Source organism: Sus scrofa, chromosome 6 (genome assembly GCF_000003025.6).
Source record: "Sus scrofa isolate TJ Tabasco breed Duroc chromosome 6, Sscrofa11.1, whole genome shotgun sequence".
NCBI classification, from domain to species: Eukaryota; Metazoa; Chordata; class Mammalia; order Artiodactyla; family Suidae; genus Sus; species Sus scrofa.
Window position 1 is genome coordinate 69,910,057 of NC_010448.4, and position 61,604 is coordinate 69,971,660.

Below are 61,604 nucleotides of genomic sequence, written 5' to 3' on the forward strand. Positions count from 1 at the left end.
TCTCTTCCTCTATCTTTTAGGAGAACACCCATCGGTCATCAGATGTAGGGCCAGCGACAAAAAATCCAAGAGCTCACATAGAGATAGAGCCTCGATTTCATCTGCAAAGACCCCTTTTCCAGATAAGTCACATCCACAGGTTCTGGGCAGACTCTTTTGGGGAAGGGCCACCATTCAAGCCACCAGAGGCCTAAGGGAAGGTAAAGCGGTGGTGGACGGGACAAACTGACCTGTCCAGATATGCCCCATCGCCGGGCGAGAAGTTCCAGGCAAGGCCCAAGGTGTGCAGGCAGAGCTGGAGCTGGAGGGAGAATGCACATTTCGTAATTGCTCTGAAAATCCACCTCCCCCTCCCCGCCCCCGCCGTGTCCCCTGTGACAGGTCACTCTCATTGAGGAGGGATGCGTATGACTCTGGGTGTGTGACACTCCTGCTCAGATTAGCTTCTGGAACCTACTTCTTTGGCTACTTTGCTGCTATTTCTAAACTCCGGGGCTGTAATCACATCCACGTTGGATCTGGCATCAGAAAGTGTCCCCTCCGAGGCAGTGTCCTGCCAACGGGGCTAAAGTTCTGTGGCTTGCAAAACTGTCCCAGGTTCCAAGCCCAGGGAGTCTCAGAGTAGAGAGCGGGGAAGGCCCAAAGCTGAAACAATTGTGACTTTTCTTTGTGCGTGACCTGCTCAACCGCTGAGCCCTCACAGGTGAGCGTGGCCAGCCCCTGTGAAAAGTAGCTCTAGGCACCTTTGAATAAGCCTCTTGGCTGGTCCTGAGTCATCCTGAAACCCAGTGTCATCGCTATTAACCCTGTAACTCTGAATCGACCTGAAAGTCACAGTGACTCTTACTCATCTCAATGGTTATTGCCTTAAAACAATCAGTAAGGGTATTCTTTTGTTTTTGTTTTTGTTTTTGTTTTTGTAATAGTGTTATCAAGCTATAATTCATGGAGTTCCCATCGTGGCTCAGTGGTTAACGAATCCGACTAGGAACCATGAGGTTGCGGGTTCGATCCCTGGCCTTGCTCAGTGGGTTAAGGATCCGGCGTTGCCGTTGAGCTGTGGTGTGGGTCGCAGACTCGGCTCGGATCCTGCGTTGCTGTGGCTCTGGCCTAGGCTGGCAGCTACAGCTCTGATTAGACCCCTAGCCTGGGAACCTCCATATGTCTCGGGAGTGGCCCTAGAAAAAGGCAAAAAGACAAAAAAAAGAAAAAGAAAAAGAAATTGGTTGGGATGGAAATCCTGTGAAATCAGATTGTTATGATCATTATACAAATATAGACGTGATAAATTTATTTGAGTAAAAAAATAAATAAATAAACAAAAAACAAAAAAAAGCTATAATTCACATACCATACCATTCACCCATCTATTTCTTTTTTTTTCCTTTTTCTTTTTAGGGCCACACCTGTGGCATATGGACATTCCCAGGCTAGGGGTTAAATTGGAGCTACAGCCACCGGCCTACACCACAGCCACAGCAATGCCGGATCCCTAACCCATTGAGCGAGGCCAGGGATGGAACCCACATCCTCATGGATCCTAGTCGGGTTCATTAACCGCTGAGCCACGAAGGGAGCTCCCACAATTCACCCATCTAAGGTGTACAACCCATGGAGTTCCCCCTCCCATCAGGGGACATTACGATGGCTGCCGGCCATGTTTTAGGATCTGGTCAGGGGAAGGTGAATTGGGTTTGTTGGAGCATATTTACAGGCTTGTAATCAAGTCTGTGACTGTTAAGCTATTGCAGAAAAGGCTCCCAGGAAGTTCCCTGGTGGCTCGGAGGTTTAAGGACCAATGTTGTGACTGCTGTGGCGTGGGTTCCTTCCCTGGCCTGGACACTTCTGCATGCTGTGGGCAGGGCAAAAAAAAAGAAAGAAAGAAAGAAAGAAAGGCTTCCAGAAACATCTCCACCGCTCACTACAGCTCACCTTACATGGTGACAGCGATTCAGAGTCAGAGCGCCTGCAGCCAGAGGTAGAAAAAAGGACCTTAGGAGGCTGCCTGCGGGGCAGCTGATTAATTTTTTAACTTTTTTCTTCTGGATTGATTTTTGTTCCTCTTGTTCCCCACTTTGTGGTGACTCTTTTCCTTTTTTTTTTTTTGCTCTTTTTTAGGGCCGCACCCTTGGCATATGGAAGTTCCCAGGCTAAGGGTTGAATCAGAGCTGCAGCCACCAGCCTATGCCACAGCCACAGCAACACCAGATTCTTAATCCACTGAGCGAGGCCAGGGATCGAACCCACAACCCCATGGTTCCTAGTCGGATTCGTTTCCACGGCACCACAAAGGGAGCTCCTTGTTCTCCACCTTGGGGTGGTTTCTTCTTGTTTCATGGCAGGCAGCAGAGCGCGAGGTTGGCTCAGGGCCTGCTGTGCCGGAGGCACCTGCCGGAACATCTCAGTGGGAGGACCCCACGTTCCAAACCGGGGGGGGCGGGGAAGTGTCCACGTGGACATTTCTTAAGGCCGGGAGGGAATGAGTCATGAGGGAGTGGCACCGCAGAGCGAGAAGGACAGGCTCAGGCTTCCAGCCCCAGGAGGTGGCCACAGAGGGGACGCAGGGCCCTCTGGGTTTGGCACCAAGGAAGCCATTGGAGACCTTGGCAGGAGCGGTGTCAGTGGCGAGGTGAGAAGTCAGGCTGAGGGCAGATAAATGGTTTGGCTGAGAAAGGAAGACGACAGGTGATGCCACAGTGGGAGGTAACCAAGGCAATCGGAGAGAAGGGTTTTCAACGATGCTGGTGGGCAGGCGCCACGGCCAACGTCAAGCTCAGTTAAGACACAGAAGATGGAAAAGGAAGACAGATCCCTGGACACTGAGGGGCTGGAAGGAGGGCTGAGTTGGCGAAGCACAGGGGGTTTGGAGGGGAAGTGAAAGTGGGCTGTAATGGTGCTGAGATGGTGGGTGTGTGACACTGTACCTCGTCAGCCTCTTGGGGCTTTAGAGCACAGAGGGAAACTTAGCGGGGACAAATTAAAAAAAAAAAAAAATTAGGATGTTAGCGACCCCAGCGTGGAATCCCCACTGTGTTAGAGAAGCAGTTTGAAACCGCCCTGAAGGAGGTGGGCGAGAAAAGGGGCTGAAGTCGGCACAATATTGAAAATCAACTATACTTTAACTTTAAAAAATAAAGCTTTGGGGAGTTCCCGTCGTGGCGCAGTGGTTAACGAATCTTTGGACTGGGAACATGAGGTTGCAGGTTCGATCCCTGGCCTCGCTCAGTGGGTTAAGGATCCGGCGCTGCCATGAGCGGTGGTGTAGGTCGCAGACGAGGCTCGGATCCCACGTTGCTGTGGCTCTGGTGTAGGCTGGAGGCTACAGCTCTGATTGGACCCCTAGTCTGGGAACCTCCATATACTGCAGGTACGGCCCTAAAAAGACAAAAAAAAATTTTTTTTTTAATTAAAAATAAAGCTTTGGGAATGAATGGTAACCATGACTTTAGACAAAGTCTTTAGACAAAAGGGGCTATGGCGTTCCCACTGTGGCGAAGTGGGTTAATGATCCAGCTTGCCTCTGTGGCTTTGCCGGGTTCGATCCCCACCTGGGGCAGTGGCTTTAGGATCTGATGTTGCCACAGCTGTGACGTAGGTCAGAGGTGAGGCTAGGATTCAATCCCTGGCTGGGGAACTTCCATACACAGCAGATGTAGCCGAAAAAGAAAGGAAAGGCGGTGTGGGGGGGGTGGCAGGGATTGCGTGCAGCACTCTGCTCTTGTTGGTAAAGTTGTCTCTCCCCGAGCCCAGGCTAAGAATCCTGAACCACCTGGATAAATAAAAGAGTACAGAGATGATGGGGGGTGAGAGCCAGTTACAGATAAGACAGGGGCAGTGGGGGAGGAGGCTAGGACAAACCACATGACACTGGGTCAGCGTTGGGAGATGACGCTAGGAACTCGTGTTTAGTTAGCTTACAGAAATGTCAGTGGGTAAATATAGACATCATGGTTATGGGTCTAGCCAGGGGTTATTTATGTTTACACATGCCCTTGGCCCTTGAGAGGCTAGAAGCAACGACACCCAAGTGGCCAGAAACACACACAGCTGGGCTCCTAAGCCCATGCTCCTCTGTAACAGACACCAGGGCTCCTTGGAGAAGGGGCTGAGTCTGGCCTGGGGGAGGAGCCTGGAGCATCTCCTACAGCCGGAAAGTTAAGAAAGTGCTCCCTGACACAAAGTGACAGCACTAAGGCAAAGGGACACAGAGCCAACTGAAGGAGCTCCCCAGGGCAAACGTAGGAACAATTTGAACAAAAACAATCGTATTTCCTAACAACTCAAAGTGGGAAACAAATATCCATGAGTCCATTGTGATACAAATAAATTGAAGACGGCAGTCAAAGGGAAAGAGAAATCTCCCTTATGCGCGACTTCTAAATAATTGATATAGATTTTGTGGTTTTTTTGTTGTTTTTTTTTTTTTTTTTTTGTCTTTTTGCCATTTCTTGGGCCACTCCCGCGGCATATGGAGGTTCCTAGGCTAGGGGTCTAATTGGAGCCATAGGCACAGGCCTATGCCAGAGCCACAGCAACGTGGGATCTGAGCCGCATCTGCAACCTACACCACAACTCACGGCCACGCCAGATCGTTAACCCACTGAGCAAAGGCAGGGATCGAACCCGCAACCTCATTGTTCCTAGTCGGATTCGTTAACCACTGCGCCACGACGGGAACTCCTTCTGTAGTCGCTGGGTGCAGCCCCTGCTTCCTGGGCGGGAGTCATGCTTCACCTCTTAGAGGGATCAAAATCTATATCAGGAGTTCCCATCATGGCTCTGTGGTAACGACGAACCCAGCTAGTATCCGTGAGGATGCAGATTCGATCCCTGGCCTCGATCAGTGGGTTAAGGATCCGGCATTGCCGTGAGGTGTGGTGTAAGTCACAGAGGTGGCTTGGATCTCGCGTTCCTGTGGCTGTGGTGCAGGCCGGTGGCTATAGTTTTGGTTTGACCCATAGCCTGGGAACCTCCATGTGCCACATGTTTGGCCCTGAAAAAAAAGATAAGAAAAGAAAAAAGTTGAACTGTCTGTGGCTCGGGAGTGGCAGGCAGGGAAGGAGCAGACTGAGGGTCAGCCTATCCTTGTGAGCCCACGTGGAGCAGCCACCTGGAGGATACAGGCGCTTGGAGTCAGGCCCAGGTGGGCTCCAGGCTTCCAGCTTCATCTAGAGGAGGGCAGATCAGCAGGGACCAGTGAAGCCAACAGTTCTGAGAGTCCTGCCCCAATGTCTCTTTTCTTTTTCTTTTCTTTTTAGTGCTGCACCTGCCACATATGGAAGTCCTCAGACTAGGAGTTGAATCAGAGCTGTAGCTACTGGCCTATACCACAGCCATAGCAACACAGGATGAGAGCTTCGTCTGCCATCTACACCACAGCTCATGGCAACGCCAGATCCTTAACCCACTGAGCGGGGCCAGGGATCGAACCGGCATCTTCATGGACACTGGTCCAGTTCCTAACCCACTGAGCCACAAGGGGAACTCCTGATTGGTGGTGAGGTAATAGGATGATGTTTCCAGAATCTTAATTATCAGCCTCTGGTTCCCACCAGTCTGGGATCTAGTGTTTGTCAGCCTGTGGTCAGCATCCTCCACTAGGCGGGGTCTTCATTTCTGCAGAATGACTCAAAGATAACATCAGATTGTCCTCTCTGTCCCTTCAGGAGGAACTAGCAGGCCCGGGACTAATTATTAACAGCAGGAGTCTGTTCTTTGGAACTTGGGGAAGCCTAGGAGACTAAAGCTTTTCTTCTATAAACAAGAAACAGGGGACATAGAGTTCCCTGGGGGTGCAGGGGGTGAAGGATCCAGCATTGTCACTACTGTAGCTCGGGTTGCTGCTGTGGTGCAGATTGGATCCCTGGCTGGGAACTTCCATATGCTGAGGACACAGCCAAAAGAAAGAAGGAAAAGGAGTTCCCACTGCGGCTCAGGGGTTAACAAACCTGACTTGTATCCCTGAGGATGGAGGTTCAGTCCCTGGCATTGCTCAGTGGGTTAAGGATCCGGCATTGCTGTGAACTGTGGTGTAGGTTGCACATGCCACTCAGATCTAGCGTTGCTGTGGCTGTGGTGTTCCCCTAGCCTAGGAAACTCCATATGCCATGGGTGCGGCCCTTGGAAGGAAGGAAGGAAGGAAGGAAGGAAGGAAGGAAGGAAGGAAGGAAGAAAGAAAGAAAGAAAGAAAGAAAGAAAGAAAGAGAAAGAAAGAAAGAAAGAAAGAAAGAAAGAAAGAAAGAAAGAAAGAAAGAAAGAAAGAAAGAAAAAGAAAAAGAAAGAAAGTAACAGGGACATGGAGTGGCTTTGGGACCCAGGAGGACTCTGAAGTGTCCTGCTTAGTTTCAGTCCCCGCTTTCCTTAACCACTCCTCGACTCTGAGGGGAACAGGGGATGGGACAAGAAAGTGATTAAAGTTTTGGATAGAGAGGTTAACCTTAAACTCGGCAGGAGAACTTGGCTGGAGGTGGGCTCAGATGTCCTAACCCCCAGAGACCTCAGAATGTGGCTGTATTTGCAGTCAGGGCCTTTATAGATGCGGTTCCCAGTGTGTGGGGTCATAGAGGTGGGCTCCCATTCAATAGATGGACTCCCATTCTGGTGTCCTAAGAAGAAGGGGAGACCCCAGGGAGGGACACACACGCAGAGGGACGGCCAGGGGAGGACACAGGGACAGGTGGCCACCTGCAAGCCAAGGAGAGAGGCCACAGGAGAAACCAACCCTCCAGCACCTTGGCCCCGGATGTCCGGCCTCCAGGACGGCGAGAAAATCAGTCTCTGTGGTTTAAGCCACCCAGCCTGGTACTTTGTTCAGGCAGCTCAAGCCCCTCAGGCAGGAGGTAAGCTGATGTTTGAGAATGGGGGTGGGGGGCAGGTCCTCCTACCGAGAGGGCTGTGTTCCTGAGCAGAGCCAGCTGAGTGGCTGTCCAGGGAGCAGCTTCCTGATGCTCCGAGTCTTATCACGCTGGCACAACCCTTGTGGTCCAGAAGCGTATGGTTTCCAGGGGGCCACGACCAGCACATCCTCTTTTGGCCTCGGCCCCCAGGCAGCCTGGATCTGTGAGTGGCAGCCTTTAACCTTCCATGTAAATCTCATCCACTCAACTCCAACCATCCCTTCCTTCCTTAGTTCTTTCTTTCTTCTCTTTTTCCTTTTCTTTTTTTCTTTCTTTTTAAGGGCTGCACCTGCAGCCTATGGAAGTTCCCAGGCTAGGGGTCCCATCAGAGCTATAGCTGCCAGCCGACACCACAGCCACAGCAACTCGGGATCCAAGCCACATCTTTGACCTACACCTCAGCTTGTGGCCACGCCGGATCTTTAACCCACTGATGGAGCCCAGGGATTGAACCCGCATCCTCATGGGTATTAGTTGGGTTCTTAACACCTTAAGCCACAAGAGCTCCCTTCCTTTCTTAACTACACAAGAAACGCTCAGGTTAGCAGGCATTTTACCAAGTGTCGCAGCATCATTAACTGTTTTATCACCTATATCTGAACCCAAGTTTCAGTGAATTGTCTCCAAAAAGTAACTACACTGTTTTGCCTTCATAGGGAAAATAGCCACAGGCGATGTGCCAAGGACAGGTGTGGCTGCATCCCAAGAAAACATTAAGAACACAGAATTTTGGGGGGCAAGTGCAGCACCCATGGCACAAAAGAATTCCAGAACCAGGGATTGGGATGGAACCAGCACCACAGCTTCAACCCAAGCCACAGAAGTGACAACAATGGATCCTTTACCCACTGGGCCACCAAGGGAACTCCAAGGATCCAGAAATTTAAATTTCTACAGTTTTCATTTGTCATGAATTATTCTTCTTCTGGTGTTTCTCTCTCAATCATTTAAAAGTTTAAAAACCATTTTAGCTTCTGGATCCTACAAAAATAGGCCTATGAGCTGTAGTTTTTTTTGTGTGTGTTTGTTTTGGTTTTTTTTTTTTGTCTTTTTGTCTTTTTACGGCCCCACCCATGGCATATGGAGGTCCCCAGGCTAAGGAGTCTAATAGGAGCTGTAGCTGCCAGCCTATGTCACAGCCACAGCAATACAGGATCCGAGCTGTGTCTGTGACCTACACCACAGCTCATGGCAGTGCCGGATCCTTAACACACTAAGCAAGGCCAGGGATCAAACCCTCATCCTCATGGATGCTAGCTGGGTTCGTTAACTGCTAAGCCATGATGGGAACTCTGAGCTATAGTGATGGGAACTCTGAGCTGTAGTTCGAGGACCCTTATTTTAACTGTTTGCAAAATTCATCAAGCTAGGTGTATTAATAAAATGACTCAGAGTCTAACGGATTCATCAGGTTTTCTCTTTCAATCCTAGTTGATGGATATGAATCCTGATATCAAATCAGAACTACAAAAACCAAAGTTAAGATGGAACTGTGTCAGAGTTCCTGTCATGGCGCAGTGGTTAACGAATCCGACTAGGAACCATGAGGTTGCGGGTTCGATCCCTGCCCTTGCTCAGTGGGTTAAGGACCCTGCGTTGCCGTGAGCTGTGGTGTAGCTCGCAGACGTGGCCCAGATCCCGCGTTGCTGCAGCTCTGGCGTAGGCCAGTGACTACAGCTCTGATTAGACCCCTAGACTGGGAACCTCCATATGCCACAGGAGCAGCCCAAGAAATGGCAAATGACAAAAAAATAAATAAATAACTTAAATGTCCATTGACAGAGGAACAGATAGAGAAGAAGTGGTGCATGCATACAATGGAATACTACTCAGCCATAAAAAGGAATGCAATAATGCCATTTGCAGCAACATGAAGGGGCCTAGAGATTATCATACTAAGTGAATTAGGTCAGACAGAGAAAGACAAATACAATTCTTTCTTTTTTCTTTTCTGCGACCTACGCCACAGCTCACAGCAATGCTGGATCCTTAACCCACTGAGCAAGCCAGGGATCGAACCCCCAACTTCATGGTTCCTAGTCAGGTTTTTTTCCTGCTGCGCCATGACGGGAACTCCTCAACAGTTTGTAATAATGTATATGAGAAAAAAAGAACGGGTATATTTTTATGTATAACTGATACACTTTGCTGTACACCTGAAACTAACACAACATTATAAGTCAACTCTACTCCAATAAAATTTTTAAAAAAAGAAAAAGAAAAAAGACTTGTGACTTTGCCCTAATGTGCTTCTAAAGTTCTGGGGATAAAAATGTGATCTGTGACTGGAGTTCCGTGGTGGTGCAGTGGTTAATGAATCCAACTAGGAACCATGAGGTTGCAGGTTCGATTCCTGCCCTTGCTCAGTGGGTTAAGGATCCGGCATTGCCGTGAGCTGTGGTGTAGGTCGCAGAGGCGGCTCGGATCCTGCGCTGCTGTGGCTCTGGGGCTCTGGCATAGGCCAGTGGCCATAGGTGCAATTCGACCCTAGCCTGGGAGCCTCCATATGCCACGGGAGCAGCCTAAGAAATGGCAAAAAGCCAAAAAAAAAAAGTGTGATCCGTGACTGCTGGGCTGCCCATGAGGGCAGGGATGGGGGCCAAGCCCCTACAAGGTGTCCTTAACCATCAGGGTTGAAGGGCCATCTCTGCTCCTCAGTAGAGAGACTGGCTTGTCCCTGTGGTTGCCTAAGAAGTGCTGGCAGCTGCAGGCTTACCCTAGAGCATCCGCCGAGCCCCCCTGTCCTCCCCTGGGGGAAAACCCTTGCAGGGCTGGAGGAAGGAAACATCTCCAGCCTCACAGTACAGTGTGTTCCCAGGACCACTGCCAGGACGAGCCGGTCTCCCAGGGCTGGGCGAACAGGGGGGAAAGAAAGGAGCACCAAGCCAGCCGGTGCCTGCCCCAAACCAGGAGACGCATTTAAATCCTCCTGCTCCGGAGAAACAAGGTCCCGCTGCATATGGTACCATGAACCATGGTCACTATCCAGAGGTAAGCCAACAGGGAAAAGAGTGTGCATCTGTATAAATGAATCACTTTGCTGTCCAGCTGGAGCTCCCCTGTGGCCTAGCAGGTTAAAGATGAGGTGTCATCACTGCTTTGGCGAGGGTTTGATCCTTGGTCCAGGAACTTGCATACGCCACAGGCGTGCCGCCCCCCCATCCCCAAAGCCACATACAAAGGCAAAACACTGACAACCCCACTTTAAAGGAGCCATCAAAAATTCACAGACTTCGGAGTTCCCGTCGGGGCGCAGCGGAAACGAATCCAACGAGGAACCATGAGGTTTCAGGTTCGATCCCTGGCCTTGCTCAGTGGGTTCAGGATCTGACGTTGCCATGACCTGTGGTGTAGGTTGCAGATGCAGCTCGGATCCCTCGTTGCTGCGGATGGACAAAAGGACAAAAGATGGAAAAAAAAAAATTCACAGACTATTTTATTTTATTGTCTTTTTAGGGCTGCAGTTGTGGCTCATGGACGTTCCCAGGCTTAGGTTCGAATTGGAGCTGCAGCCGCCAGCCTATACCACAGTCACAGCAGCACCAGATCTGAGCCACATCTTTAACCTACACAAACAGCTCGTGGCACGCTGGATCCTTAACCCTCTGAGCAAGGCCAGGGATTGAACCCCAATCTTCATGGATACTAATCGGTTCTTAACCCACTGAGCCACAACGGGAACGCCTAAGTGTTGTCACAGACACAGGATTGCTGAAACTCAGTGGACCACCTTCTCCATCAAGGTTCTCCCTTGAAGAGGCCACCAGAGGGAGGAAGGGGCAGGGCTAGTACCTTTCACAACTCTCTTATCTACTCGCTTTACTCTCGTACTTCCTGGGCTGGGCACGGGCAGGGCCGTAAAAACTAAGGCAGGAAAGGCAAATGTAAACAAATGCTTCTCCACCGAGAGATAGAGAGACGTCCAGCTGAGGTGCCCTAGGGTGTCCTGGGGGTGCAGAGGGAGGAATGCTTAATTGAGGCGGTGGGGAAGGACAGTGGCAGGGCTTTGCATGGAGGTGACACATCAGCGAAAGGGGAAAGACCCCCAGGCAGAGGGTCCAGCCTACACAAAGAGCATCACTTGGCAGAAGAATCTGGAACATTCCCAGGGTAGACTGTGCTTTGAAATGGTGGATTTCAGGAGCTCCCTGGTGGCCTCGCAGGTAAAGGATCCGGCATTGTCACTGATGTGGTGCGGGTTCCATCCCTGGCCCAGAAACTTCTGCATGCAGTGTAGGGAGGCCAAAAAAAATAAAAATAAATAAAAATTAAAAAAAAAATTAGGTGAAATGGTGGTTTGAGTTCACATTCAGTTGGGTGCCTTAGAGCTATCGTTGAGGGTGGGAGGGCTTCAGCTGGACCCCCAGCACTGCTCCTAGGACTACCTGAGTGAATTAAACATGGTCAGTCCACTGGCATCCCCTCAGCCAGCCCCAAAGTCATGGCAGACACTCCCAGCAGGCCCCAGGGGCTTCCAGAATCTTCCATGAGGACATTCCTGGGCTGTGGGAACACACGTGGCTGGAGGCCGGTCCCCAGGAGCAACCCCACGGCCCCGGGAACTTTCGGAGCTGCATTCCAGTCTCTCCCTGGAATCCTGACTGCACCTGGCCCCACATCCCCACGGTAGAAACAGCACATCGGCACCACTCAGGCCCCCATCTGCCCTTACCTCCCTGCTCAGCATGGGACCACCTCCCCCACAAACTGCCCACCTCCTCGCAGGTCCTGCTTTGGGGGAGAGCAAAGGCAAACATGGCCTTCCCTTTTGGTCTTTGCTCGATCACAGCAGGGACATAAACTCAAACCCCAAACTTGGAGTTCCCCTCATGGCTCAGTGGTTAATGAATCCGACCGGGAACCATGAGGTTGAGGGTTCGATCCCTGCCCTTGCTCAGTGGGTTAAGGATCCGGCATTGCTGTGAGCTGTGGTGTAGATTGCAGATGCCACTCAGATCCCGCTCTGGCGAAGGCCGGGGGCTGCAGCTCCAATTAGACCCCTAGACTGGGAACTTCCATATGCTGCAGGAGCAGCCCCAGAAAAGGTAAAAAGACAAAAAAAAAAAAAAAAAAAAAATCTGATGGCAGCAGCTTAGATCTCTGTGGAGGCACTGATTTGATCTCCAACCTGGTTCAGTGAGTTAAAGGACCTGGCGCTGCCACAGCCATGGCATAGGTCACAGCTGCAGCTTGGATTCAGTCCCTGGCCCAGAAACTTCTGTGGGTGAGACCATTAAAAGGAAAAAAAAAAAAAAAGATCATATCTAGTCACTTATGATGGAGCAGGATAATGTGAGAAAAAGAATGTCTACATGTATGTGTGACTGGGTCAGCTTGCTTGTACAGTAGACAATTGACAGAACACTGTAAACCAGCTATAATGGAAAAAAATAAAAATCATGTTAAAAAATAAAATAAAGAAATAACAACTTGAAAATTAAAAAAAAAAAAAAAAAAAAGAAGAAGAAGAAGAAGGTCAGGCTTTTCATTATTCAGCAACACGGAAGCCCTGAACTGATGCTGGGCCGAGAGAGGAATCCGCGGGTGGCGATGTTCTTTGGAGGGGGGCCCTCCAGCGGGGCAGAGGAGGTGGGCTGGGGGACAGCTCACGTGGGGAGGACGGGGTGAGGAGTCACAGGCTGGGCTTTGTCCGTGTTCTGCCCCGCCTGCCTGTTTCATACCATCTGGAAGTGTCAGGTAGCGGAGGTTCCAGAACAAATCTCAGGGAAAGGTGGAGGTGCCGAACAGTGGGAGCCACGTGAGTGCCACACGAACGCTTTTTTAAGTCTTGGGACTGGAGGAGGTCATCTAGAGAGAGGGTTCGGGCCCCAGTCGCAGCTCCAGGCGGGAGACGTGGCTCTCTTTGAGCCGTAGGGACCACATTTAAACGCTTTGTCCACTTTGTCCACCCCAGCACGTAGCCTTCAGGGACAGGCGTCGGAATATCAGGGTAGAGGAAATGAGACGGTTTGGGCCTCATGGCATCTCCCGCCCCTTGATCTCTATACATCAACAAGATGCAACTTCCCCAAGCCTCAGTGCCCCCATCTATAAAATTCCTGTGGGTCACATGACCTGACCCATGTATCAGTAATCAAACTACACGCCCCCAGGGCCCTCAAGTGCTGGTGTTGGCAGTGACCTGTCCCTGACCTGGACCCCACAGTTTAGTGGGAGAGCTATCAGGAAGGGGTGGGCTGCACCCCAGGGAAGCAGGGGGGCCACTCCTAACTCTGAAAGCAAGTGTGTGTTGGGGAGATTCTCGACATCCTGGTGAAGCATTTTAAGCATCTCTTTTTTTCCCTTTCTTTTTTTTGCTTTTTAGGGCCACACCCATGGCATTTGGAGGTTCCCAGGCGAGGGGTTGAATAGGAGCTACAGCTGCCAGCCTACACCACAGCCACAGCAGCATGGGATTTGAGCCTCGTCTGTGACCCACACCAGGTCATGGCAACACTGGATCCTCAACTCACTGAGCAGGGCCAGGGATCTAATCCAAGTCCTCATGGATACTAGTCGGATTAGTTAGCAATGAACCACAATGAGAACATCTAAGCATCCTGGGTTTTTTTTTTGTCTTTTTAGGGCCATGGGGGTTTCCAGGCTAGGGATTGAATCAGATCCGTAGGCTCCAGCCTATGACACAGTCACAGTAACACTGGATCCAAGCCACATCTGCAACCTACACCATAGCTCACCACAACGCCATATCCTTAAACCACTGAACGAAGCCAGGAATCAAACCACATCCTCATGGATACTAGTCAGGTTCGTTAACCGCTGATGCATGATGAGAACTCCCCAGCATCTTTTTATAAAGGAGAAAAGTCAGGTTCAGAGACAGAAGGTAATTCACGCAAAGTCACACAGCCTGGGAGTTTCCTAGTGGCTCAACGGGTTAAGGATCTGGGTTGTCACTGCAGTGGCTCTGATTACCGATGTGGCACAGGTTCAATCCCTGGCCCCAGAACTTCCGTATGCCATGGGCACAGCCAAAAAAAAAAAAAAAAAAAAAAAGTCACATAGCCTGTAAGTGGCAGAGCACAGAGTGACATGCTCAGCTATTATTAGCTTTGATGGCCATGGTCATGGCCAAGGCCGTCAAAGCCCAGATAATAAGAACCCAGCCCATCTTCCTTCCCTACCCCTGCTTTCCTCCTCCTTCACTGGTAACAGATTTACAAATCAGCATAAAGGAGGCTGATCAGGGAGTTCCCGTTTTGGCTCAGCGGAAACAAATCTGACTAGTATCCATGAGGATGCAGGTTCGATCTCTGGCCTTGCGCAGTGGGTTAAGGATCCATTGTTGCTATGAGCTGTGGTGTAGGTCACAGACACAGCTCAGATCTGGAGTGGCTGTGGCTGTTGCGCAGACTGGCAGCTATAGCTGTGATTTGACCCCTAGCCTGGGAACCTCCATGTGCTGCAGGTGCAGCCCTAAAAAGACAAAAGAAGAAGAAGGGTGATTAATGGGAAGATGGCTTACAGATCAGGGAGAGAGAATGGGGGTGCATTCTGCTGAGAGTCTCAATCCAGTCCTGGGGCAGGAGGTTGGATCCCAGACCCTGAGGCCCTACCACCCTGGCTCAAAATCTCTGTGCCTCAGTTTCCTAATCTGTAAAGTGGGGACAAGAATAACAGTCTCCACCTCACAGGGTTGGGGGGACAGCTGACCATTAACCCAGGCAAAGGCGCTCTATAAAGGTCACCTGGGATTCTGGGTCCTTCCCCTTGTCCGGGGCCCAGGGCAGCAGCAGCAGCCCAGCTCTGCCCTACTTAGCTGGCCATCAGAGCCAACTCTCTCTGGAGGACAGTGGACATGGGATAATTTCCAGGAGCTAATGAATTCCTCAAAACGCGGAGGCTGTTGGCACATCACTCCTGCAGCCCTTCGGAGGGTGTGATGTTCCGCCTCCCCGCTCCCAGGCAAGCAGGCCCAGGAAAAAAAGCCCATTGAAAAGTGACCCCTCAGAGCCTGAAGACGGATGGACAGGCACCTGCGCCCTCCTGCACATCTGCTGCAGGGACTCACCGGGACCCCAAGCGCCACTCTCATGTCCCTAGTCTATCAGCTCCTCTGAGGTCCTACAGGAAACCCTGAGAGCTGTGATTGTCCTAAGTGCTCTCAGCCATGATGACAGAGCTGAAGCCACCCCTGGAAGGACTCTTCTCCAGCTTCACCAGGGGCTTTGTTTTCTCTGCAGGCCTCAGGCCCTTTGCCCCTGCTGCTCTCCACACCCCACCCCCACACCGGGTCATTCTCCCTTCTTCTTTTCTTTTCTTGTCTTTTTAGGGCTGCTCCTAGGGCATATGGAGGTTCCCAGGCTTGGAGTCTAATCAGAGCTGCAGCTGCTGGCCTACAGCACAGCCACAGCAACACCAGATCCTTAACCCACTGAGCAGGACAGAGATCAAACCTGCATCCTCATGGATACTAGTCAGATTCATTTCTGCTGAGCCACAACAGGAAATCCCTCCTTTTATTTTTTATTTTATTTATTTTTGCTTTTTTATGGCTGCACCCATAGCATACGGGGCTAGGGGTCCAATCAGAGCTGCAGCTGCCAGCCTACACCCCAGCTCATGGCAACACCTGATCTTTAACCCACTGAGTAAGGCCAGGGGTTGAGCCCACATCCTCATGGTTGCTAGTCGGGTTCGTTACTGATGAGCCACACTGGGAACTCCTCTCTTCTCTGTTTCGCTTGTTTTATTTCCTGTCAATCTTCCAGTTTCCCCAAGACTGAAGCTCCAGGAGTTCCCACTGTGGTGCAATGGGTTGAATCCAACTGCGGCAGGCGGGTCACGTGGAAGAGCAAGTTCAATCCCCAAGGACCAGTACAGTGGGTTAAAGGATCCAGCATTGCTGCAGTAGGTCGCAGGAATCTTTCATCCAAACACAATACATGAAAAGAAAATGTTTGAGAGTTCCCACTGTGGTGCAAGGAGATTGGAGGCATCTCTGTAGCACCAGGTTCGATCCCCAGCTTGGCCCAGAAACTTCCATATGCCTGGGTACAGCCATTACAAATAAAATAAAATACTCAAAAAAAAAGGAGTTCCTGTCGAGGCGCAGTGGAAATGAATCCGACTAGGAACCACGAGTTTGCCGGTTCGATCCCTGGCCTCGCTCAGTGGGTTGAGGATCCACCTTTGCTGTGAGCTGTGGTATAGGCTCACATCTGGCGTTGCTGTGGCTCTGGCGTAGGCCGGCAGCAACAGCTCCTAGTAGACCCCTCGCCTGGGAACCTCCAAATGCCTCGAGTTCGGCTCTTAAAAAAAAAAAAAAAAAAAGACTGACACTCCAGGCATGCAGAATCCTATAAAGTTCACTTTCTATGCAGGTCCTGTGTCACACTCAGGTTTGCAGCAGGGCAAATCAGTATTTGCTCTACGAAGGAATGAAGGAATGACTGACTGAGCAGTGTCTGCCTGCCTCCCTCTCCACCTCAGCCCCGGCCACCTCAGTGGCCGGAAGCTGCCACGGGATGGCTGCATGCACACAGATGCTCCTGACCCAGCATCCCTCAGAGTGCAGCACAGTCAGCACTGGGTACCAGGCTGAGGAGAGCAGGGGGCCCCTCCCCAGTTCAGGGCCACACTCCCTGTGGATAAGAACCCAGATCCCACTTCCCAAAGTCTCTCACCCCATAGCTTGTCAATTGCAGCCCAGCCCCCTCCCTGCAATGTAGCTTAAACCCATACTAAGGGGCTGGGGAGCCAAAAGCATGACAATAATGAGACATATGTTTACTGGCAGTTTCTCTGGCTGGGGTGTAATTGGCTTATGCAATCCTCACCACAACTCTGAGAGGCAAGTTGTATTATTATGCCTCTCCTTTTTTTTTTTTTTTTTTTTTTTGAGAGGGGGAGGCCTCACCTGCAGCATGTGGAAGGTTCCCAGGCCGGGTATCGAACCCATGCCACAGCCACCCAAGTGACACCAGATCCTTACTCCACTGAGCCACCAGGGAACTCCCATCTCCTCCTTACTATTGGGGAACAGATGTACAGAGAGGTTAGGTGACTTGCCCAAGGTTCTGGAATTTGAACCCTTGTGGCCTGACTTTAGGGTCGGTGGGATTAACTTTTGCCCCTGCTTGGAAGTGAACTCTCCCATCCTTCTGCAGACAGGGTAGCTTGCTTAACTCTCAAGCTCAGCTGGCTCATGGGAGTTTCTGCTGTGGCGCAGCAGTAACCAACCCGACTAGGATCCATAAGGATGCAGGTTCCATCCCTGGCCTCGTTCAGGGGGTTAAGGATCTGGTGTTGCTGTGAGCTGTGGTGGGTCGCAGACACGGCTCAGATTCCAAGTTGCTGTGGCTGTGGCATAGGCTGGCAGCTGTGGCTCTGATTCCATCCCTGGCCTGGGAACTTCCATATGCCATGGGTACAGCACCCACCCCCAAAAAATAGCAGAGAAAAAGAGGAGGTGGCTCATTGGGAGGATTAAATAAGACAGCCCAGGACCTGGCTAGAGGGACACTCTTGCCATGGCAGCTCTCAGGGCTCTGCGACCTCAGGCAAAGACCTCAGCCTGGCCCCTGGGGGGTGGGGGGGAGAATGTCCACCTCCCAGGCTTGATGAGATGAGACACTACTTTGCAATCCGTCATCCACAATCCCCAAATCCAAAAAGCCCTGAAAATTGAAGGTTCCCTCTCTTGGCAGCAGAACCTGACCTGGATCCACCTCGTTTGGTGGTAAACTCTGATCTTGCTGGATCATGAAGCTACTTGCCCAGTGTTTTTTGTTTTCGGCTTCAGCACGCAGCAGCTTGATATGGAATCTCAGTTCACAGACCACCAGGAAACTCCTATACGGTGTTTTGGTTTTTCAGTTTGTTTGTTCCTTTGGCTTTTTAGAGCCGTACCCACGGCATATGGAATTTCCCAGGCTAGGGGTCAAATCGGAGCTGTAGCTGCCGGCCTACACCACATCCACAGCAAGTCAGGGTCTGAGCTGTGTCTGCAACCTACACCACAACTCACAGCAACGACAGATCCCTGACCTACTAAGCTAGACCAGGGACCAAACCTGCGTCCTCATGGATACTAGTCGGATACATTTCCACTGTGCCACAACAGGAACTCCCTCCTGGTGTTTAATCTCACAGAGTGACTATTCAGAACTGTTTCGTGGTTGCAGACAGACCGAGGGCTGCTCTCGGCCTGGGGTGTCACCCAGCACTCAGCACATGTACCAACTGTCCGACTTCTCCAAAATCATCAGAATAGTCTGACTTGTGAAACACACCCAGGGGTTTTACTTTTTTTTTTTTTTTTTTTTGTCTTTTTGCCATTGCTTGGGCCTCTCCCTTGACATATGGAGGTTCCCGGGCTAGGGGTCGAATCAGAGCTGTAGCCAGAGCCACAGCAACGCAGGATCCGAGCCACATCTGCGAGCTACACCACAACTCACGGCAACGCAGGATCCTTAACCCACTGAGCAAGGCCAGGGATCGAACCCACACCCTCATGGTTCCTAGTCGGATTCGTTAACCACTGAGCCACGAAGGGAACTCCAACAGTGCCAGATTCTTAACCACAAGGCCACCCCCAGGTGTCAGTTAAGGGATTGTGTTTACAGCATCCTCTGCAGCAGGCAGGCACACAGCAGGTGATCAGTACATAACCATTCTCTCTTAGCATTACCCCTGACCTTGACCTCTCTCCCCAGCCCACTCTGCTCTTCTAAGTTGGAAACAAGGGTTCTGGTGCATTTCCATGGATGCAAATAGATACTGGTGTGTGAGAATCCTGGCAATAACTGTTGTGTTCTCGGTACTAACCACAGGCAGGGCTCTAAGCCCTTCACGTGTCCTACCCCAGACCATGTAGCTAGGTAGTTAAGTGTACTCCCCTTGTTCAAATTCCAGCTCTGACACTTACCTCCAAGACCTACTGTGGGACCTCTCTATGTCACAGTAAATAGGGCTATATAGGTCCAACGGAAAGAGTCCTAGAAGGACAGAGAACAGTGCCTGCCACATATTAGGTGTTAGCAGCATTATCATGATTAATCACCCTGAACTATGTACCACGACTCGCCTGGTTGGTGGGGTAACTGGTGGAGTGACTGAGGCACGAGGAGACTAAGTCAGCAGTTAGGCAACACAGCCCTGTGTTCTACTCCCTCCCAGGAGCCGTGACAAAGGAAGGAGTGGGAGAGGGGACAAGGGCACTGTCCACCCCCGTAGTGCCTGACCAGCCATCAGACAGCCATCAGGTTCCAAGCTTTTTGCAAAATATATCAGACACACAAGTTGGGGCCTCCTGGAATTGACCTTTTAAGGAAGTTGCTTTCCTTGTCAGGGAAACGTGGAGGTGGGGACAACAGGTTCACAAAGCAGTTGGAAAAACAGGTTCCTGGTGGACCAGGAGAGGGAGGCTCACTGGCCCAGCTTATCCTTGTTGGAGCTGGAACAACACGGCCATTCATGAGCCAGGAGGCTTGGTTCGCAGAGGCTCATTAGAATTGTAACCGGAAACCCCTGCTAAGGCTGCGTCTGGAGATCAAGGGGAAGGAAAGCGGGGGACAGCCTGCTGGGCTTGTGTCCTTTGCTGCCAATCACATCACCTGCTCCCCTCTCCTGTCAGCTTCTCCTAAGGCCTCTCAGAAGAGACACAACCCTGCCCTAGCCTTAGGCTCTGAAAACTGAAATGCTCCTTATCGTTCCCTGCAAAGAAATGAAATCCCAGCCCCTGGGGGTCAGGTGGTGGTGAGAGGTTTTTCCCAGAGCGTCCTTTTGCAGAAAGGCAGCTTTGGCAGCAAAACAAGGATTAAAGAAGCAATGAAAGAACTGTCTGAGGAAGAAAACAAAAAGAAACCATAACAAGACTGCAGAAAGCCTCAGGCCCTTTAAAACCAAAAACCCCAACAAGCCTCTCCTCCAGATCCCACTAAATCTGGGAGCAGTCCTCTCTGGAACTCAGCAACACCCAAATGGATCCCTGGGTGTAGCTGTCTGCGGCTTTCCTCGTTTCTAAACTTGATGTGATATGCGCATATGTATATATGGAGTCTGCTTTACCTTTTTTTTCCTAATTAATATTATTATTATTATTATTTCTTTTGCTTTTCTAGGGCCGCACCCGTGGCATATGGAGGGTCCCAGGCTAGGGGTCTAATTGGAGCTGTAGCCTCCAGCCTACTTCACAGCCATAGCAATGCAGGATCCGAGCCATGTCTGCAACCTACACCACAGCTCGCAGCAATGCCAGATCCTTAACCCACTGAGCAAGGCCAGGGATCAAACCCACAACCTCATTGTTCCTAGTCGGATGTGTTAACCACTGAGCCACGACAGGAACTCCTCTAATTAATATTATTGATATATAATTTATGTACATTAAAATGCATCCATTTTAAAGGTAACTTTTAATAGGTTTTGACAAATGCGTATACCTCTACCTTCCAGAACATAGAATATTTTCATCACCGCAGAACATTCCTCTGGCCTCTTTGCAGTCAACACCCTTCCCAGCCCCAGCCCCAGCCCCAGGCACCTACCAATCCGTCCTCTGTCCCTGAAGATAAGTTCTGCCTTTTCCAGAACTTTGCGTGAATGTAGACTCTTGGACTCCTTTACGTCTGGCTTCTTTGTTGTTGTTGGGGTTTTCTGACCTCGTGTAAACAGAATCTTTAAAAACTTCAGGAGTTCCTGTTGTGGCTCAGTGGTAACGAACCCCACTAGCATCTGCAAGGACACGGGTTCGATCCCTGGCCTCGCTCAGTGGGTTAACGATCAGGTGTTGTTGTGGTTGTGGTGTAAGCTAGCAGCTATAGCTCTGATTCGACCCCTAGCCTGGCAACTCCCATAAGCCACAAGTGTGGCCCTATAAAGACCAAAAAAAAAAAAAAAAAATCATCTTCAGATTGTTTGCAGCCACCAAAAGCAGTATTTCTTTTTTGTATGTTGACTTTGTCTTCTTCAATCTTTGCTAAATTTACTAATTAGTCCTAGCAGTTGTTATGTACATTCCTTAGGATTTCCTAGTAAAGTGTTACATCCATCAGTGACTCAAGACCCTTACACTTCCTTCTTTCCAGTCTTTTAGAAACATTTTTTTTATTAAAGTATAGCTGATTTACAATGTTGTGTCAATTTCTGCTGTACAGCAAAGGGACCCGCTCGTATGTATACACACACTTTCTTCATAGGTTAATTTCCATTATCTTCCATCCCAAGAGACTGGATATAGTTCCCTGTGCTATACAGGAGGATTCCTTCCCAATCTTTATGCTTATTTTTTTTCCAAAATTTTTTCAAATTTTTTCTCAAATTTTTTTTTTTTTTTTTTTTTTTTTTTGCTTTTCAGGGCCAAACCCAGGGCATATGGAAGTTCCCAGGCGAGGGGTCAAATCAGAGCTACCGCTCCTGGTCTACCACAGCCACAGCCACAGCAACACAGGATCCGAGTCACTTCTGTGACCTACACCACAGCTCTCTGCAACACCGGATTCTTAACCCACTGAGCAAGGCCAGGGATCGAACCTGCATCCTCATGGATACTAGTCAGGTTTGTTGCTGCTGAGCCACAGTGGGAACTCCCTCTTTTTCTTTTTCTTGCCTTATTGCACTGACTATGACCTCTAGTACCAAGTTGAATAAATGGTAAGAACAGATGTCTTTTCCTATTGCCAATCTTGGGGGGAGGGCAGGCAAGCGGTCTTACGCCATTAATTATGATGTTAGCTGTAGGCTTATTGCCACACCCTTAATTAGGTAGAGGAGTTCCTTGCTCCAGGCTGCTAAGTCCTTTTCTTCAGTAACGGGTATTCAGTTTTGTCAAATGCTTTTTCTGAACAGTCAATGCTCAATAAACTTGTCTTGGAGTTCCCATTGTGGCACAGTGGTTAAGAATCTGACTAGGAGCCATGAGGTTGTGGGTTCGGTCCCTGGCCTCGCTCAGTGGATTAAGGATCTGGCATTGCCATGAGCTGTGGTATAGGTCGCAGACACGGCTCAGATCCTGTGTTGCTGTGGCTGTGGTGTAGGCCAGTGGTTATGGCTCTGATAAGACCCTTAGCCTGGGAACCTCCATATGCCTCAGAAGTGGCCCTAGAAAAGGTAAAAAGACAAAAAAAAAAAAAAAAAAAAAAAATGAAGCACTCCAATTCCCCAGGCAAACAGGAGGCGGCTTCACAGAGAAGGTGATTTATGAGCTGGTCCCAAAGCAGTCTGGCCAAATGAGGAAGGGGACATCCTAAGCAACAGCATGTTCCAAGCTGGAGGCATGAAAGACTGTTGCATCAGCCACTAACTAGCTGTGTGACCTTGGGCAAATCCGTCCTGCTTACCCATAGAGGGGGAAGAAAAACAACAGGGCTGCCAAACCTTGCAGGTATCCAGTGAAATAGATACACGTAGGACCTTGGAAAAATGACCATGAAGGCAGCATTACTGTTTACAAGAGAATGGGGAAGACTATGTGCCCAGCACAGCCTAGACTGACAGTCCTAGAAGAGGCAGGGTGCTGCTGTGGCATTAGAAACCTGGGTCCTTGAGCTCTCGTTGTGGCTCAGGGGTCACGAACCTGATTAGTATCTATGAGGACATGGGTTCGATCCCTGGCCTCGCTCACTGGGTTAAGGATCCAATACTGCCATGAGGTGCGGTGTAGGTCGCAGACACGGCTCAGATCCCATGTGGCTGTGGCTGTGGCATAGCTGTAGCTCTGATTTGAGCCCTAGCCTGGCAACTTCCATATGCCTCGGGTCCAGCCCTAAAAAGACAAAAAAAAAAAAAAAAAAAAAAAAAAAAGAAGAAGAAGAAGACCTGGGTCCCAGTCTCAGACACCTCTGTGGGAGGAGAGCAAGATGGGGGGCTGTGCTCCGAGGATGAGGGCTCTTTGGCTTTAGAATCCCACTCAGATAGGAACAGCTCCCTCCTGGTTAGCAGTGTTGCATGACTCTTGCTTTCTACTCCTGCCTCATAAATGTGAAAGATCCAGGAAATATGAAGACACATCTTTCTTTTCTCCTGCCTGCTTACTTTCCTTCCTTCCTTCTTTTTCCCCATATGTGGACCATTAGTGTGGCTTTCCCCCTTCCTAGGGGGAGTAATGGCTTTAATATACAGTATTTGTATCTTGGATGACTGCTCCTAAGAGTTGTTTTTAAAGAGTCCCAGCAATCAAATGCCTGGCTCCTGTGTTTGCACATAATTTCCTTTCTGCTCAAGCTCTCCTTGTGTTTACACACTGGACATCTAGCAGCTTGCTCTGGTCAAGGTGCTGCTTTTAGCAGCTCTGGGAGATTGAAAACAAAGTGTTGATATATTCTGTACCTGGTGCCTCTGGAGGGGGATGAGAACAGAGGACAAGGAACTAAAGGCACGAAGGGGTGGTCTGTGACACCAGGTAGATTTTTGCTGTAAGAGACACAGAGGCTTGAAACCAGTAGCAGCAGTGAAAGAAACATGGAGAGGGAGATGGCTTTGGGGGAATTCAAAGAGACAGAAGTGCCAGGTGGGCTGGGGGCGGGGGGAAGTGGGGGGGAGAGAGAGAGCGCTAGGGAGAGAGAGAGAGGGAGAGAGAGGGAGGGAGGGAGAGAAGTCCAAAGTAAGGAGAAAGTTTCTGGTATTGGGAGCTATGCAGACGGTTGAGTCACCATTCTCCAGAACAGGAAATGCAAGAAACAGACAGATTTGGGGGAGGGGAAGAATGAAGTGATGAATTCTGTTCAGGAATTAGTTTCTTGATCATTATTAGTGGCAGGTACCTTGTCAGAAAACACCATGAACAAAAAGACACAAGGTCCCTGCACTCCGAGGCTTACACTCCAGGGGCAGGACAATTTACACAAATAAAACAACAAAGTAACTGCAGAAGCCTAAGTGAGGAATTTTTTTTTTCGGGGGTCTTTTTAGAGCGGAACCCACAGCATATGGAAATGGAGCCAGGGATGGAACCCGGGTCCTCAAGGGATGCTAGTCCCTTTCGTTACCACTGAGCCACAAGGGGAACATCTCTGTGAGGAAATTAAATAGAATCATGTGTTGCGGGGGAGGGGGAGGGGCGGGCAGGGAAAGCCTGCGTTGGGAGACTTGGAGTTAATGGGTCGCCAGACTGGGTTTGACATTAAAGTAAATAAGCAGCTCTCATATAGAAGCTTGAAGCTCAGAGGTCTGGGCTGGAGATGAACAGAAAAGAGGCCAAAAAGGTATCGCAGCACAGGATGGTATTTCTAGAAAAATCAAAAATACACAAAAACAGAGATCCCATCGTGACTCAGCGGTTAACGAATCTGACTAGCATCCATGACAGAGGTTCAATCCCTTGCCTTGCTCAGTGGGCTAAGGATCTGGTCTTGCGGTGAGCTGTGGTGTAGGTTGCAGACATGGCTCCGATTCCGAGGGGCAGTGGTGTAGGCCGGCAGCTACAGCTCCAATTTGACCTCTCGTCTGGGAACCACTATATGCCCTGGGTGCGGCCCTTAAAAAACAAAAAACAAAAACCTCCAAACACCCAAAGGATACCACCGCTGGTATACTGAGGGTTCAGGCTGTCTGGACCTTGTTTTTCCCCCTAAACTGCGAGATTAGTACACAGATATGAGAGGTCATACATAATCTATATACGTTTTTACACATCCTATGTATCACAAAGTAAACTTGACTGAAAAAAGGAAAAAAGGCCAGGTGGAGGGTCCCGCTAAACTCGACCCAGTGCAGTTTCTGCGCGTTCCAGATCAGGGACAAGGCAGCTTCGGCCGGTTCTCACTCCACGCGCATTGGTCCAGCCCCGCCCCTTCCCGCTGCCCAGTCACCCCGCCCACTTCCGCCTTCCGGCCAATGGGCGCTCGGGATCGGGGCCCACACCCCCACCGCGCACCGCCCCGGGCTCGCGCCGCCGAGTGACGTCACGACCTGGACTCCGCACACGACGCCCGCGCGCCAGGCTCCCGCTTGCTGCCGGGCTCGCGCCGCAGAGGCCGGTGAGGCGCCTGCGGCCACGCGGTGGAGGGTGCAGGCCGACGGTGCCGGTCGTCGGGGCGCGCGCGCCACGCATGGAGGCGGCGCGGGCGGCTGCCTAAGGGCAGTGGGGCCAGTGGAGCGGCTACCTTGCGTATCCGTCGAGCGGCCTCGAGCCCACGGCAGCCGGCGGCGGCGGGCCGCGGAGCCGGCGCGGCCATGGCGACGGGCACTCAACAGAAGGAGAACACGTTGCTTCACCTCTTCGCCGGCGGGTGAGTGTCCCGGTCTGACCCCGCGCCCCCGCCTCTCGTCCTCGGCCCCGCCCTCCCGGTGCCCTCTGTGCTCCGGGTAGGGTTACCTGCCCTCCCCCGGCTGAAACGCTGGCTCTCGAGGAGGAAGTGCCGGCGTCGGGGCAGTGGGGAGGCCCGGTTGCGGGGGGGAAGCTCGGGGCCTGTCCCATCTCCCAGCTGCATCTCGGGAGAGTGATTGTACCCTGCGTCCGTTCCCCTCCCGTGCCCATCCTCCAACCCGAGATGTCTCTAGCTTTTTCTCCTTTTAAACAATTAGTGGCTGCTCTTACGAGTGTTACTCGGGATGGTCCTTCCTGGGCACAGTATACTAATTGCCCTCCTGCCTGTATTCTCCTCCAGGGCCTTTCTCCGAAGGCCCTGGGCAACCTTGTGGATGCTCGGTTTGGCCCGGTAGTTCCTCAGGGTAGCACAGGGGCGAGTTCAGACCGTCGGGAGGGCTGCAGGTGTTGGGTATCTGCAGGGGCCTGGAAAGTGCTGGTGAACCGTGATCCTGGGGTCAGCAGTCTGTGGGAGGACTGATGGGGGAATCTACGGGCAAAGTGAGATCAGGAAGGTGTGTTGAAATGCTTCTCAACTGCTGTGAAATGTCCATCGTCAGAAACAGCGTAATTCTAAGATGCACCCTGTTTTTAAAGCGTTCATTAGTTTGATCTTTATGGCACTTGATGTTTTTCAGTGGAGGAAGCATATTTTTAGGGAGGTTGGATGGTAGGGGGTTAGGAAGGGAGCTGGTGTTTTTGTTTTTTTCGGAAAATAAAAATGAAAATGTTTTGTATTGGTAAATTTTTTTCTTTTAATGGCTTTGGGTTGCTTTGGGTCCTTTTGAAGTCGCCTAAATGTTTGGAGTCTTATTTGAGCGCCTCACAGGCCTGGCACAGCCATTTTTAAGTATAGGGCATTTTACATAAAGTAGGATTTATCCTAGATTTTTATCTTTTTTTTTTTTTTTTTTTTTGGTCTTTTTTCTAGGGCCACTCCCTCGGCATACGGAGGTTCCCAGGCTAGGGGTCTAATTGGAGCTGTAGCTGCCAGCCTATACCACAGCCACAGCAACGTGGGATCCGAGCTGCGTCTGCGACCTACACCACAGCTCACGGCAACGTCGGATCATCTGCCCACTGAGCAAGGGCAGGGATCGAACCCGAAACCTCATGGTTCCTGGTCGGATTCGTTAACCACTGCGCCATGACAGGAACTCCAGATTTTTATCTTGATTTGAGTATTTTAGTTGCAGCTTCCTATTTGCGTTGCTACCCAGATAGGTTCCTTATTACAAGCAAGTAGTGGTTGAGAATTTATCTGCAAAAATAACCATGATGAAAGTGTTCCTGAGCTCTTTGTACTTTTTATTGTAGTTGATTACCCAGTTACTTTTTTTCTTTCTTTTTTTTTGTCTTTTTGCCTTTTCTAGGGCCGCTCCCGCGGCATAAGGAGGTTCCCAGGCTAGGGGTCTAATTGGAGCTGTAGCCTCCAGCCTACACCAGAGCCACAGCAACGCAGGATCCGAGCTCGTCTGCGACTTACACCACAGCTCACAGCAACGCCGGACCCTTAACCCACTGAGCAAGGCCAGGGATCGAACCCACAACCTCTTGGTTCCTAGTCCAGTTCCACTGAGCCAGAACAGAACTCCTGGTTACTTTGTTTCTTCAAAAAATTTGGTTCTTCTTCATGTCTAGGAAGGATTTCTCCTTCATCTCCACCCTATTGTTCCCTCTCCTTTTGCTTTATCTCTCCGTTGATATTTGCTTTTAGAAGGGGTGAGAGGCATTCCTAAATTCAGACAGCATATTAATTTGTCATTCTGGGGAATTTTAAACAAGTTGGCCATGTTATTAAAGTCATTTACGAAGCTATGAGGGGTAATTGTTTCAAAAATGATTTTGTAATCCATGATTTTGATTTACCGTTTTGAGTAAGGGGGGGGCTTTTATTTATTTATTTATTTATTTATTTATGTATTTTCCATTTTTTTATTACTCAAATGAATTGATCACATCTGTAGTTGTATAATGATCATAACAATCTGATTTCACAGGATTTCCATCCCACAGCCCAGGCACATCTCCCCACCCCCCAAACGGTCTCCTCTGGAGACTGTGAGGGGGTCTTTTAAAACAAAAATTCTTTATATTCCAAACTGGGAGAGTTACTTGCTCCGAGGCAGCATCTGTGAGGCTGGCTGCTTTAATGGATTGCCCTGTCTCTCTGAATCTCCCTCCACGCCCTTCACAGTGCCCTCTGGCTGCTGATTCTCCTGGAGCACCAGCCTCTTACCTTATGATGGAGGAAAACCGCAGTAGCCAGTTTCCAGCTCTGGACGGATTCAAATGTGGAGTTCATTAGGGCGGTGCCTGAGGCCACTGTCCTTAACAGGTTGCAGGTCCTTCAATATCAGCAGCTCAGGATTCCTTGCAGAAATGCAAGAAAGAAAATAAATCTTCCAGAAGGACTCTTTCAGAGTAATGAATTGGATTTTGACTCATTCCCACTAACCTAAAATACTTCCGTTTCTTTTAGGGAAGAACATTAAAGGAGCTAAGTATCCAGTGGATTAAGGTCTTGCAGTTGAAGTCAGGCAGTACAGTGTCTCACCCGGGTTGATGGAAGGCTGGCCTGCTTTGCTCCAAGTAACTGGTTTCCACGGTTAAGCTGGCATCTTTCCAAAGCTGAATTTACTTCCTTTGAAAAGAAGTTAGAGCCTCTGCTTTTTAACAGGGGCTCTGTGCTATTTCTCCTGTGAGTTGAATGGCCACTGGACCAGTTGAACAGCAAACACGTTTAATGCCATCACTAATTAATGATCCCAAGTAAATGTTTTTATCAGGTATACCAGGCTTGTGAATAGTTGAAAATTAATTTTAGATCCTGGAAAATAAAAACTGCAGCCCAAACAACTCACAGTCTTTCAAATTTCTTAAATTTTTTTTAAAGCAGTCTCATGGGTTCTTTGCAAAGATAAAAATGCCCCTAAGTTGACCTGAAATGGTCATCTTTTTAATATAGTGTTGCTCTTAAGAAAGAAAAAAAGAGTGAGTTGCCTTGTGGCACAGCAGGTTAAGGATCTGGTGTTATTACTGCAGTGGCTTGGGTTGCCACTGTGGTGTGGGTTCCATCTCTGGCCCAGCAACTTCCACATGCCATGAGTGCGCTTCCCCATCCTCCCCCACCCCCCCAAAAGAGAAAGAGAAAAACCACACTAACTGACGCCTAGAAACAAGCACTTTAGAATCAGGTCTATGTATGTATATGTGACCAAATGTAATTTCATAGTTAATTTTAAAATAGGGCCACATTGTTTACACTGCTTCCTTCTTAGTAATATGTTGAGTTTTGAAGACAGCATGGTAGCAAATTAAGGTAAGCCCTTAATCAGTCCTTACCTTTAAGTGGTTGCAGTGAAGAAAACAAACCGAGTTTCCAAGCCCAGTGACAGGAATTCAGTGAGGCTATTCTAGTAGTTTATGACAGAGCTACCTAATTTATTCTGATTATGTAATTTTTTTCTAATCTCTCATTGCTAATTTTTTGTGGATATAAACTGAACATCCTTTGTTGTTTTCAGGGCCCCACCCTGGGCATATGGAGGGTCACAGGCTAGGGATCAAAACACTGAAATCCTCCAAAGTGGCCCTTCTGTGTCTGGGTCTTATGTCTGAAAAATCCCTTCACCTTTCCCAAGCGAGTGACCTGGGGGTTCGGGTCATCTGCGTGGCGTGGGTGGTGCCCTTCACTCACTGAACGAGCAGCAGCACGGCAGGGGGCCGTCTAGGAGATAGCTCAGGCTCTGAAACAGCGGGACTAAGCTGTCCTTAGCTTTAGAGGCTGATGGCCTGGATTGTGTGCTTTAGGTCTTATGCTTAGGGCATGGTGTTTTGTCACTAAATATACTCCCTAGCCTTTAAACTGTATGTTAATGGGGAGGAGGTCTGTCTTTAAGATTTTAAAATAACAGGCAGAGCCTCCATGCCTGCCCGCTTGCATCTCTCACAAGCGTTCCATCCTAATAAATCTATTTCTTGCCAAAAAGAAAAAGATTTTAAAATAATAATCTATGTTCATAATTCACCATGTCCCCATTATGGACAGCTATCACCTGGTGTACTTCTGGACCATGCTTGTCCCTGAGGATTTAATCTGTATCAGCTGGTGATCACTTTTTCTTTTGGGGGTATACCTGCATCCTATGGAGGTTCCCAGGCCAGGGATTGAATCCCAGCCAGAGCTGCTACCTATGCCACAGCTGCAGTGATGCTGGATCCCGCTGTGCTGGGCCAAGGGTCAAACTGGCAAAATACCACAGAGATGAGCCGATCATTAACTCACTGCACCACAGTAGGAGCACCTACTTTTTTGGGGTCCGGGGAGGGGGGCATGTCCAAGGTATGCAGAAGTTGCAGGGCCAGGGAATGAACCCACGTCACAGCAGTGACAATACTGGATCCTTAACCTGCTGAACCACTAAGGAACTCCTACAGAGTTATTTGGTTTTTATATTTATTTATTTGGTTTTTTAGGGCCACACCCGCAGCATATGGAGGGTCCCAGGCTGGGGGTCCAGTCGGAGCTATAGCTGCCGCCCTACATACACCACAGCAACGCAGGAACCAAGCTGTGTCTGCGACCTACACCACAGCTCATGGCAACACCAGATCCTTAATTCACTGAAAGGGTCCAGAGATCAAACCTACATCCTCATGGATACCAGTCAGGTTCATTACTGTTGAGCCACAAGAGGAACTCCTGTTTTCTTATTTTACTATAGAGTTTTTTATTCAGGGCGCTAGTTGAATTTTTCTTTTTTCTTTTTCTTTTCTTTTTTTTTTTTTTTTTTTGTCTTTTTGCTATTTCTTGGGCCACTCCCGCGGCATATGGAAGTTCCCAGGCTAGGGGTAGAATCGGAGCTGTAGCCACTGGCCTACGCCACAGCCACAGCAACGCAGGATCCAAGCTGCGTCTGCGACTTACACCACAGCTCATGGCAACGCCGGATCTTTAACCCACTGAGCAAGGCCAGGGACCGAACCCTCAACCTCATGGTTCTTAGTCGGATTCGTTAACCACTGTGCCACGACAGGAACTCCCAATTTTTTTCTACATGAGGTAGCATATAGAAAATAGCATCTACAGGATAGTTAGCTGCATCAAAAGATATGCATTTTGCTTTTACCGAGTGAATAAAGAATTTGCATAATCAAACCCTTCTAAGCCTTATTCGCTAGGTATTCAAATAAGACATTCCTGAAAATTATGCCTAAAGAGGCACTCGTTTTTTTTTCAAGTAGTGACTGTAGAGCTAGCAGATGAAAAGGGGGAATTACTAAAAGCTCCAAAGATTGAGGTCACAGAGTGTCCTGCAGTATCACTGGTAGAGTCCATGTTGTGGCTGCGTGTAAGCTGTGAGTCTGGAAACCAGTGTGCTGTCAGTTGGATAGCAGATGCAATAAAGAGCTTCTTGATCTCGGCTTTCATGTCCAAAATGAGTGACTATACGTATAGAAAACAGGTCCTTGTTGAAAACATCTAGTTTTGGGAGTTCCCGTTGTGGCTCAGCAGCTTAAGAACCCTGCTAGTGTCCATGAGGATGCCATTTCAATCCCTGGCCTTGCTCAGTGGATTAAGGATCTGGTGTTGCCACAAGCTGCAGTGTAGGTCACAGATGTGGCTCCGTTCTGGTGTTGCTGTGGCTGTGGTGTAGGCTGGAGGCTGTAGCAGTGATTCAACCCCTAGCCTGGAAACTTCCATATGCCACTGGTATGGCCCGTAAAAAAAAGAAAGAAAACATCTCATTTTTAAAATTCTCTGTGTTACTTGAAACTCAGTTGAAATGTAAACATTTGTGTGCATGATTTAAAAGCTTTGTCTCTAATCACATGAAGATTGTAGAAAAAAGTTGAGTATATATATTGTTTGTTTGTTTTGTCTTTTCTAGGGCCACACCCGCAGCATATGGAGGTTCCCAGGCTAAGGGTCTAATTAGAGCTGTAGCCACCGGCCTACGCCAGAGCCACAGCAATGCAGGATCCGAGCCATGTCTGCGACCTACACCACAACTCGGGCAACGCCAGATCCTTAATCCACTGAGCAAGGCCAGGGATCGAACCCGCAACCTCATCGTTCCTAATCGGATTTGTTAACCACTATGCCACGATGGGAACTCCGAGTATATATATTGTAATAGTAATAGTCAGGCTTTGTTCTGATATAAACTGGAGGGGAGGAGCCTAATTCATAGGCAGAAAAAGCAAGCAAGGCCTATGTGGGTGAAGATAAAGTTAAATACTCTTTATGTAATAAACATGAGACTTGAGTTCTGAGCAGGAAGAATGAGAGAAGATAGAGAATGAGGAGAAGGGTCTTCAGAACTCCAGAGAAGGGGCATTTTTATAGAAAAAGGAACAGGTAATAAAAGAAGGAAATGCTGCAGAAAAATACAGGTAATTTTTTTTTTTTTTTTAAAGAAAATTAGGCAGGAGTTCCCTTCGTGGCTCAGTAGAAACGAATCTGACTGGTATCCATGAGGAGGCAGGTTCAATCCCTGGCTTTGCTCAGTGGGTTAAGGATCCATTGTTGCCGTGAGCTGTGGCATAGGTCACAGAAGCGGCTCAGATCCTGAGTTGCTGTGGCTGTGGTGTAGGCCAGCAGCTGTAGCTCTAATTCGACCCTTGGCCTGGGGATCTCCATATGCTGCGGGTGAGGCCCTAAAAAGACCGAAAAAAAGAAAAAAAAAAAGAAAAGGAAATTAGGCAAATGGATTTCAGAGAGTATCTCCTGTGACTGGCCTGAGATGTGTATAACTTCACCGCCCTTCATGGCCTCTCTGCTGCCCTGTTCAAGCCCTTTGGATGATTTTGCTGAATGGAATATCCCATGAGAATTGTTTGGGGCCTTGGCATCAGTCACTAGAGCAGTATTTGAGGAGTGAAATGAAATTAATATCCGGGGAATTTTCCTCGTAGCTATTAAAAACGTAGGCCACTAGAAACACAAGTCCTAACTACAGTTTGGAAGGCTATTGGCATTGGTGATAATTAAACCCTTTTAAGGACTTTCTTAAAAGGCTTGGGTGTACTCCCCCCCCCCGCCCCCCACTAGGCTCATTTAGGAGGCTTTTGATTGTTGGCACATTGGCTTGAATTCTAGAGAGAACGCAGGCTTCGGGGAGGGCTTGCCTAAACAGCTTAACCGTGTTACCATGGAACCCCGCGATGACTGCTCTGCTTTCCAGAAATATCTGCTTGATTCCAGAGTTGGTCCCCGCATGAACACAGGATGGCTCCCAGCACCTGCCAGTGTTTCTCTGCCGTTGAGCAGGCCTTGAGCTTGACTCTGGTTGGATGATCTTGGACGCACACCCAGCTCCAGAGCAGTATTGCTCCTGGGGGAATTGTGCTGCTTATTTTGGCCAAACCAAGCGCCCGTCTCTGAACAGATGGCATGGTATTAGCTGAGTTCGGGCTAAACTAGAAATGGGCCTAATCCCATCCGAGTTCTACGACGTGAGGAAATCGGGGACAGAAGAAGCAGGGCACGGACGCTGGGGGGCAACCAGCGGTAGCCGCCACATGGGTTGTACAGCCTTCAAATATATTGTCCATTGTATTGATCTCTAGCAGGGTTTCTCAGCCTCGGTCGGATGATTATTTGTTTATAGAGGTCACGGGTGGCCTGCATATTATAGGATGTTTAGCAGCATCCCTGACCTCTGCCCTCTTAAGTGCTAGTACTCCCCGTCCCCCAGTTTCAGCAACCAGAAATGTCTCCAGACACTGTCAGATGTCACTGGAGTGGGAGCAGGTTGGCCTTGGTTGAGAACCACTGGTCTAGGAAAGTCTTAAAGCTTTGAGCACACAACCCTGTGTTTAAAGTGTTTGTGCATAGCCCCATGTGTGTTTAATTACCCTGTTGATTTTATACATATTATAAATCTTGTACACAAAAGACAAATGAAACAGTGGAACATCTAAATAAGATGAACTTTGCTCTCTAATGTTTTCTTCCTCATGCCCTGGGCTGGCATGCACACCTGTTAGAATAGCTCTCACTTTGGGGATGAGTGCTCTGAGATACTGGTATCCAGTCAGACTGAGTTAATGTCCCAACCCTGTGTTGCCAACACGGTGTCATCACAGAACTCAGTGTTGAGTGGGACTTTTCCTGTTGTCTGAGCTTTGGCCACCAGGGCCCTCTGCTGAACCCAGAGGAGCCTACTCTGAGGCTTAGGAGGTGGTGGGATGCCCGACTGCCATTGACTGCTGCACGCCAGGCTGTGTATGCAGAGCAGAGAGGTTGTAGTTGCCAGCACTGTGGCAGGTGGAGTGTTGAGAGAGGCTTTTCCTGTCACTGTCACCGTCCCTGTCCCTGTCACCAGCCCCTGCTGGTCTGGGCTGTAGATTGAGGGAGGTTGTGAGGCCTGTAGGTGGGGTCCCTTGCTCTGTGTCCAGAGGCTTTCTGCAGGTGGGAGCCCGGGCCAGCAGGGTGAGAAGGAACCAGGGTGGTGTGCCTGGGGTGACTTCCGACCGAGTGCCAATCTTGGTGCCTTGTGGTGGGCATGGAAGGTTACTGGTGGGCCCCACTGGCTTGATGTTGAGGAGCATGGGGACCAGAGGAGGGAAAGACCCTGGTACTGCCTGCAAGGTCCCCAGGCCAAGTAAGGCTGAAGGGAGATGGGCGATGGACTGATCCGGGGGTGCTTGGTGTTGGTGAGACTGAGAACCACCCCAAGGAGGCCCGCGTACCACTTGCACGACTCATAGCGTGTGCTGAGGATACCAGTGTATGTAACACACAGCAGGTGGACCTGCAACAAGACCATTTGCAGAAAACCCGCTTCTCTCCTAGTCCTCGTGTACAGAGAACCCTAAAAGGAAGGAAGGGAAAAAATGTGGAAATGCAGACCAGGTCCCCTCGAGCCACACATGTAGCTGGCAGTGGTGGAGGCAAGTTTTGAATCAGATTTGAGATTGAAGTTCTGGACTGAATTTGAAAAACGGAAAGTTACCAGGAAGTCGTGGAATCCACCTGTAACCTTTCTTTTTTTTTTTTTTTTTTGCTTTTTAGGGCCGCACTTGCAACATATGGAAGTTCCCAGGCTAGGGGTCAAATCAGAGCTATAGTTGCCAGCCTACACCACAGCTCACGGCAACACAGGATCTTTAACCCACTGAGCAAGGCCAGGGATCAAACCCTTGCCCTAATGGATACTTAATCGGGTTCTTAACCCGCTGAGCCATGACAGGGATTCCTAATGAAGAGTATTTTGTATCCAGCACAGCATAATGATTTAAAATATCCTTTGGGGCAGTTCTCTGGTGGTGCAGCAGGTTAAGGATCTTGCGTTGTCACTGCAGTGGCTCAGGTTGCAGCTGTGGCACAGGTTCAGTCCCTGGCCTGGGAACTTCCACGTGCCATCGGTGTGGCCAAAAAAAAAAAAAATTGTCCTTTGGGTATTTTTCATCTAAGATTTTTTTCCCTGGTAGATGAGGAGGCGCTTAACTACTGAGCAGTTACTTCCTCCTGCCATTTGCAGTGCTTTCCCAGTATTCAGTTATTTCTCATGATGCTCTGAGATAGCATAATCCTTCGTGTAGAAGATGCACTGGGAGGGCCTTAGTTTGCCCCTGGAGGAGGCCAGGGCCTTTCACACCCTGCCCTGGGCGCAGTATGTAACAGGGGCCTTGGAGTGAGTGTGGCTTGCCGCCCCAGGAGGTGATCAGTTCACTGTCCGTGGGCGTCCACTGTGTTAGCAGGCCATCCTCTGAGTGGTGGCATTGATTTGGATGACAGTTGGCCACGGTAAGGAGCACTGCTAACCTGGGGACAAAAGCAAAGGTGGTTGACCCATGTCTTATTGGAACTCATTGACTTTCTGATGAAAGAATTTACCCAAAGCTCTTTTTCCAGTGACATTGGGTCATGTTATTGATTTCAGATGTTTCTTTATCTTACTCTGGAGCTTGTAAGTTTTCCAACATTTAAAACTTGGGAGTTCCTGTCGTGGCTCAGTGGAAACAAATCGGACTAGCATCCATGAGGACGCAGGTTTGATCCTTGGCCTTGCTCAGTGGGTCGAGGATCCAGCGTTGCCGTGAGCTGCGGTGTAGGTCACAGATGGCTTGAATCTGGCGTGGCTGTGGCTGTGGTGTAGGCCATTGGCACAGCTCCAATTGGACCCCTAGCCTGGGAACCTCCATGTGCCTTGAGTGTGGCCCTAAAAAGACCCCCCCCAAAAGTTACAGTACTTTTTTAAGCACATGGTTCTTATTGGAATAGATAAGAGCAGTTTAATTTGTGTGAATACGGTTCTTTTTTTACCTCTTGTCTTTTTTTTTATGTTTTTGGAGACGGAGGGTCTGGACTTGGCTTTCAGTTTAGACACTTAAGTCACTTGTGACTTTGAGGAAGTGTGTGACCTCATTGAGGCCCAGGTTCCCCATGTGAGGTCGGGCCCATACCAACGCTGCAGAATCTGACAGGGTTAAATGACAGCTGTTGCACAGGTCAAGGCCCCCTGCCAGGACCTCCCTTCCCATTCTCGTTGTGATCCTCTGCCTTGCTTTGCGGTTGACTTGTGACTCTTGCTTCAGCCAGAGTTTAGAAAACACTGTGTAAACATAGCTCCCTTTAAAGTATATCATCAGGAGCTCCCATTGTGGCACAGCGGAAACAAATCCGACTAGGAGCCATGAGGTTTCGAGTCGATCCCTGGCCTCGCTCAGTGGGTTGAGGATCCTGCGTGGCCGTGAGCTGTGGTGTAGGCTGCAGGCGTGACTCAGTTCCCGAGTTGCTGTGGCTATGGCGTAGGCCGGTGGCTACAGCTCCAATTCGACCCCTAGCCTGGGAATCTCCATATGCTGCGGGTTCGGCCTTAAAAGAAAAAAGAAAGAAAGAAAGTAAATTATCATCATGATCTTAAAGCAGGTTTCCAAATCACTATTTCCTTCCCCTCCTCCAGCCAGTCTACACTTCATTCTCTTTTTTCCGACATCCAAGCCCTTCGCGGTAAACTGAAGCTAAATAAGCCACCTTATAGGTTTGTTGGAGGATGGACTGCTTGTCAAAAAATAATCATTCAACCAGTGGCAATAGTGCTGTTATTTAAACTGAGAGTGTCTATCTCACTCTTAGTTATCGGCTCTACAGACGGAGGGGCCTCTGATTTTAAAATTCGGCTGGGGGATTTTACTTCACTCCTTTGCTCAGGGTCGGGGCTAGGGGCTGGGTTCACGTCCAGATTTCCAGCCCCTACATCTGGGGAAGGCGGACACTCACTTGGGTGCTCTGTGTTTGCCAAGGCCTGTCCCTCGCTTCTTGTTACTTCTCCCAGTCATAGATGCTGGTGCCGTATTCTTTTTTTTTTTTCCCCCATTTTAGGGCTGCACTCATGGCATATGGAAGTTCCCGGGCTAGGGGTCAAATTGGAGCTGCAGCTGCTGGCTTATACCACAGCCACAGCAATGCCAGATCCTTAACCCCCTGAGCAAGGCCAGGGATCAAACCTGCCTCGTCATGGATGCTAGGTGGGTTCATAACCCTCTGAGCCACAGCAGGAGCTTCTCTTTAGTCTGTCCCCTTTTTTTGGGTGCTGCATCATTTTTACTGAACCACCTGTTTGCCAGGCACTGTGCTCTAACCAAGTGCAAGAACACACAAATACACAGCTCTTGCCCCATGGAGCTCCCACTATGGTGGGAGAGTCATCGAGTGATGGGAGGTGGAAGTGCTGTTTTCAAACATTTAGATCCCTTAAACAGTATTTTTCTTGAAATCTCTGTTTAATAATTCCTTTTCTTATTAGCAAGTATTGTTTGTGATCCTATGAGTCTTAATGCCACAGCTACAAAGATGAATGAGTCACAGGTCATGGTTGTCACTGTTTTCCAAATAGTGTGGCTGGTGGCACAGGGATGGCTACAGATGATACAGGGCATTGTTATCCGTAACCAGTCCGCCAGACATGTGATTTCATGTATGTTCATTGTTTAAAAGATGAAAGTAGGTATTTTATGATAAATAGGGTTGTCTAGAAGAAAAATATTTAAATTTTAAATTCAGGTAATATTTCAATATGAAAAATTATAAAGTGTAGTTAGGGGCCCGCGGACCCACAGAAGCAGTGCAGCCCTTGAAATCCCAGGGGATGGCTCATTCGTTCTGACTGAGGGAGATACAAGGACTTCTCCTTCTCTTCTTCTTCTTCTCTTTCTCCTCCTTCTCCCCCTCCTTCTTTTGCTGTAGAAACTAATTGATTGAGTATAGCCACAGCAACAGTCTATTTCGCAGACTAAGTATCTTACATTCATTTTTCTCATTTTAATCCCCAAGAACGTCATTATTAAAAGTAAGCTTTAGTTTGATTTTTTCAATGGAATACACTTTTTTGTTTTTGTCTCTTTTCTTTTTGTCTTTTAGGGCTGCACCTGAAGCATGGATGTTGCCAGGCTCAGGGTCACATTGGAGCCATAGCCACAGGTCTACACCACAGCCACAGCAACTCAGGATCCGAGCCGTGTCTGTGGCCTATACCACAGCTCAGGGCAACACCAGATCCTTAACCCACTGAGCGAGGCCAGGAATCAAACCCAGGTCCTCATGGATGCTAGTTGGGTTTGTTAACCACTGAGCCACACGGGAACTCCCAGTGGAATACAAAGCAGATTCCAGAGTTCCCACTGGCACAATGTTATCAGCAGAGTCTCAGGAGCTCTGGGACACAGGTTTAATCCCTGGTCCAGCACAGTGGGTTAAGTAAGGATCTGGCGTTGCCACTGCTGCAGCATAAGTTGCAGTTGTGTACTGGATCTGATCCCTGGCCTGAGAAATTCATATGCCACTGGGCAGCAAAAAAAAAAAAAAAAAAGAAGAACAAGAAATCCAGATTAATCAGATTTTAATAAAAATCTGGCTTGTAGTAAACACTGATGTTCAAAATGGTAGCGTTATCTGAATAACTATTTTGTTTCACTGTGAAAAGATGCCCTTTCTAGAACACGCACTGCAACATGAGAGTGAAATTGGAAATGACATGAATGTCTGACAAGAAATGGGTGGAAATAGTATACGTTGGTAGAAATAGTATGCAGCCATGACAAATGATGGCATAGGTGTATATATCAACATGGAAAGACATTCATAATATCTAGATAAGAAGAAAAAAGTGTTGTTTTTGTTTTGTTTTTCCCTTCTTTCTGTCTTTTCTAGGGCTGCACCACAGCTTGTGGCAGTTCCCAGGCTAGGGGTCTAATCAGAGCTACGGCTGCCGGCCTACCTACGCCAGAGCCACAGCAACTCGGGATCCGAGCCGCGTCTTCAACCTACACCACAGCTCACAACGCCGGATCCTTAACCCGCTGAGCAAGGCCAGGGATTGAACCCGAAACCTCATGGTTCCTAGTTGGATTCTTTAACCACTGAGCCATGTTGGGAACTCCAAAAAATGTGAGATCGAAAAGCCTAAGGGATGCGCTAACATTTAACAGTGGTTATCTCTTTAGGTATGGAATTTCAAGTTAGGTTTTTTTTTTTTGTTTTGTTTTTGTCTTTTTGCTATTTCTTTGGGCCTCTCCTGCGGCATGTGGAGGTTCCCAGGCTAGGGGTCGAATCGGAGCTGTATCCACTGGCCTACACCACAGCCACAGCAACGCAGGATCCGAGCCGCGTCTGCAACCTACACCACAGCTCACGGCAACGCCGGATCATTAATCCACTGAGCAAGGGCAGGGACTGAACCCGCAACCTCATGGTTCCTAGTCGGATTCGTTAACCACTGCGCCACGATGGGAACTCCCAAGTTAGTTTTTTTTTTTTAACCTCCTGGTGTGTTCTAATTATGAAATGAACATAGGTACCTTTCTTTCTTTTTTTTTTGTTAACTGAAATATAAGTCCACATTTCATTTTTGTACAGAGCAGTCTAGCTTTTCTGATCCTGTTGTGATTTCTTTTCTTACAGGTGCGGGGGCACGGTTGGTGCTATTTTCACTTGTCCGCTGGAAGTCATTAAGACCAGATTGCAGTCTTCAAGGTTAGCTCTTCGGACAGTCTATTATCCTCAGGTTCATCTGGGGACCATCAGTGGAGCTGGAGTGGTGAGACCAACGTCAGTGACACCTGGACTCTTACAGGTTCTGAAGTAAGTTCTGTTCTGGACTCCTGCCATTAGGACCCCCACCCCCACCCCCCGACTATCAATGCAGAATGTTTATCAGGCCTATCAGATGGGACATTCTGTCTCTCTAGACTTTGTCCTTTTTTTTTTTTTTTTTGCTTTTTACTGCTGTACTTGCAGCCCCTGGGCTAGGGCTGGGGTTGAACCAGAGCTTACAGCACTGCCAGATCCTTAACCCACTGTTTGAGGGCAGGAGTCAAATCCACACCCTCATACTGTTCAGGTCTGTAACCTTCTGAGCTACAGCGGGAACTTCTGTCTGAATTTAAGAATTAGGTTTCTGGAGTTCCTGCTGTGGTGCAGCAGGTTAAGGATCCAGGGTTGTGTGCATGAGTTCGATCATGGGTCTGGCACAGTAGCTTAAGGATCCGGCGTTGCCACACCTGTGGCTCGGATTTGATCCCTGGCCCGGGAACTTCCATATGCCACGGGTACTGCCAAAAAAAACAAGAAAAATTAGGTTTCTGTACCAGTACCTTTGAACTCTGACCTTGCTATCTTGGCCTCAGGGCTCATGCTGTGCATGTGATCCAGGGACAGTTAAAGTAAACTGAACAAAGCAAACCAAAAATCCATGTGTTTTTGTTGTTTTGTTTTGTTTTTTTTGGCGATTCCTTAGGCCGCTTCCTGCGGCATATGGAGGTTCCCAGGCTAGGGGTCGAATAGGAGCTGTAGCCACCGGCCTGCACCAGAGTCACAGCAACGCGGGATCCGAGCCGAGTCTGCAGCCTATACCACCGCTCACGGCAACACCAGATCCTTAACCCACTGAGCGAGGCCAGGGATTGAACTCACAACCTCATGGTTCCTAGTCGGATTCATTAACCACTGAGCCACAATGGGAACTCCCATGTTTAAATTTTTGCATCAAAGTATTGCTCTTGCCCAAAATCTTTTGAGGGCTGCCAAAAAGCTCTGGCATGGTAGAATGAAATAAAAAAAATTTTCGTTGAGGAGTTCCCGCTGTGGCCCCACAGAAACGAATCTGACTAGTATCCATGAGGATGCGGGTTCAATCCCTGGCCTTGCTCAGTGAGTTAAGGATCCGGCGTTGCTGTGAGCTGTGGTGTAGGTCATGGATGTGGCTCGGGTCCCATGTGGCTGTGGCAGCTGTAGCTCTGATTTGACCCCTACCCTGGGAATCTCCATATGCCTCAGATGTGGCCCTAAAAAGCAAAAAAAAAAAATTTTTAATTGCATAAGAGAAGTGTTGTGAATATGTTAAGAGGAAGTAATAGGGGACGTTCCCATCGTGGCGCAGTGATTAACAATCCAACTAGGAACCATGAGGTTGCAGGTTCAATCCCTGGCCTTGATCAGTGGGTTAAGGATCCAGCGTTGCCATGAGCTGTGGTGTAGGTTGCAGACGTGGCTCGGATCCCGCGTTGCTGTGGTTCTGGCGTAGGCCGGTGGTTACAGCTCCTATTCGACCCCTAGCCTGGGAACCTCCATATGCCGAGGGAGCGGCCCAAGAAATGGCAAAAAAACAAAAAAAAAAAAAAAAAAAAGGAAGTAATAGGGAAACAAAATGTTGTAATTTTTTTCTATTTATTTGGAAATAGTTTTACATTTATAGAAAAGTTGTGATATTTATTAGTAAAATTATTAGTAAAATGGTCTTTTTTTTTTTTTTTTTTTTGATCTTTTTAGGGCCACACCCACAGCATATGGAAGTTCCCAGGCTAGGGGGCGAATCGGAGCTACAGTTTCTGGCCTACACCACAGACCCGGCAATTTGGGATCAAGCCACATCTGTGACCTATGCCACAGCTTGTGGCAGCGCCAGATCCTTCACCCACTGAGCGAGGCCAGGGATGGAATCCACGTCCTCATGGATACCAGTCGGATTCTTAACTTGCTGAGCCACCACGGAAACTCCAGAATCTTTTTTTTTTTTATTTTAATTTTTAACTCAAAACAGGAGAAGAGGAGTAGAGACAAAAAGGGCAGAAGGCAGGTCAGGGCTGGGCCCAGGAAGGCGGAAGCTCCAAGGCGGGTGGCACGCTTGGCTCTCAGGAAGGAGGGAGCTAAGCCCGCTTCCCCCCAAAACATGGCTCTGAAGACCCCCCAGCCTGGCTCGCCTTTTTATAAGTCTAGTCACTACCAGTGTCTCAAATGACACCTTTCTTCTGAGGAACTCAAGTGCTTTGGGCATCCTGAAACACAGAGGTCATTTGCCGACTCTGCTCGCATCTGAGGGGAACTTCCTCTTGCGCACCTGGCACGGTATGTGTGCATCGGCCGGAGCTTCGGGTGTCACCGGGGCCGAGCCCCTGAGGTCAGGGAGGCTTTCTCTAGGTGAGCATTTGCAGGATGCCTGTTCTCCGTCTCGAGGATCTGTCTCTCTGTCTCCAGCAGGTCTCTCTCTCCTGCATTTCCCCCCATTTGGGGTAATTGTTTACTACAAAGGAAACCAGAGAAAAAGGCCTCTCCGTCTTTTACAGCATCAGCAGTGCTCACGCCCCGCAGGGGACAGCCCGCGTGCCTGGCTGGTCTGGCCTGAGACCTCACCCCCGCCACCCCGTACTCAGGCTCTTCTTAGGGGAGCAGCCAGAGAACCTCTGTTCAGGGGCCTCCAAGGCCTGCCCGCTCCCTGCAGGTGAAAAGCCAAAGCTGTCCCTGAGGCCGCCGGTCTCCAGGTGGTGGTCACCCCGCGTCACTCCCTGGACTTCAGCTCCTCGGCATGTCCGCTCCTTACTGTCCCTTTAAAAGACGGGAACGTTGGAACATTCCACAGCAGGGCCTCTGTGCTGGACATTGTGTCTGCATGGCTGCCTCTCAGCCTCACCTTTGCAGGGAGGCCTGGCACTGCCCCTGCGTTTAAAACGGAGCCCTGCCTTCACACTCCCTCCCTTCTTCCTGCTGTATTTCTATCCATACGCTCACCTCCATCACCTTCGTCCAGCAGACACTGTAGTTACTTCCTCACATTGTTTGCTCTCCCTGCCCCAGAACCGGAAATTCCTTAGAAGCAGGGACTTTGATTTGTTTTGATCACTGAGGTATCCCCAGGCCCTGAGAATGCCACCTGTCGCACAGCAGGAATTCAGTACACGTAGAACCTGTGGGTGGATTTTGGCACCTCAGTAAGATATTAAACATAAAGGGCTTGACACACATCACCTCCTGCTGTGTAACTAATAAATATGAGCCGCTATCACAGTATATACATCCTTTCTCTTCCCTTTTTTTTTTTGGTCTTTTTAGGGCCACACCTGTGGCATGTGGAGGTTCCCAGGCTAGGGGTTGAATTGGAGCCACAGATGCCAGCCTATACCACAGCCACAGCAACTTGGGATTCAAGCCACGTCTGCGACCTACACAACAGCTCACAGCAACACTGGATCCTTAACCCACTGAGCAAGGCCAGGGATCGAACCCACAGCCTCACGGTAACTAGTCGGGTTGATTAACCACTGAGCCACAACGGGAACTCCCCTTTCTGTTCTATTTATTTATTTATTTATTTATTTGGTCTTTTTTTGCCTTTTCTAGAGCTGCACCCACGGCATATGGAGATTCCCAGGCTAGGGGTCTAATCGGAGCTGTAGCCGCCAGCCCACGCCAGAGCCACAGCAACTCGGGATCCAAGCTGCATCTGTGACCTACACCACAGCTCACCACAGCTCATGGCAATGCCAGATCCTTAACCCACTGAGCAAGGCCTGGGATTGAACCCACAACCTCATGGTTCCTTGTTGGATCCGTTAACCACTGAGCCATGACAGGAACCCCCCCTTTCTGTTCTTTTTAAACAGAGAATTTATAGCTGAGTTTCTTGGTAGCCAAGGCAAAAGGGGACCATGATGCTACATAAGTCTCATCTGAAGAAAGTGCATTAGCTCTTCGGGGAAGCAGTGTCTTTTCCTGTTAATAAGTTCTGAAAGCAGTCTGTCACCCAGCACTTAGATCAGACAGTGAGCCCAGCTAAGAAGCATTGTCTTTTAGGATGGGTTTGTTTGTGTTGTTTTTTGCTTTTTTAGGGCGCAGCATCTGCATATGGAGGTTCCCAGGCTAGGGATCAAATTGGAGCTACAGCTGCCGGCCACAGCAATGCAGGATCCAAGCCGCGTCTGCAACCTACACCACAGCTCACAGCAACGCCGGATCCTTAACCACTGAGAGAGGCCAGGGATCAAACCCACAACCTCATGATTCCTAGTCAGATTCGTTTCTGTTGCACCACAATTAGAGCTCCCTAGGATGGTTTAATAGAAACTGGCTTCTTCCACTTTCCCATCAAACTGGTAAAGCTCCCCACCTCGCTCACCTGGATTTGGGGACTGCTCTCTGGTTCTTCCATGAACCACCTCTAGGTTAAGGGCAAAGATGATGGTCTGGAGAGCCAGCACCTTCTCTAGGAAATGGAAGCAGAAGACAAGCATCCAGGCTTTCTCTCTGCCACAGAGCCCGTCAAAGTTGTCTGTCCATAGCTTTAGAAGCTGTTGGTTTTATCAAATGGTTATTCATTTAAAACTAAGCTGCTTATAGCAGTTCCCATTGTGGCTTAGCAGGTAAAGAATCCGACTGGTATCCATGAGGATGCGGATTCAATCCCTGGCCTCGCTCCGTGGGTTAAGGATCCAGCGTTGCCACAAGCTGCGATATAGGTCACAGACGTGGCTCGGATCTGCCATGGCTGTGGCTGTGTCTGTGGTGTAGGCTGGCAGCTGCAGCTCCAATTTGACAGCTAGCCTGGGAACGTCCAGATGCTGCAAGAATGGCCCTAAGAAGACAAAAAAAAGTCTAAGGTGCTTATTACTAGTCTTACTCTTTGAGGAAGTACTGCATTTAAAGACTTAACAGAATTCGGGAGTTCCCGTCGTGGCGCAGTGGTTAACGAATCCGACTAGGAACCATGAGGTTGCGGGTTCGGTCCCTGCCCTTGCTCAGTGGGTTGACGATCCGGCGATGCCGTGAGCTGCGGTGTAGGTTGCAGACGTGGCTCGGATCTCGCGTTGCTGTGGCTCTGGCATAGGCTGGTGGCTACAGCTCCGATTCGACCCCTAGCCTGGGAACCTCCGTATGCCGCGGGAGCAGCCCAAGAAATAGCAAAAAGAGACCAAAAAAATAAATAAATAAATAAAAATAAAGACAACAGAATTTGTTTATAGGAAGTTTATTTTTTAAAATGCAAATCATTGTTTGCTGGTGACCAATTAGAGAAAAAAAATTCTCCATTGGAGCACTAATTATCTTTATATTTTGAATATACTTAGAAAAAAAGGCAAAATGTTAACATATTTAGGTTCTTAATATTAAATTTGCCAAAGGGTAATCATATGCCCATTTCAGGTGTCTGCTTTAAAAAGTCTCATGACTTAGTCTTTTTTTAAAAATCAGAACTTATTCTTTAAACTACTCAAGTATCTTATTTTTGTCTTTTCAAGTACCTTTAGTTTTTGTCTTTTTATTTTTTTATTAATGGATTTTATTACATTTGTAGGTGTACAACAATCATCACAACCAAATTTTACCACATTTCCATCCCAAACCCTCTGTTTTTGTCTTATGGCCTCACCTGTAGCATATGGAGGTTCCCAGGCTAGGGGTCTCATCGGAGGCATAGCCACTGGCCTACACCACAGCCACAGCAAGGCCAGATCCAAACTGCGCCTGCGACCTACACCATAGCTCACGGCAACACCAGATCCTTAACCCACTGAGCAAGGCCAGGGATCGAACCTGCAACCTCATGGTTCCTAGTTGGATTCGTTTCCTCTGTGCCAGAACGGAAACTCATTAAGTACCTTTTTAATCTGAACAGTAATATATTAGTGACATAGTACAACTTTTAAAAACTGATGTGTTCAGATGGAGCTTTGTCTGCGATTGGTCTGTGGTGTGCACATTGTCTAAAACTAGCGAAGAGAATGAAACGCTCCAAACAAGACCATAATTTCTTTCTGCACTTCCTTCTTAAATGAAAGTTTCTCTGACTGTGGGAAAATTAGTCTAGGTCCTAACATACTTTCTTTTGAAGCTGAAAAGTACCATTTATAGTAGGAACTTGATTGTCCCAGAAAAGTTTTGTAAACATCCAACTAGGTTAGAAGTTTGAATTATGTAAGATTTGACTTTTTGCCGACTGTTAATAATGCGTAACTGTGGAGACAGCCTTTTTGCAGCTTTTAAAAGGCTGGAGTCACTTGAGGACAGAGTTCCCCACTGCATTATGGATGAGAGGCCCCGATCTTCCTGGAGCCAGAGGTTCCCTTTGCTTTGTCTCAGTGACTCCAGGGCTGGCTGCACAGTGAACTTTAATGGAACCACAGATGGAGTGGTTGGATGGAATCTCGGCTTTAAAAATTTTTAGCTATATTGACCATTTGAAATCTTCTCACATACTCTTTTATAAGGTAGGTGTCGGTCACTTCAAGGTGTTGAGAAAAGTTTTTGTCCAGAAAGCTTGGCTTTTTAGAAGTACAGTCCTGTTTGGAGAAGGAGTAACGATAAAGTATTTAAAGGTGAAAACACTAAGTTCTCATGTGTCTGTTAAGGACCACATGGCTTGGCTTTGGCCAGTGTGAAAATGCCCTGACACCCCACCAACTTCACGTGGAGCATTACTTTCAGAAACCCACAAATTGTCTTTACCCCAGCCCTTGCTTCGGGGCTCCTTGGGCTATGAGTTGAGTGTTTTTATAAACTGTGACCTATAGCTTTTTTTCTTTCTTTTTTTCTGAGCCATGAAGGGAACTCCCAAGTTCAGCTGTTTCATTGTGTTCACCGTGTTAAGCAGGCGTCAGGACAGTTTGATGTTAGCACATTTTCATCTCCACTGCAAGAATCCCCTCGTAGGTCCCCAGCCCTAGACAACCAACCACTAATCTATTTTCTGTCTCTATAGATTTGTCTCCTGGATATTTTATTTTATTTTATTTTATTTATTTATTTATTTATTTTTTGTCTTTTTGCTATTTCTTGGGCCGCTCCCGCGGCATATGGAGGTTCCCAGGCTAGGGGTCGAATCAGAGCTGTAGCCACTGGCCTACACCAGAGCCACAGCAACTCGGGATCCGAGCCGCGTCTGCAACCTACACCACAGCTCACGGCAACGCCGGATCCTTAACCCACTGAGCAAGGGCAGGGACTGAACCCGCAACCTCATGGTTCCTAGTCGGATTCGTTAACCACTGCGCCACGACGGGAACTCCTCTCCTGGATATTTTATATAAATGAAATCATATAACAGGGCTTTTTGTGTCCAGCTGCTTTCATGTAACCTAATGTTTCTTGAAGTTCATCCTTGTAGTGTGTGTCAGTATTTTCTTTTTACTGCCAAATGATATTCCACTGTACAGCTAGGTCTTTGAAACACATTGCTTTGAGTTCCCTGGTGGTCTAGTGGTTAGGATTTAGTGTTTTCACCACTGCAACCTGGGTTCAATCCCTGGTCTGGGACCAGAGATCCCACATCAAGCAACTGCACACCACAGCCATAAACAAAAAACACAGAGCGCCCCCCCCAAACAAACAAACAAATGAAACACATTGCTTTGCCCTTTCCAGATGCTCTAAAGTGGAGTTCCTGTCATGGCTCAGTGATTAACGAATCCGACTAGGAACCATGAGGTTGCGGGTTTTGCTCAGTGGGTTAAGGATCTGGCGTTGCCATGAGCTATGGTGTAGGTTGCAGACGCGGCTTGGATCCTGCTTTGCTATGGCCCTGGTGTAGGCCGATGGCTACAGCTCTGATTCGACCCGTAGCCTGGGAACCTCCATATGCCGAGGGAGCAGCCCTAGAAATGGCAGAGACAAAAAAAAAAAAAAAAAAAAAAAAGCCAACCAGGTGCTCCAAAGAAAAGATAGATTTATATACACATTGTACTTAGTGCAGTGTGTCCCTAGTTGTCTAGTTTGAGCACTTTCATGTGACCCTCAGGATGTCAGGAGAGTTTGGCCTGGGCCATGCAGGCAGGAGTGCATCTTGGGGTCACTTACAAAGGCCTGGGTTGATACCTGCCAGTAAGGGAAACCATCCATGACTACATAATGCGACTTTTTAGGCCCTGAATCAAGACCAGTGGTTTGCTGTAGCTGTTGGTTTCAAACAGCGCCGAAAGCAGTGTTTGGTCTATATTGGCTTCAGCAGCCCAGTGGGAATGGCCAGTTCAGTGGAAAGAAACATAGTCTGTAAAATGTAATGGTTGTTATTTGTGGGGATTTGTTTGTCTGTCTTTGCTTTAGTAGTAGTATTAGCAGTGGTGGTAGTTGCTATTTAGGGCAGCACCTGGGACATATGGAAGTTCCTGGGCTGGGGGTCAAATCAAAGCTGCAGCTGCTGGCCACAGCCACAGCAGCTGGGGATCTGAGACGCATTTGCAACCTATGCTGCAGCCTACAGCAACACCCGTCCTTAACCCACTGGTCAAGGCCAGGGATCAAACTCATCTCCTCAGGTTCTTAACCTGCTGAGCCACAAGAGGAACTCCTGTTTCTGTTTTTAAAGACAAATTGGATTATGTTAGGTTTAAGAATCAGGGACTTGGTCGAGTTCCCATTGTGGCTTAGCAGGTTAAGAGCCCGATGTAGTGTCCATACAGATGCGGGTTCAATCCCTGGCCTCACCCAGTGGGTTAAGGATCAGGCGTTGCTCCAAGCTGCAGTGTAGGTCACAGCTCGGATCTGGTGTTGCTGTGACTGTGGCAGATAGGCCAGTGGCTACGGCTCCACTTAGACCCCTAGCCTGGGAACTTCTTCCACATGCCGTGGGTGCGGCCATAAAAACAACAAACAAACAAAAATAATTGGGAACTTTGGGGATGGGAATTAACCACAATACTTTCTGACCATTCAGAGGACTTTGAATGTTTGTCCTTCCTCTTTCCTTCTCCATCCTGTTCCCTCTCTTGCTCACTGGCTTGCTTTGTGGACCATTAATCAAATGGTCCATTTTGTCCAATCTTTTAAGGCAGTATTTCATTTTAATTTGCAATTATACTCATTGTCCGTATTAGATTCATCACTGGTGAACTCAGATGTTGACTAGTTAGTCTTAGAAATAATGTGCTTTTTTGTTAATAAATATCTTTTATTGTGGTTAAAAAAAAGAAAAAAAGATTGTTTCCCACTGTTTTGAAGTTTTTGTTTGTTTGTTTGTTTTGTTTTTTATTTTTTTGTCTTTTTAGGGCTGCACCCGGGGCATATGGAGATTCCCAGGCTAGGGTCTAATCAGAGCTGTAGCTGCTGGCCTATGCCAGAGCCACAGCAACGCCATATCTGAGCCATGTCTGCGACCTACACCACAGCTAATGGAAATGCTGGATCCTTAACCCACTGAGGGGAGGCCAGGGATCGATCCCGCAACCTCGTGGTTCATAGTCAGATTCATTTCCACTGCACCGTGACAAGAACTCTGTAAATGGAATTTTGATTTCCATTTTTAGACTGTTTGCTGCTACTATGTAGAAATACGGTTGGTTTTTGTCTGTTGATTTTGTAGCTTGCAATCTTGCTGAGCTAGTTTATTAGTTATAGTGATTTTTTTTAGTGGATTCCTTAGTATTTCCTTCTCCATAAAAGATCATATAGTCTGTGAATAAAGATAGCTTTGCTTTTTCCTTTCCATTCTAGATACCTTTTATTTCTTTTCTCTTGCCTAATTGCTAGCCTACTACTTTTTAGGGCAACTCTTAAAGGTACAAATATTCTTTATATCAAAATACAGGCATTCCTGATGTGACTCGGTGGATTAAGGATCCAGCGTTGCCATAAGCTGTAGCATAGGTCACAGATGCAGCTTGGATCCGGTGTGGCTGTGGCTGTGTCTGTGGCCGCAGCTGCAGCTCCAATTCAACCTCTGGCCCGGGGACGTCCATGTGCCACAGGTGAAGCCATAGAAAGAAAGAAAGAAATATAAAATCCCCAAATTTGTAAAAGAGAAGGCTAAGATTCAAGGTTTTATTTAGTTTGTCCTTTCAGGGACTATAGACTGTGACACAGTACGTTGATCTGAAGAAAAGAGAAAGCCGTGAAACTTCAACATGCTCCAACCTGCCACAGACCCGAACTTAACTTCTTTTGCACCAAAAAATCCAGCTTTGTTTTAGAAACTTTTTCTCTGTGGGAAACATGGAAAGTGGTAGAAATAGAATTGGCAGGATTCACTTTACTATTAGCTTTATAGGAATATCTTTTCCACAGAATGGAAAATATCTTTTTGTCTTACTTTCAGTGTCATAATGAAGGTAAAACAATATATAAACTCTTTCAGTACCTCTAGTTACTTGTGAGCTAGGTCAGCTTGGAGGATGCTGTCAAATTGGAGGTACTGAGTACCAAGTAAAAAAAATCCTCAAAGAAGAAGATTACACTGGAGAGGACCGTACTTTAAATTTCCCTGGATACCATGAACGTCGGCCATTGAAAAGAATAAATTTAACCAATTCGAAGATTAGTCACTTTTAGTCAGAAGCCATACTTAACTCTTTTTTTTTTTTTTTTTTTTTTTGGCTATGCCCATGGCATACAGAAATTCCCGGGCCAGAGAATCAAATCTGTGCCACAGCTGTAACCAGAGCCACAGCAGTTGACAACACTAGATCCTTAATCCATTGAGCCACCAGGGAACTCCTAAGCATTCTGTTCCTTATTCAAGGAGCTAATGAGCTTCATCATTTTGCATAAGCCTTGCCTAAGGATTTTAAAGATACATCTTTTCTTCTTATTCAGGTCAATCTTGGAGAAAGAGGGACCAAAGTCACTTTTTAGAGGCTTGGGTCCAAATTTGGTTGGAGTTGCACCGTCAAGGTAAGCTTTAACCTTTGCACTAGCTCCCGTACAGTGTATGATGTACTAAGTCCTTTCTTACAGGGGACAGTACTGTTAGAGGCTAGGTTTGTTTTTCTCATTTCTTTGTGGGATTTGCCTTGGTACATCTGACATATAGAAATAGTGTTAACTGGTGGCGTGTCTTTCAGTGTGTGTGCCTGTGAAAGAGAGTTTTAGTCCCTTTATTCTTAGGTTGCAGATATTCTGCTCCCACCCCCGGAATCTTATCTCAGGGAGTGTTTTTGCTCCTCTATGTATGACCAGTGGTCAGCGGCATAGGCATCACCTAGGAGCTTGTTAAAACTACAAGATCTCAGACCGCACCCCAGGCCCACATCAGGATTTGCCTTCTAACAAGACAGACCCCCAGCCGATTCATGTGCGTTTGGAAGCACTGGTCTGAAGGAGTTGGAAAGGCTTCTAGGTTTTACTTTGTATATTAAAATATCTCATTTTTGTTACAAGGCTTTGTTTTCCTTAAAGCTTATTTGAATATATGGAGCTGATATCCTGAGCTGCAGCATCCCAGTGCAATAGCCACTGGTCACATAGGACTCTTTAGATGAATTAAAGTTGAAAATGCAGTTCCTTGGTCTCACTAGCCACATATCAAGTACTTAGTATTCACCTGCAGCCAGTGGCTCCAGCATTGGAGATCATAGACCTCGACCGTGTCCATGAGTTGAAAAATACATTTTGTGATTGACCCATGGGCCAGCTGGAAAAAATAAGAAGCCTTTTCCCTGGCATTGCTGATGAAAGAGCAGGGAAAGATCGCAGCAGCCCCTGCTCCCCAGCCCCAACAAGAGGAGGCGATGGGGGCGGTGCATGGCCTGCCGCCACCTCCAGCCGAGTTCCTTTCTGGGCTAGGGAGCTCTTTATGAAAACCTGTATGGTGGTGGGTCCTATGTAGTGCTGAGTCATCAGGGAAAGGGTTCACATTCCATCTGACTTACTCAATTTGGGGAAAAAGGCAAGACAAGTGTGGTATGTTTTAGAAATGCATTGCAGAACTTTAAAGTGAGAGTGTATGTTGATGTTTAAAGGATTGACCTTTATCCAGAGTGAAGAACATAAATGGACCTTGTTCCTTTCCCAATCCTCATTTTCCCCAGTTATTTCGGACATGGCATCCTCACTGAATACTTTCCAGAGGGACAAGCAGCCGTTCCCTGCAGCAGGTTTTGGTTTTAGCACAGATCAGGTCAAGCTTTTGGTTACGTAGTAACTTCTTTCGCATATCCCTGAATTTTTCCAACTTTGATTCTGCGGAGGGACGTCTGTGTGGTGCAGTGAAATGCTGATGTGCGATGCGCTCTCTGTTCCTGCAGGGCTGTGTACTTTGCATGCTACTCCAAAGCCAAAGAGCAGTTCAATGGCATTTTCGTGCCCAATAGCAACATCGTGCACATTTTCTCCGCTGGCTCTGCAGGTATGTTACCCAAGTCAGTGGAGACAAGGTTCTCGCTTCCCTAAAGCATGTGTTGCGCCAAACAACTTTCCCCAGGGTTTAGAAATTAGCTCTTTGCTTCTTTTGCACCTCAAATGGTTTTTCTAAAGCTTTATGTTAGAACTGATAAAATATGAACGGTTAAGAGTGGTTTGTCACTTGGTTGCATTTTTTTTCTTTTACTTCTGAATCTTTTTATTCTCCCTCAAAATTGACCTGTTCTCGTGCATTCTAGCAGTGCGATTCTCTTGTAAAAGAACAGTAACATCTTTTCATGCCTATCACATTATTTTCTAGAATTTGAGCTGCTTTTCCCTTAACACTCCCCCCGCCGCCCACCGTGTACAGTGGGCACTTCTGTCATTAATGGTTGGATGGCACCATGAGGGCTCAGGGCTTCTAGTGGGGTTCTTTCAGGGGAGTCAGTGATGGATCAGACAGCTTCTGTTCCCATTTGAAGGGAATCATTCCACTTACTCTATAAAATTCATAACAGGATTTTTTTCCCCAGGAAATACTTGGCCAAAACATGAACATATAGATTGCTGAGAGAAGGCTATGTCTGTCTGTCTGTCTGTCTGTCTCTCTTTCTCTCTCTCCATATGTATAGATAAATCTTTTGTCTGTTTAAGTAGAAAGATATTTTGGAGAATTAAATTGGCATTTTATGAAAAATTTTCACGCTCTACCAGCCTGTAAATTGTATGTATCAGTTTTGTTCCTGTTACTCCAGATAAAAGTACTAGTAATTCATCTGAATAATTATAGATAATAATTTCTGGACCCCAGTGGAAAATGACATTAGCAAATCTGCTTCACAGCAAGAAAGTCATTTTACAGACTATGGCGCTCTGAGGGGGTGCCCTGTGGAGTTCAGAAGAAGTTGATTTTTTTTTTTTTTTTAACTAAACATCTTTAATTTGCTGTTTTAAGGAGCTAATATTTGCTGCAAATTTTTTTTTCCTCCTTTCTGGTAACATTCAGTTTTTAAAATTGATTTACAAAGTTGTGTTAGTTTCACGTGTACAGCAAAGTGATTCCATTTTTATGTACATATGTATGTATGTATGTACATATTTTTCAGATTCTTTTCTGTGGGTTATTATAAGATATTGACTATGATTCGCTATGCAATCTTTGTTGTTTATCTGTGGAGGGAGAATTTTAAACCCCTATGTAGGGTCCTGTTACCTAATCAACCTGCTTAGACCGTGGAGGGGATAAAGTATTTGAGGGGACTGACTGTGTGTCAGGTCATACCATGGTACTGCTTTTTTGTTTGGTCGGGAATGATTAGCAATATTAAGATGGGAGAATACTTATTTTAAAATAAGATGGTTCCTATAGGCAGATAGGTCAGTCTTGAAACTTCGATTTCCTCAAATGACTAGTCAGCTACTAAAATGTCTAAGTTTCAGGAAGTTCCCGTCGTGGCACAGTGGTTAACGAATCCAACTAGGAACCATGAGGTTGCAGGTTCAATCCCTGGCCTCACTCAGCGGGTTAAGGATCTGGCTTTGCCGTGAGCTGTGGTGTAGCTCGCAGATGTGGCTCGGATCCCGCGTTGCTGTGGCTCTGGCGTAGGCTGGCGGCTACAGCTCCGATTAGATCCCTAGCCTGGGAACCTCCATATGCCGCGGGAGCGGCCCTAGAAAAGGCAAAAAGACAATAAAATAAAATGTCTAAGTTTGAATCAGGTAAATGAGATTTAGTTTCTTCTATTTTACCTTGTATATAAGGTAACCCTTTGGATTAGATTAGCAACTCTTTAAAATAAATTTTTTCTGGACCTGAAGCTTTAAATTATGTTTTAGAAGAGTTTCCTGTTTACAGAAGTAGTCGTATTGAGAAGAATATCAACAGCACCACCTAAGGGCTAGAAAGACCGGACAGGGCTCTAGAAAATGGAGAGATTTATTTTAGGTCCGACACACCAGTCAATATTACATTTCAGAGAACTGTAGCTTCCAGTTGTAGTGTGGAGATGTAACTGCTTCCGACTCTCCATTTTTAGTACTAAGCCATCGAAAGCCTGGTTTCAAAGTTTATCACACGGGATAGACCGCTTTAATGAGCATTGTTCAGTACTAACAGTTTCTTTTCTTGTTTTCTTCCAGCTTTTGTCACAAATTCCTTAATGAATCCTATATGGATGGTTAAAACCCGGATGCAGCTAGAACGGAAGTAAGTTATTAATTGTTCCTTCCTTGGTGTAGGAACTCGCGGGGGCTTTTTTCTTCCTCGGTTCCAGCTGGGGAGTGAGGCGCAGTGTCCTCAGCCTTGTTTTGTCTGGTAACAAGCATGTGTGAGACAAAAGGCCGATGGAAACAACACACCGGGAGGTGTCGGAAGCTAGCTCTGTTGTGGCACCTGACGTACACTTGTGACATTGTCTCAGGTGGCCGGTGGGCTCGGCTTTTGGAGACCCCACCCCCGGGTGGAGTGCTGTGCTGTCCTCCAGATGGAAGATGCCAGGAAGGGCAGAGCAGGAGTTCGGTCAAGAGCCCGACTAGTATCCATGAGGACTCCTACAGGCATTTCTTAGAACAGTATTTTTTAAAGCAGTGAAAACCAGTTACTGAAATACAACTCTCAGTGTTTTTAAAAATTGCAGTATAGGGAGTTCCCGTCATGGCTCAGTGGTTAATGAACCCGACTAGGAACCATGAGGTTGCAGGCTCAATCCCCGGCCTTGCTCAGGGGGTTAAGGATCTGGCATTGCCATGATGTGGTGGTGTAGGTCGCAGACGTTGCTCAGATCCCAAGTTGCTGTGGCTGTGGTGTAGCTGGCGGCTTCAGCTCCAATTTGGCCCCTAGCCTGGGAACCTCCGTATGCCGCCAGTGTGGCCCTAAAAGTCCAGGGAAAAAAATCACAATATAGGAATATATTTCTTTGATACATTAATTAAAAAGATCAACAAGTATTCCAGTAAATAACTACCTAATTTCAAGGTAGTGATGATGGTAAATGCTATTTTGTGGTGGGATTCTAAGAACCCTTCTGTTAACTGCGTTGCCTTGAAATGTGGGTGGGGCACTGGAAACTTCCGGCTGGTCTGGTCTAACCTTCAGCGACTTGTAAAGACGGGGCGAGAGCAAGTGGGCAAGAGCGCCCCCTGGAGGCAGAGGTAGGGGTCTGCGTTAGCTTGTTTTCCTCTCCAGTGACCAGGATAGCCTCAGAATTGGCCTGTGATTCCATGTTCCCCCTAACCCATTCTGCCTGAAAGAACCTTCCAGAATGTATTGGGTATTTTGAAGAGATTGCTTGCTCAGAAGCCTTCGAGTGTCAGTCGCTCTCAGGGTCAGATTTAACTCTTGAGCCTACCACCCAGGGTCTTTTTGTAGTTCTCTAAAAATGTCATGTGTCCTGCTTCCATCTCCCTGAGTCTGCCCTCCCTCACCTGGAACCCGTTTTCCCCTTCTTGCCCCTCGAGAGCACCTACTTGTCCTGCAAGCTTCTGACCAGCATCCTCTCCCAGAAACCTTTGGCAGTCAGTCCCAATTCCAGGTGTGCACACACTGTCCTAATGTCACTTCTGGGGTCTTTTGTTTGTTTTTGGTTTTTTTTCCTGCACCCATGGCACATGGAAATTCCCAGGCCAGGGATTGAATCTGAGCCATAGCTATGACAATGCCAGATCCTTTAGCCCACCAGGATGCCAGCATGGGGAATGAACCCGTGCCTCCACAGCACCGCAAGCCACTGCAGTCCGATTCTTAACCCACTGAACCACAGCAGGAACTCCAATGTATGAGTTCTTTTAAATCTACCTGACAATGAAAAAAATCAAGCAATAAAAATTAAAAATAAAATAAAAATAAATAAATCTACCTGGCAATGACTGACCCATGCCCAGGACCTTTTAAAGCTTTGTGGTGGGCTCTGCTAACACAGGCTTCAACAGTGAGTATTGCGTGCTTGCTCTGCACTAGCCCCCCAGAAACAGCAGAGGCTAAAATATGGGCCTTGCCTTCCAGAAGCTCACTTCTTCACAGGAAACAAATAAGGAGAATTGTAGGCTGGTGGGATAAGGGGCCTGAGGGGCTCCAGGGCCTAGAGGGTCCCTAGTGCAGTCTGGGCCGGGATGCAGCCCGTGGCAATGAGATGCCCACCTTCCCACCTGCACTGTAGCCTGGTGGGTGGCCCCAGGGAAGGTGCCTCCAGCAGAGAACCCATTGTGCGGAAAATCTGGAGGCAGGGAAAGCATTGTTTATTCTGAGCAGCTGAAAGAGGGGATGTGTCCTGCTTGCAGGGCTGGAGAATGAGGGCGGGGCCAAAAGATGAGCCTGGAGAAGCGGGATGGGGGAGCCACATCCTTAACAGCCCTGGGAAGGCATGGGAGTTTGGACCCAGACTTGACTTTGAATCGGTGGAGAGCCATTAGAGCAGTGGTCTAGTGTGTCCCCCAGGGGATATTTGGTGACGACTGGAGACATTTCCTTCTTTTTTGTCTGCATCCCAGGGGCAGCATGTGGAAGTTCCTGGGCCAGAGATTGACTCTGAGCCACAGCTGTAGCACCACCAGATCTGCAGACATTTTTATTTCTCACAACTCAGGGGGGTGGAGGCCATCCTGCCAACACAGAGGACAGCCCCCAACAGAGTTGTCTAGCCCAAAATATCAGTCGTGCCAAGAACGAGAAACCCTGCCTTAAGGGATTTTAAGCAGGGCAGTGGCGTGCTTGCAGTTGCGTTACTCCAGACGTGTAAAGGTCACTCCAGGTAGGGGTCGGGGGAGACCCACTACAAAAGTCTGCAGCCCCACAGGAGGGGTCTCGGACCTGCCCCCAGCCTAAACACCATCTGGTCCTGGGGTTCCATTTGTATCCAGGCAGCTGGTGAATACTTCCTGTCATGGGGTAGGAGCAGCCAAGACTAGTTATCCTGTAGTCTATTCCATCCTTATAATGTTATAAGCATAGAAATAATGAATGTAAATACAGCACTTGGAGACAAGAGCGGTAAGAGAGAGCACGCCTACACTCGCCACCGTGTCAACATTGATGAGTTTTCCTTCGGTATTTTTTTTATTTTTTGGCCACACTAGCACCACGCAGAAGTACCCGGGGCAGGGATCAATCCCGTGCCACAGCAGCGACAATGCCAGATCCCTGACCTGGGCACCACAAGGGAACTCCCTCCTTCAGTGTTTTCTTAAAGCGTGTTGTCCGTATCGTAATTACACTGTGTGTACAGTTGGTCCTTTTCCCAATTGCAGCTCCTCCCCATGTGGTCCTACCTCCACTGCCGTTTTAACGGAGCCTTTGTGCCACCATTGATCTGTGCCCGTCTTCCCCATTTGGCTTGTTTGGGTTATGTCGCAGTTCCCTTTCCCTCTGATGAACCTCTTCCTCACAGCTCTTTCCAAGTCAGAGCCCAGCCTGCGAGCACGCGTGTGTGGCTCCGGGTACAGATGCACGTCCTGTCCTGGGCGCCTGTCGGGTGTCCCAGCGGATCGCCCTGCTCCACAGAGGGGGGCGGACAGGGCAGCACGGGGGGCTTCTGTTGGTTACCCCGGGCTCCTCTGCTATGCCCTGACGGCCTGTGTCGGCCTCCTTCCTGCAGGGTCCGAGGCTCCAAGCAGAGGAACACGCTCCAGTGCGCCCGCTACGTGTACCAGACGGAAGGCATCCGGGGCTTCTACCGGGGGTTAACGGCCTCCTATGCTGGAATTTCAGAAACGATCATCTGTTTCGCTATTTACGAAAGCTTAAAGAAGTATCTGAAGGAAGCGCCATTAGCTGCTTCTACAAATGGGACTGAGAAAAATTCCACCAATTTTTTTGGACTTATGGCAGCTGCGGCTCTTTCTAAGGGATGCGCCTCGTGTGTCGCGTACCCACACGGTAGGTTCTGCTTTGCCCTCCGGCGCAGTAAAACCGCCGACACTTTGTGTCGGTGTGTCTAGACCTCTAGCTCGGCGGCCGGTGCAGACACCCACAGGTATCGCGCAGTAACTGGGGCCCAGCACAGCCGGCTGCGGCCCCTGTGTGCAGGTCATGAGGGCAGGGGAACCCTGCTCTGAGCTCCAGCTGATTGCAGCCAAAACGTGCCTGGGCACAATGTGAGCCCTGTCTTGTGGAACTTCTGATGTTTTCAAAGAAGCCAGAAATCTGGATTTTATTAAAATACCTCAATTTACAAAAGTGATGTGGGAGCCAAGCTTTGGGGGAGAAACTCCCTCTCAGCTTCCACTTTGAATGGAGCGCTGAGGAAGCCTACCTTGGGTAAGTTTATTTTTTAAGGAATTCATAACAGACCTAATGTTCCCCTGAACTGCTTTTGAAAAAGAAGCTTAGTTGATTGTGCCATGGAAAACAGGTTTCGTTAGCAGAAGCCTGCTGCACTCTCAGCTGTTGTGACAAATGCACACGGTCAACTTCTGACAGGTCACTGGGTCCCCAGCACGTGCTGGGGCACCGAGCAGCTCCAAGGGCTCGCGGAGGAGAGGTCGGGGTGGTTCCCGGGTCAGTGGGCCCTGAAGCCTGCTTGATGGCCAGTTGGCAAGTGCTGTGGGTGCCAGGCCGAGCCAGGGCCAGGTGGGCGAGGGTCTGAGAAAGGAGGAGGCAGTTTTTAAGCTGGATGGAGTGGAGCGGAGAAGGCTCCTCGTAGGGAAGCAGGTTGGGGAGTACGTGGATAAGGTCTTGTTGAAGATACCACCATACTTAATGGAAATCACACCGCGAGTGAAATGGGAGACTTGACGTCATTGAGGGCAGAAACCCATAAACCTCCTTAAAAGTCCCATTCAGACAAAGGCTTTTTTTTTAATCCCTTGGGAGTCGTTTTGCTCTTTTGTACATATGCGTACCTCTCCCTGATGGGCCATTTCCCACAGTGAGAAAGTGTTCTGGAAAGAACTTCTCACGGTCTCTGTGTACTGCCCACCCGAGCAGAGCCAGGGCCAGGGCGGCCAAGAGCCCCCGCTGTGCGGTAAGCTCTGTAAAACTGCGTGCTGTGAGCACTGTCCGCGCTTGGCTCGGAAGCGCAGTTCGTCTGTAGCCTGAGATGTGTGTTTCTCTCTGCAGAAGTCATAAGGACACGGCTCCGGGAGGAGGGCACCAAGTACAAGTCCTTCGTCCAGACTGCTCGGCTGGTCTTCCGGGAAGAAGGCTACCTCGCCTTCTACAGAGGACTCTTTGCCCAGCTCATCCGGCAGATCCCAAACACCGCTATTGTGTTGTCTACCTACGAGTTGATTGTGTACCTGTTAGAAGACCACGTTCAGTAGCAGGCCAGAAAATTGTGCTCTAGAAGAATAAAACTGAAAAACTCTTGAGAATTTTTTTTTCCTCTGTTGCTGTTTAGAATGTTTGAGACCGAAGCAGGAAAGGCCGTCGAGTGTCTGGCTCCTTATCACCTGTTGGACATTCCTTTTGGACTCGTGCGTTCTGGAAGGTTTCGATGCGTTAACGTTAACAGTTAATTATAACTCTTGGTTTGTTTCTCTTTTTTTAACTTAAGAGGATTCAGGATTAAGCAGCCAGTAAATTAAATCATGCTATTTAATTTAAGTATACATTTGGTTTGTGTCCTCTTTTATGTCCACCCATACTTGCCCAACAGCTAGGACTTCAGTGAAGCATAAGGCTAGAAATGCAGAGAAAAACCATAAAATTAAAGTACAGCTTGTTGGAAGTTCCATGTGGTGTGGCGGGTTAAGGATCAGGCGTTGCTGCAGTTGTGGTGCCCGTCACAACTGTGGCGTGGGTTCAATCCCTGGCCCAGGAACTTGTGTGTGCCATGGGTGCAGCCAAAAAAAAATCCTATAAATGAGAAATGACCAGCATTTTAACCCCTCCCCTGTCATTCTTTTTTTCTTTTTCCCTCCCCCGTCATTTTTATTTTTATTTTTTTTCCCTCGTCATTTTTATTTATTTATTTATTTATTTATTTGTCTTTTTGCTATTTCTTGGGCCACTCCCACGGCATATGGAGGTTCCCAGGCTAGGGGTGGAATGGAGCTGTAGCCACCAGCCTACGCCAGAACCTCAGCAACGCGGGATCCGAGCCGCGTCTGCAACCTACACCACAGCTCACGGCAACGCCGGATCGTTAACCCCCTGAGCAAGGGCAGGGACCGAACCCGCAACCTCATGGTTCCTAGTCAGATTGGTTAACCACTGTGCCATGACAGGAACTCCGCTTGTCATTTTTAAAGGTAACTTAATAAGAGACAAAAAGATAAGGCAGAAGGAGGTAAGGTCGTAGTCTCCCAAAAGCTCTTTGACCGGAATTTGCATGTATTGTACATTACAATTATTTTTCATCGGAATATCTGGAAAGATACTTGATTCTAATAACTGATGTAATGCAGTTTCGGTTTCAGTGGCCAACACTCTGGTAGGGATGAGAGGAGGGTGGCCTGTTTTTTTAATTTTTTAAAATTATACTTGATTTACAGTGTGTCCATTTCTGCTGTACAGCAGAGTGACCCAGTCATACATGTATATACGTTCTATTTCTCACATTTATTTTCCATCCCGTTCTATCCCAAGAGATTAGAAATAGTTTCCTGTGCTACACAGTAGGACCTCACTGCTTATCCATTCTAAATGAAGTAGTTTGCATCTCCTAACCCCAACTCCCAGTCTGTCCCATTTCCTCTTCTCGCCCCCTTGACAACCACAAGTCTGTTCTCTGTGTCTGTGAATCTGTTTCTGTTCTGTAGATAGGTTCATTTGTGCCACTTTTTTTTTGCTTTTTAGGGCCACACCTATGGCATGTGGGAGTTCCCAGGCTAGGGGTTGAATTGGAACTGCAGCTGCGGCCTACACCACAGCCAAGGCAATGGCAGATCTGAGCTGCATCTGTGACCTGCACCACAGCTCATGGCAACGCCAGATCCTTAACTCACTGGGCGAGGCCAGGGCTGAACCCGTGTCCTCATGGATACTAGTCAGGTTCATTACCTCTGAGCCACAATAGGAACTCCTGTACCACATTTTAGATTCCCTATATAAGTGATATCATATGGTATTTGTCTTTCTCTTTCTGATGTCACTTTGTATGAGAATCTAGCAGCATCCATGTTGCTGCAGGTATTTTCAAATTGAAATACAGTTGAAATAAGTTGAGTTTAATTTTGTTCCCCTTTGGTTATAAAGGAGTTGGTTGGTATTTTTGAGCCCTCTCATGTAAATTGCTTCAACCGTCAGCACTAGGTGGAAGTCCAAAGAAATGCCTTTAGTCAAGCTCCATTGATTCTCAAATGCATGAGAGTAAAGAGCTTTCTGTTCCAGACGCTCACTTTAACCATCTAGTAGTGGCACTGAGCAACCGCTTCCTATTTTCATATTCATGGTAAAGCCTGAATTTTTCCTCAATATTTTATCTAATATGAAGGTTAACGGTTAGGTTGTTTAATATCCACGTGTTGGGTATATTATTTGGAGACAGTTTTCTTCATTCTCGAAGTAATAAATTGGATGTTGACCTGGTATGATTTATTCCTCTGCTGCTTCTGTACCAGGGCATTGAAAGAAGCCTTGGGTACCAGAAGTGGGAAGGGAACAAGCAGGGAAAAGCGATGCTCCTTTGTAAAATGGGCTTGTTGGATTTCTTTTTTTTTTTTTTAATGAAAAGTTTTTTTTTCTTTTTTTGGCCATGCCCACGGTATGTGGAAATGACCAGGCCAGGGATTGAGCCTGAGCCACTGCAGTGACAACACTGGATCCTTAACCCACAGAACCACCAGGGAACTCTGGGGCTTTGGGGATTTTAACGTGGGGAATAGCACTATTTGAGCTGTTAATGGTAAAATCCCATGACTGGGTTCTCTTCTCCACAGCTCAGTCACTGGTATTTCACCATTTTCCAGTAGTCACATATATAACACCTTTAAAACCCTCACTGCTTACCTGTTGTGTTTATTTTCTCATATAAATTAATTCTGACAACCTCGTGGGGCACGTATGATCATCATCCACATTTGACAAATAAGAGAGGACCTGAGGTTGCATGACCTGCCCGAGTAAGTAATAAACTGACTAGTTGGGGGTCTGTGCTGTTGCTGAGTGGATGGACGGAAGGTGCCGTGATCTGACTCTGAAGCCAAGGTCCCTCGAAGCATCCCATTCAGTTCACAT

The 61,604-nt window shown here is 48.1% G+C and overlaps 1 protein-coding gene and 1 long non-coding RNA gene across 3 annotated transcripts in view; one reads left to right on the plus strand and one right to left on the minus strand.

Moving 5' to 3' along the window:
• The window catches only part of LOC110261093, an 18,870-nt gene extending 17,924 nt beyond the window's left edge, over positions 1-946 (minus strand). Inside the window, exon 1 of the long non-coding RNA XR_002344885.1 lies at positions 231-946. This is a non-coding gene — a long non-coding RNA (uncharacterized LOC110261093). The remainder of the gene's footprint in view (positions 1-230) is intronic.
• SLC25A33 (solute carrier family 25 member 33) lies at positions 24,754-59,035 on the plus strand. Of its 2 annotated transcripts, none has more exons than XM_003127538.6 (7): positions 24,754-25,087; positions 39,077-39,256; positions 49,967-50,044; positions 51,397-51,497; positions 53,633-53,699; positions 57,082-57,362; positions 58,545-59,035. In XM_003127538.6, the coding sequence occupies exons 1-7, from the start codon at positions 25,032-25,034 to the stop codon at positions 58,745-58,747; spliced, it is 966 nt and encodes a 321-aa protein (XP_003127586.4). In that variant the 5' UTR covers positions 24,754-25,031; the 3' UTR covers positions 58,748-59,035. The 2 variants fall into 2 exon arrangements, 1 of the variants encoding a protein (XP_003127586.4); XR_002344886.1 differs by having other exon boundaries at positions 24,771-25,087; positions 57,082-57,743.

Bases quoted from the DNA above. Each gene is read 5' to 3' on its own strand.
- SLC25A33 (XM_003127538.6), top strand. From the start codon at position 25,032: ATGGCGACGGGCACTCAACAGAAGGAGAACACGTTGCTTCACCTCTTC. The intron at 50,045-51,396 runs GTAAGCTTTAAC...CTGTTCCTGCAG, and splicing joins GTTGGAGTTGCACCGTCAAG to GGCTGTGTACTTTGCATGCT. The intron at 51,498-53,632 runs GTATGTTACCCA...GTTTTCTTCCAG, and splicing joins TTTCTCCGCTGGCTCTGCAG to CTTTTGTCACAAATTCCTTA.